This window comes from Magnolia sinica, chromosome 6 (assembly GCF_029962835.1).
Source record: "Magnolia sinica isolate HGM2019 chromosome 6, MsV1, whole genome shotgun sequence".
Taxonomy (NCBI): Eukaryota; Viridiplantae; Streptophyta; class Magnoliopsida; order Magnoliales; family Magnoliaceae; genus Magnolia; species Magnolia sinica.
This window is the reverse complement of record NC_080578.1, coordinates 19321489-19393577: the sequence shown is the minus strand read 5'-3', so window position 1 is coordinate 19393577 and position 72089 is coordinate 19321489. Positions and strand designations below refer to the sequence as shown.

The following is a 72089-nucleotide window of genomic DNA, read 5'->3' as shown; positions in this document are numbered from 1 at the left end:
ATGCCTGTATATTGATGATTTACCGTCTCCAGGAAACAGCCGACTGATGTTTGATGAATTCAAGAAGGCCATGTTTAAGGAGTTCGAGATGACCGACGGAGGTCGATGTCCTTTTTTCTAGCATTGAAGTGAAGCAACAACATGGTGACATCTATATCTCTTAGAAGAAGTATGCCAAGGAATTGCTTGAAAAGTTCAAGATGGCCGATTGCAATGCCGTAAACATGCCTGTAGCAACGGGCTTAAAACTGACAAAGGATGGAGAAGGTAGAAGCGTTGACTCAACTATGTTCAAGAATCTGATTGGAAGCCTAAGGTACCTTACAATCATAAGGCTGGATATCGTCTGCAGTGTTGGGCTTCTAAGTAGGTACATGGAAGCACCAAAAGAATCACACTGGTTAGCCGCAAAAAAGAATCCTCAGGTACGTCAAAGGAATAGTGGAATTCGGTCTTTTCTATCCATACGATGATGAAGCAATGTGGTATGGATACTCAGACAGTGATTGGAGAGGTGACCAAGATGAAAGAAAGAGCACCACTGGCTGTGTATTCTATCTCAAAATGACTGCTTTCACATGGAATTCGAAGAAGCAGAGTGTGGTCGCCCTGTCCACATGTGAAGCAGAGTACGTGGCAGCATCATCCCCTGTTTGAGAGGGAATTTGGTTGAGAAACCTGCTAAAGGAGTTGAAGCATCAGCATGAAGAATCCATAGTCATATATGTGATAACAAGTCAGCAATCGAGCTAGCCAAAAATTCGGTGCAGCATGGAAGAAGCAAACACATTGATACCCGATACTATTTTTCGAGAGATCATGTGAAGAAGAAAATGATGAAATTAGAGTATTGTTATACCACTGAACGAGTGGATGGCATCTTCACCAAAGCATTGCCGACTGATACATTCAAGAAATTGAGATTGATGCTTAGAATGAAGCCTGTTTTGGTTTGAAGGGGAGTGTTGGAATTGCAAACCAAAGCTCAACAATTGCTGTGACTGTTCATCTTCCAAAGCACAACAACACTTCCCATGGAGCTGTTTTAGAAGATGAAATGCTTTGTGTATTTTCTAGGAACATTAAGTGTTAGAAGCTCCTAGTAGTGGCAGTTTTGTCTTTTCACCTTACATTTAAAAGCCTATAAATAGGCACCTTGTATCCAGTTGTAGTAAGTGAAGAAGCAACAGTGAATAGCAAGCAAGAAAAATAGCAAGTCTGAGAAGTTTGCAGCAACAAAACAGTTTAAGAAAATAAAATTTATATTTTTCTTCTCTCTTTCTTCCTTCTGCATCAGATTTCTGAGTTGTGCTAAGGCTTTATAAAGCCCAGAAAATTCTACTATCTTGAAGCAAAGAAAAGATTTGGCTTATAAAGCCAACAACCCGGTACTACAACAGTGAGGACTTCTACGATGTTACGGACTTCAAATCTCTGAGAGACTTAGAAGGACACTGGACCCATACTTCTTCCATGGCAGCTGGCTAAGCTATGGCTAGAACAAGCTACCTTAGGTTAGACAAAGGCATTGCGATAGGCACGATCTCGCAAGCAAGAATTGTTATCTACAAAGTTTGTTGGTGATCATGATATCTGAATATGCCCTGGTTGATAGCTTAGCTGCTTTTGACAATATGATGGCCGATGGTGTTGACATCATATCGGTTTCCTTGGATGTGTAGAACGATTGGTCTGTAACACCCTTGGATGTGTAGAATCTGGCACAACAAGTTGCCGCCAAAAATTTTGATCTTCATTTAGCAGCTTCTCCTTAGGGCCATCTCTCTGGACGCGAGAATCCAGGATAAGGGAATTCCTCTAGTGTCTAAGTGCTCCTGTTGTGACATGGACCCCCATCGTAGGCCTACCGAGGAGACTCTTCACCACCTGTTCATGCACAGGGCGATCGCGAGCCACACGTGGGCCCATTTCAGTAGAGTATTCGGGGTGTCGTCATTGCAAGCCACCTCAATTGAAGCGAAGATGAATCAGTGGTGGATGTTGAATGCTGCCGGTGGGAACCTCTCTACTATCTGTAATCTTATTCCCTACATGATTCTTTGGGAGATTTGGAAGGCTAGAAACAAGGCCAGATTTGAGGGCCGTGGCGTGTCCAAAAACGCTGTTGTGGGTCATATTTCCTGGTGGCTTCAACAGACTGGTAAAATGATTTTCCTCCCTTGTCCATCAAACCAGATGGACTAGCTGACCCTCTAAAACTTGAGGATTGCCATCTCTCACCTGCCCAAAAGACAAGCCCATATTATCAGGTGGGTCCGACCTCTAACAGGGTGGGCTAAGCTTAATGTAGATGGGTCCTCCCGAGGCAACCTGGGCCCTTCAGGTGGGGGGAATTTGTAGGTCTGAAACTGGCAATGTGATCTTTGCCTTTGCGGTGGGTTATGGGGTTGGTTCTAACAACCTTGTAGAATTCAGAGCTGTGTGGGACGGGCTGGTTTTGTGCTTTGAGAAGGGACTGCTTAACATAATTGTCGAATCGGATTCCAGATTAGTAGTGGACATCCTCAACAATGACTCGAATCCGGCTTGGTCTTGGAGGATTTGGAAAGCGAGGATTGGTAAGCTGGGAATTCTTGGTCGAGTTATTTTTCAGCATGTGCATATGGAAGGAAACTTTCTGGTGGATGGCATAGCGGAGCTTGGGAGCGCCTCTCAATCTTCCTCTCTGTTTACCGACCCCTCGGCGCTTCCCTGAGATATTAGGGGATTGGTTTTTCTGGATAAAGTTGGGCTGGGATCAGTCAGATCCCCCCAACTCGTGGTTGTTTTGTTGTTGGTCTTTGTCCTATTGCCCGTTTCTTTTCTTCTTTGCGGTTTGTTAGGTGTGGCCCATTTTGGCCTTCATATGATAGGCAAGGCCTGGTTCTTTTTGTCGGGGCCCACCTGAATGGTTGTATAGTCCTCTTTTTCATGAATGAAAGTTGGTGGATATCTCCACCTTTCATTAAAATAAATAAATAAAAATCATATCGGTTTCCTTGGATCCGGTTTCCCATTGCCATACTTTGATGACCCCATTGCGATTGGAGCATTCCATATGATGAAGTATGAGATCTTGACATCAAATTCCACTAGAAACTCTGGCCCGTACCCAGGTTCCATCTTCAACTATGCACCTTGGACTTTTACAATGGCTGCAAGCACGATTGACTGGAAATTTGTGTCCCAAGTAGTGCTTTTTTTTTTTCCAGAAAATGTAACATGTGTATATTTAAGTCCCAAGTGGTGCTTAGCAATGGACAGACCTTCACTGTAAGTTAACTGGATTACTCCATGAAATGCATATTGATAATCTCTATTCATGTCTAATCATGACAAGGACATGTATGGGCCACATCTGAAAAGACAACACATGGATTTTTTTATCCATGATGGAGGTGCAGAGAGGGCCACATTCTGAAGGAAGACCTCTGAGGATGTAGAAGATGAGATCATCATTTGAGATGGTTCCATTCGTAGCCACAAGATGAAGCGTAATAATCTTTGCCCATTGAAAATATTTTTGAATAAATTCGGATCCTTTCTTAAGGGTAGCGGACACTTTCATGTCCAAGATGGACCAGAGAAGGCTCGATAGAAGGTAAAATTCATCAAGACCGTTAGAACCTTAAAACAGGCATATCTCACAAACCGGAATGAGTTAGCTAATATTATTCCTCTCTTTGTGGGTAGGGTAACACCATCAATCCATTTAGCCTCAATGGTACGTCATTCCCATTGATCCATGGAGGATCCGCTCCAAATGTATCGGCGGTTGCTTCTAATGATATTTTAAGTTTTTTTTAAAAAATACCAAAATGAGAGTGATATATTCATTTTGAACAAAATTACAATGCTTTGGGTCTTCCTAGGAAAAAAGGACCTAAGGAAGACCTATCATAAGAAAAAAACTGGGACATGTAGGCCGAAAGAAAACACCAAAAAAGAAAATCCCTAAGGAGAAGACAAGTTTTAAGTCTTTCTCTCTCTTAACGCTCCTAGACCAACCTTGTTTAGGAAAAGGACGCGCCTCACCTGCTGAGGTAGATCCGCCCTATAAGAAGTATAGAGCCGAGCTTGGGACACGCTGGCCGCCCAAGCAAGAGCGTCAGCCGTTCCATTGCCCTCCCTGAAAATGTGCATGAATTTCACCATTGCGAGACCCCGGAGCCTGTCCGTTAGAGATCTCCATCTCTTCAATCTCCAGCTGATGTTTGCTCCCTCCTTTGAAACCTTAATCGCCAATTCTGAGTCCGACTCAACTATAATTTGAGAAAAACCTTTCTCCAAGCACATAAGAAGCCCATCATGAGCCGCCCTGAAGTCAGCGCCAATATTTGACATCGTTCCATAACCAAAAGTGAAACCACAAATAAACTCCCCCTTATCTTTTCTACAAACTCCACCGCCCCCCGCCAAACCTGGGTTTCCTCTTGAGGACCCTTCAACATGTACTTTCACCCAACTTGCAGGGGGTTTCTGCCATAAGACCACAGACTGCCACATTTTCTTTGGACAGGTATATCTATCATTTAACAAGCCGCCTAAGGATGGGTTTCGCTGGACATACCTATTTCTGAAAACGTCATCACTGGCACTAGAGAGCCACTAGGAAACTTTTGCAATGACCGATTGGGAATTCATAGACCTGTCATCATAAACCGCCCCATTCCTGGATCTCCATAGCTCCCAAAGAATGTATGCCAGAGTGTAAAGGTGACTAGCCCCTCGATTTCTCCTGACCATGCATGCTCTCCTCCATTGCATAATCCTTGTTTCAACCGTCAATGCCTGCATGGTGGAGATCCCAGCCTGCACTCCAAAATAACCCCAAACTGCTTTAGCAAGCTGGCCATCCATAAAAAGATGAGAGCATGATTCTTCAGCTAGGCCTTGCTCGGAACTATTTCTATAGCACATGCACTTTGAAGTAAGGGACACTTCTCTTGCATGGACTGCTTTCTCTACTCGAACAACATTTTGAAGAACCCTCCAAACAAATAGGGATATTTTTGGCGGAAGTTTACTGTGCCATACCCACCGTGCCTAGCCCTTTCTAGGACCGATCAGCCTGCTAACGTCCTGGGCAGACTTAACGAGAATGAGCCTGAAGAGGTGAAGGGCCATAGGGGGGAATCGGCCTCAGCTGAGACGTAGAAACCATGATGAAAAATAAAATCAGACACCTCATTGGGGAGCAAGGACAGGGCTATCGATGGCGGGAGAGGACCACTCGAGCCCAACACCTGATTTACCTTCAAGGAAGGAATAATGGTTGCAATATCTGACGTTAGAAAATTCTGAAGAGGGCCAAGGCCTGTCCAATTTTCTTTCTAGAAACTGCACTCACTTGCTCCAACACTCCATTGGACCTTATCATCAAGGAACGAAAACATGTTCATGATCTTCTTCAAAAAAGGGGAAGCTCTTCCAGTGTTGATTTTAGCCCTCATCAGTTCCTGATTTAAGTTGTATTTTGCTGCCATAAAAGAGGCCCATAGGCTGGATTCCTTGTGAAACTGTAGCACCCAAGCCATTTTAATTTGGAAGGCTTGCATCACTTCAGCTAGCTTCCTGATGCCAAGGCCATCTTCTTCTTTTGGCATTGTGAGAAGCTTCTAGCTCTTCCAATGTAGCTTTCTTTTACCGTCGGCCCACCCCCAAAAGAAAGAGGCAAATCTTCTCTCAAGTTCGGATAAGACCTGCATTGGGATGCAAGAGGCTGCCAAAGAGTGAATGGGAATACTACCCAACACATGCTTAATAAGGACCGTTCTCCCTGCTTGTGACAAAAATCTAGATCTCCAACCATTTATACGACTTCCCACTTTGTCCACCAATGGTTGAAAAGCAAAGGATTTCAACCTTCCAACAGCCAGGGGAACTCCTAGGTAGCAAAACGGGCATGTGGATCTGCCGATGCCTAGTAAACTGGTGATAACATGAATCTTGGAGGTTAGGATCTTATCGGAGCAAAAGAAAGAGCTTTTACCTTTGTTAATGCATTGCCTGGAGGCTTTTTGGTACTCCTCCAGTAAAATTGCGATCCTGCGCATCGAGGCCAAACCTCCGTTAAGAAAAAGGAGGGTATCATCCGCATAGAGTAGGTGAGAAACTCGCGGGCAGCCCCTCCCGAGAGAGAACGGAACACAACTACCATTTGACACCATATGATGAAGGCTACGACTCAAAACATCCGCCCCCAAAATGAAGAGACTCGGCGATAGCGGGTCACCTTGCCTCAGCCCACAAGAGGACTTGAAAAATCCTGTTACTTCCCCATTAATCAGCACAGAGAACCAGCAGGTAGCCCAACAATTTTCGATGATGTTTACCCATCTGGCATAAAAGCCGAAGCACATCAATACTTGCTTTAGAAAGGCCCAGTCCACCTTATCGTATGCTTTTTTCATATCCAACTTTAGCACCATATTTTCTCCTCTGGTCTTCCTATTGACCTCCCTAAACAATTCCTGGGACAATGCAATGTTTTCCGAGATAGCCCGACCTTTAATAAAAGCACCCTGCTCTGGTGATATCAAGGCAGGGAGGAAACTTCTTAGTCTGACCGCTATGATCTTAGAAAAGATTTTATATAGACAGTTGCATAAACTTGTAGGTCGGAAATCAGCCCATTTCCTAGGCGTGGCCCCCTTGGGGATCAAACAAATTAGCGTGGAGTTAACTACCCGAGGTAGCTTTTCTCCTTGGAAGAAATATGTTATTGCCTTGTGGCTGTCTAGCCCAATGATGTCCCAACAGACAGAGTAAAACACAATTGAGAAACCGTCTGGGCCAGACGCACTGTCTGTCGGGATTACTTGAATAGTTGATTTTACCTCTTGGATAGAAGGAGGTGCGATGAGAAAATCATTTATATCTTGCATCACTAGCTGCGACACCAAATCTAGCAAGTCCGAATTAACCGGGCTGGTTCTTCCATTAAAGAGTTCCTCAAAATAACTGATGGTTTCCCTCTTTATTTCCTCATTTTCCGTCACAACCGCACCTGACTATAGTTGAATACTTGAGATCCCGGATCTTCTCTATGTCTCAGTAGCTGTTGCATGAAAAAACTTTGTGTTACAGTCCCCTTCTTCTAGCTAGCTTACCCTGGATTTCTGTTTCTAAAAAATCTCGTGTTTTATTTTCCATTGGTTTAGCCATTCTGATGCTTCTTGAAATCTGTTTTGCAATAATGTGAAATCTCCCTGACTCACGTCTGACTACTATAGCTGCAGCTCTATCTCTGCTACGTCAGATTTTGCTGCCTTTAGCTTCACAAAAATATCACCAAAATGCTCTTTGTTCTAGGTTTTCAGCTATGCTTTCACACTTTTCATCTTGACGAGGATGTTGAAAACCGGATGATAAGAATCCACCCTGTCCCATGCCTCTTTAAATACTTGTAAGAAAGAGTTCTCCCCACATCGTCTGAAATCTAAATAGCTTTGGCGCACTCGATGGAGGAGGAGGAAAGGACAGAAGGAGAGGGCTGTGGTTCGAGTTAGTCTGTGGAAGATGTTCTACTTGGAACCTCGGGAAAGTGGAGGCCCAGGCTGTGTTGATGAGCATGCTGTCCAGCCTGGCCCAAATCCTTGATGTGCCAGACTGGTTGTTGCACCATGTGAATTGTGGCCCCGTGAAACCTACATCAAACAGACTAGCATTCTCGATCGCCTCACAAAAGTTCCTAGCACTCTGTTTGTCAAAAACTCCTTTGCTATGTCTTTCTGCTGCTTCAGTGATAGCATTGAAATCACCACAAACACCCCATGGCCCCTGCAATAGGTTATACATATCCGCCAGATCACCCCAAAGAAGCCTCCTGGTTAGCCTAGAGCAGCTAGCATAAATACAGGTTAGGTTGATGGAGACATGCATGTTTTGAATGTACATATTTATAGACGGGAGCTGGTTAGTTGCCTTAATAACTGAACAAGAAACAGAGTTTTTGTAAAAGAACCAGATTTCCCCCCTCATCATTTGAAAAGGAGAGGTGAAAGCCCAACGAAAGACCAATTCTTACTCTACATGCATCCTTGATCATCGGTTCAAGGATCACCACTATCCAGGGGTTATGAGTCCTCATCATTTGTTTCAGTGTTCTAATTGTTCTTCGATTACCGACTCCCCGGGCATTCCAAACGAGAATCTTATCCATCCATGATACAACCTGTGTTCATTGCCCTGCATTTGAGTTGTCTTAGTCTAGACTCCCAATTGCCTCTGTTGTAAAAAATCCATGGCTTTCTCTTTGGGACCTTGCTCAGATTGTTTAACAACTTCCCCTGGAGATTTCCTTTATGGGTAGCCAAATTGTTCAGGTTAAGATGTTTGAGATGGGGCTACTCTGAGTTCTGTTTCATGCCTACTTGTTTATGTTGAGATGCTGCATCTTCCTCTGCCTGTTCACCCTCCTGTTATTGAGACTTTTGGGAAGATCTATGCTCCTTCCTGACTGTTGTTTCTGCTATCTCATTTGCCATGTTGTGGTTTGAAAAGAATGGAGATAAATCAATCTCCAAGTGATGGTTGAGCAGCAAGTCCACTCTCCCTGGAGAGTGATAACCATCAGACAATTATGAACCTTCCTGAGAATCATATGGATTTGGAGAGGGCTGCATCTCTTTCATTTCGTCTGCTGAATTTGCACCAGAGTCTTTAGCTAATGATTGTTCACTTCCCTCCCTTTGTTTGGTCTTTTTCCCAAACCTGTATGGAGAATTTTCAGCCGATCTTACTCTACGACTTCCATACTTTCTCACCATCTTGCTGCTATTTTTTGACCCCATTTCCACACCTTCCTGATTGCCCTAAAAATCTGTTGAGAGTGGGGCAATGTCCCTACAGAATAACTCTCTGGATATATCAACCATATCCCTTTGCTGCTGGCGATTAGGTTGTTGGATTGGACTGAGCGGCTGGCACTGAATGATTGACGAGCTAGTACAGATAGACCCACTATCATCTGCCTTAGAATGGATATTTCCTTCAGTTCTTCCGCCTGTAGACTGATGCTACTGAGCGTCTGCGAACTGAGCTGATCCCACTTCCTGACGAGGTCTATTCACAACAGGTGGAGTTTTATTTCCTAGCCTGATTCGATAATCAACAAAAGGAGCTGATCCCACTTCTTGAGTTGAATCAGGAGTTGAACCCATTTCCTGAACTGTCTCATTCACTACGATCACAGTTTTGCTTCCTAGACACTAATCTGCTACTTGAAGAATCGCATCATCCCTTTCTTTTGGTACCCCTTCCTTTTCCATCTCCTTCTCATTTGGATGTGCCGAATTTTCCCCTGTGCTTTTTTGTTTCTAAATCCACTCTGAGAATTGTTGTTCTGCACGCCCAACATGTTAGTTGCCTACTTGAAGAATCGCATCATCCATTTTTATTGGTACCCCTTCCTTTTCCATCTCCTTCTCATTTGGATGTGCTGAATTTTCCCCTGTGCCTTTTGTTTCTAAATCCAATCCGAGAATTGTTGTTCTGCACGCCCAACATGTCAGTTGCTGTGTCGGCCGCCACTCCGGCTTTTTCACAAACATGTGGCTGGCGAGTAATTGTGGTTGTCTGTTTGGTGCTGAAGCTTCTTTCTACCCATTCCTTTGTGCTTTCTTTTGTTACCTGATCAGTATTAGGAGCATTGGCTCTGATGGTGGGTTCCAATTCAACCATATTTCAAGTAACTGCTTTACTGGATCTCTCAATTCATACAAAGTGTGGAGGAAAATAGTCCTCTATGATCGCATCGGGGACGGTTATGGGGTCATAGAGGCCAATGGATTGGGTAACATCATGGCCAACAACAGATTCTCTGATTTAGCCTTCTCTTATCGGCCATTGCCTACCACTCTTCGCAGTACATAAGATGGTGTAAAAGCATTGGATTACATTCAATTTACTAAGTAAGTGTAAAGGGAATGCCTCCAGCAAATATGCTATGAGGAGCTATTCATTTATAGACAGAAGATACATGGTAGCTGTACAATTACAAATATGGAAACAAATATACAAGGAAAACAAACTGCTACAATTGTGGAGAATCACTGATATCTTGGTCATAATCAAAGGATTAAGATTGTCCTCTAATATCCCCCCTCAAAGTTGGTGTGGTAGAAAGAGGAAAAACACACAACTTGCCACGATCCAATAAAAAATGTAATTTGGCAACTGCTTTTGTGAAAACATCAGCCAATTGTAGGTGTGAGGGGACAAAGCTGAGACTAATAACTCTTCGAGCAACAAGTTCCCAAACAAAATGATAGTCAATATCAATAAGTTTGGAGCGAGATTTGGTGACCGGGTTGGAAGCAATGAATATGGCACTATTGTTTTCGCATAAGAGTCTCAGAGGAGAGGGGAGGGTGATCTGTAGTTCTCTAAGAAGTTGAAGTGTCCATGAAAGTTCTGCAGCAACAGAGGCAAGAGCACGGTACTCGGCATTAGCACTAGAGAGTGCAACGGTAGTTTGCTTTTTAGAGCACCATGAAATTAAGTTGCGGCCAAGATAAATAGCAAATCCGGTTGTTGAACGCCGAGTGACGGGACAGCCGGCCCAATCGGCATCAGAATAGCCAAGTAAAGTCTGAGAGGAATCCCATGAGAGTTGTAGGCCATAATGGTAGGTTCCTTTGACATAGCGTAAAATACGCTTCAAGGCTTTAAAATGATCAACGGTGGGAGCATGCATATATTGACATATAGAGTTAACACTGTAAGATAAATCGGGCTATGTAAGAGTCAAATATTGTAATGTGCCAGCTAGTGAACGAAATTGTGTAGCATCTGAATAGGAAGTACCAGAATCGATTAGATGAGATCCCACCAAAAAAAAGAGTTGAGATAGGCTTGCAATCGACCATATCTGCTTGAGTCAACAGATTAAGCGCATATTTAGCTTGGCTAAGAAAAAGGCCCTTGTCATTTCTAATAACTTCAATCCCCAAAAAATAGTGTAAATCACCAAGATCCTTCTTGGAAAATTCTTTTGCCAACCGATTAATGAGAGAACGCAGCATAGAAGAATTGCTTCCCGTTATTACCATATCATCGACATATAGAAGAAGATAAATAACACCATGAGGACTATGATAGACAAAGAGAGAGGAATCAGCATGACTAGCAATAAATCCAATACCAAGTAAAAATTGGCTGAAACGTTGAAACCATGCTCGAGGAGCCTGTTTAAGACCATAAAGAGCATGTTGTAAGCGACAGACATGAGTTGGGAATTACGGATCAATGTAGCCTGGGGGTTGCTCCATATAGACTTCCTTAGAGAGAAACCCGTGAAGGAAGGCATTTTTTTACGTCAAGTTGACATAAAAGCCAATTATTCATAGCAGCAAAGGATAAAATAATGCGAATAGAAGCAGGTCGAACAACGGGACTAAAAGTTTCTTCAAAATCAATGCCATGCTTTTGAGAAAAACCTTGCGCTACTAGACGAGCTTTGCGATGCTTAATTGATCCGTCGGCATGAAGCTTGGTCTTAAAAATCCATCTACAACCTGCAAGATTATGATCAGTTGGAGGAGGAACTAATCGCCATGTGTTATTGTGCCTGAGAACGGCAATTTCATCATCCATTGCCAAGAGCCATGCTGGATGCTTGACAGCTAACTTAAAACCACGAGGTTCTTTAACCGCAAGATGTACCTGAAACCATGGAAGGAGCAGGGAAAGTACATAACGAATAAATAATGCGAGGCTTAACAATACCATCCCGAGCACGGGTGATCATGGGGTGAGAAGAGGTAGGCGGTTGGACAGTGGAAGTAAAAGCAGGTGGAGGGACGTCTAAGGCTAGTTCAGGCGAATAAGGTTGAGAGGGTGTGATGGGAGGCATGAGAAGGGGACTTGAGTCAGCACAAGGAACACAAGGTGTGGGGGCCGAACTAGAAGCGGGAGTCACACCTATGGGGAAAGAACTATCACTAGGAAGAAAACTGTCACAAGTATCAGTAAAAGTGACATAATCAGTGCCAACCGAAGAAGGAATAGTGGAGGTAGCATAAGGAAAATAATCCTCAAAAAATTGAACATGGCGAGACACATAGACCCGGTTAGTTTTCTTATCCAAGCAATGAAAACCCTTATGAAGAGGACTGTAGCCAATAAAAACACAAGGGATAGAGCGAGGTGATAATTTATTGGGCATATAATCACGTAGATAGGGAAAACAAAGACAACCAAATGTACGAAGTATAGAATAAGAAGGAATTTTACCATATAGAATTTCATGAGGAGTCTTGCCATCAAGAAAGGGTGATGGGAGTCGGTTAATGAGATAGCATGCAGTGGAGAAGGGCCCAACCCAAAGATGAAGAGGAACATGCGAATGAAACATTATAGTGAGAACGGTTTCTGTGATGTGGCGATGTTTTCTCTCCGCAATACGATTCTGATAACATGTAAAGGGAATGCCTCCAGCAAATATGCTGTGAGGAGATATTCATTTATAGACAGAAGATACATGGTAGCTGTAAAATTACAAATATGGAAACAAATATATAAGGAAAGCAAACTGCTACAATTGTGGAGAATCACTGATATCTTGGTCATAATCAGAGGAGTAAGATTGTCCTCTAATAGTAAGCAATACCTAAATCATTTTGGTTATAGGGTGACATCAAAAGTTTTTTTTTTTTGAATTTCTAATTAGGCCGCGTTTGGATATTGAATCAAAATGAATTCCAATTTTTTTCCCTATGAGTTAAAATGGAGTCGTGCCAAATGTTGTGATTCAATTTGATTCCGCATCCAAACACACCCATTACCCTTCAAATCTTCTAAACATGAAACTGCATGGTACCAGCAACCCCTTTGGAACAATCCTTGTCAGTGAGACATGGAAAGATGCGTCCTCTCCCCACGTTGTCTCCTTCTCTTCTAGAGGACCCAACAAAATCACATTCTTGGATTCTTTCCTTGATTGGTGTGCTTTGGAGAAACCTTTAATCTACTGAACTGACACAGGGATGGACGTGATTATGTCAATCACTGTATTTCTCAAAGATAACCACTCTAAATTGACAGAGAGCTTCCTCGATTTTAAGAGGGATAAGAAATAGAAATAATTTCTAATAAATTGAGAATAAATTGATTGATGATAAAAATGAAATTTCAATCTTTTAAATAATGAGTTCAAACTTAGGACAGAGTTTTAGACTCAAACTCACTAAAAATGTGACTTATAATAAATAGTAAACTTACCCTTTAAAGATGTCATGATTTCTACTAGACTTCATGGTTTTCGGCCAAAAATAGTAAGTCTCCAATTTGGCCTAACCACATTATTCTCCTAATTTTTCTAAGCTCCTTTCATGTTGGGCACCACAGCTAAAACTCAAAGGATCAAAAGTTATGATTGAACTAAAACTTACTATTTATAGTAAAAAATAAAATAAAATGGACTTTTGACTGTCGATATGATAGAATCTAGCAAATCCAGCATGGGAAACCTGGTGTGGCGGGGTTGGTTGGCTAAAGTAACTTCTCCTACCCAAAATCATATATGATACGTCGAAAAACTCATTCTAGTTTGCGATATACAACTGTTTTAAGGCACCGCTATACATCATGAACTTCCACGTGTAGCTGCAAACAAATGCAATCGGCCTTTGCATGCTTCTTCTGGGGTGACTCTAAAGTAGTTAGAAGAAGGCACTGGATCAGCTGGCTCAAAATCTGTCTTCCCTATAAGGAAGGAGGCCTCGGTATCTGACGGGTGGAGGACGTGATGCAGGCTTTTCACATTAAGATGGGCTGGATATTGTTGCAAGGAATTTCTGCTGAGTACTTTCAACCCTTTCTTTGTGGGAATGGGCACATTCAGCCCAACAGTTCTAGTCATTGGAAAGATCTTGGAAGGCAGTTGCTGCTTACCATCCATTCATCCAGATGGCTCGTAGGTCAAGGCAGGGTGAATTTTTGGACTACCAGATTTAAGCTATTCAGGGGCCTTGGGCCATCCTTTACCATCTGGGACCTTTGGCTAAGCAAAAAAACTGCCAAATTCGAAGGCTTGAGAATGTCTGCGGCAAAAATCATTGCCAACGTCAAGCAATGGCTGAAGGAGATTGGCTTGCAATTGTCTGAAGGCGGGGATGATCACTACCTCTCGGAATGATCTCCCTCCAGTCGCTGGGCCTCCAAGATGCAACTTTGGCTGGGGAAGAGGTCACCGCTGCTATCAAATGGCATAAACCTGAAAGAGGTCTTACAATTCATTCTCATGTTTTTCAATACATCGGTGCATGTACATATGTAGTAGAGGATCACTGGTGTAGATCCTACAATCACTCTACGGACACTATAATCAAGCTATTCTAATAAGGAATCTGCTCACATCTCATGTACGTACAGCCACATTCTCGCTAGAATAGGAAAGAATAATTATAGGGATCTTGCTAGAATAGGAAAAAATAATTACAGTATTTCAACACTCCCCCTCAAGTTGGTGCATAGATGTCACACATGCCCAACTTGTCCAAAATCTTTGCGAACGCTCGATTTGAAACAACTTTGGTGAGGATATCGGCCAACTGGTCCTCTGATCGAATCTTAGGTAGCTCCACAATTTTTGTATCCAACTTCTCCTTGATGAAGAATCTGTCTACCTCCACGTGCTTTGTGTGGTCATGTTGAACCGGATTATGGGCAATATCACATGCTGCCTTATTGTCACAATACAGTCGAGTTGGCTGCCTAGGCGGATAGCCCAAATCCCTTAAGAGAAGACTTAGCCATAACACTTCACAAATTCCAAGTGTCATACCTCTGAATTCAGCTTCCGCACTGGAACGTGCAACAACATTCTGCTTTTTGCTTCTCCATGTAACAAGGTTACCACCTACAAAGGTGAAGTATCCTGAAGTAGATCGCATGTTATCTATTGCTTCAGCCCAGTCTGCATCAGTATATGCATCTATATTCTAACAATCTACATTTTTACTGAATAAAATTCCCTTTCCAGGAGTAGCCTTCAGATACCTCAAAATGCGCATAACTGTAATCATATGCTGCTCTCCAGGATTGTGCATAAATTGGCTGACAATACTCAATGCATAGGCAAGATCCGGCCTAGTGTATGATAAATACATCAATCTTCCTACAAGTCTCTGGTATCTTCCTTTATCCACTGGTACCTGATTAGCCTCAACACATAACTTTAAACCTTCTTCCATTGGTGTATCAACTGGTTGACACGCTGACATACCAGTTTCTTGTAATAAATCTAAGGTATATTTCTTTTGAGATAGAAAGATACCTTTATCAGATCGAGACACTTCGATTCCAAGGAAAAATTTCAATGGACCAAGATCTTTCATTTCAAATTCTCTGGACAAGTAACTCTGTACATTCTTCCTTTCTTCAGAGTCATTTCCTGTGACCACCATATCATCCACATATACAATGAGTGCAGTAATCTTACCTTGCCGTTTCTTCAAGAACAAGGTGTGGTTTGAATTACTCTGATGGTAGCCAAAGGCTCTTATAGACTTTGTGAATCTTTCGAACCATGCTCTTGGAGATTGTTTCAGCCCATACAATGATTTCTTTAATCTGCACACCTTTTGACTGTGTATTTTTGGTATCATGCATCCTGGTGGGAGATCCATGTAGACTTCTTCAGACAACTCGCCATGGAGAAAGGCATTCTTTACATCAAATTTTTGTAATGGCCAATCCAAGTTTACAGCTAGAGACAACAACACACGAACTATGTTGATTTTAGCTACAGGTGCAAATGTCTCTGTATAATCAATCCCATAGGTTTGGGTGTATCCTTTGGCCGGCCACTAGTCTCGCCTTAAAGCATTCAATTGTACCATCTGCTTTATACTTTATAGTAAAAATCCATCGACATCCAACTGGTCTCTTTCCCGTTGGACAATCAACAAGTTCCCAAGTTTTATTTTTTAACAAGGATTCTACCTCCTCATTCATGGTGGCTCTCCACCTCGGATTGGCTAAGGCTTCCTGCACACTATTAGGAATAGCTACAGTAGATAATTGATTTACAAATGATTGATTTGATTCAGACAGACGATGGTTAGACACATAATGACTCATAGGATATTTGACTTTACTGGAAAGTTTTGGTTCATATGTGGGTTTGGGGATACCTCTAGTATGACGTTGTGACAATTTTTTTCTCTTAGGTTCGACACAAGATAAGGATCATCCTCAGTAAGTGATGGGTGTGGTGGTGATTCAAGTGCAAGTGGTGTGGAGGATTCGCACGAAGGTGCCATAACTTCAATTTCGGAGTGTGTATCACCATTTGAATCCAATTCACTCACTTCTTGAATGACCGGTCGTATGTCATCTTGGTTACCAGGTAGAACTTCTCTAGAAATACGAACATCATAGTCTAGAGTCTGAACTTCTTTCTGATACTCCCCCTGAAGTGCAAACTCAGAAGAAAAATACATGGAGTCTTCACTAAAAACTACATCCGATGTAATAAACATTCGTTGAGTGGGAGGGTGATAGCAACGATACCCCTTCTTATGAGTAGCATACCCAAGAAAGACACATCGCAACACTCAAGGTTGTAACTTGTTGCGTTGATGCTTATGAAGGTGCACGAATGCTACACACCCAAAGACATGTGGAGGCAAGTTTGGGGTGGTTGGGGCGTCAACTGTGTCAGCAAGAGCTTGGGATGGTGTTTAGAAAGCAATAGTACTGGAAGGTACCCGGTTGATTAAGTATGCTACAGAGGCAAGTGCTTCTCCCCAATAGGTTAACGGCATATGGGCTTCGATCAATGAAGCACGGACAACCTCCAACAAGTGAGGATTTCTTCTTTCAGCCACCCCATTCTGTTGGGGTGTATTAGGACATGAAGTTTGATGAATAATACCATGGGCTTTCAAATATCGTTGAAATTCAGAGCTCATATATTCTCCGCCATTGTCGCTGCGGAGGACCCTAGTCTGTATTTTGTACTGGGTACCAATCATTTTATGAAAATTTTGAAAGAGCAAGTTTACTTCACTTTTGGCCTTCATCAAACACACCCAAGTTAACCTAGTATAGTCGTCAATAAAGGTAACAAACCAATGTGATCCACCCAAGGTGGGGATGTTGGATGGACCCCAAACATTAGAATGTATGACCATAAAAGGAATTGGACTTCTATTCAAACTCAATGGAAAATAAGTACGATGACTCTTTGCAAGTTCACAAACATCACACTGAAAACCTGAAACATTAAATCTTGCAAATAAATGAGGAAATAATTTCTACAGGTAACCAAAAGAGACATGCCCCAGACGTCGATGCCATAATAAGATGTCAAATTTTTCCTTCTCCCCCTGAGAACCATCCACCGCGAAAGCTTGAGACAGTTTGGTCGAACTATTTGACACCAAGTCGAGGTAATACAGCATCCCTTGCTTAATACCACACCCAATCGTCTGCCTTGTTCAGATGTCCTTAAACACACAAAAGTCAGGTCAAAAAATGACAACACAAGATAAGGAAGTGGTTATCTGGGAAACTGACAACAGATTATAGTTCAAAGAAGGAACAACTAAAACAACATTTAAATTCAAAGTATCAGTGAGGGGCAAGGATCCTTCCCCACTAACTAGGGTGGAACTACCATTGGCAATGGAAATGAACTTTTGTGAGGATGGTTTAATTTGTGAGACTTGTTTAGAATCAAATGTCATATGATCGGTAGCACCGGAATCAATTATCCATGTACTATTAGAAATAGGTGTATACATATTTAAAAACTTACCACCATTACTCGTTGCTGCTGCCAAAGCTGAGGCTTTTCCAGCAATTTCATCCTCTGTCTTGGTTTCAGCAACTGCAGCCGTGGAGTTCTTCTTGAAAATTTTCTTTCGTGGATCACAGCTGTGATCCCACCATTCTGGATACCCTACAAGCTCAAAGCATCGACTCTTGGTATGACTAGTCTGATCACAATGAGTGCACTTGTAGGTCGATTTGTCAGCACCATTCTTGTGATGGCTGGGCCTTGTTCGGTCCTGCTGATTTTGAGATTGCCAGTTTTGGACCACCATGGCTGAAGCTTCAATATTTTCTGGTTCTTCATTCATCATTGTGCGCTGAATAGATTCACGGCGGATCAGTGCGTAACATTCTTCTAATTCAGGAATAGGTTCCTTTCGTAAAATTTCACCACGGATTTGTTCGAATTCACCATCTAATCCAGCAAGGAAAATGTGTACCCTTTGTCGCCGAACTACTTTTCGATAAGCTTCAACATCTTTCTCACTTTCCATGATCACCTTATCACGATGATCTAACTCACAGAAAAGTTCAGTTAGTTCTCCATAATACATAGATAGTGCTCTACCCTTCTGTTTGGCAGAGAAAGCTTTCTGATTCAAGACAAACACTTGTAACTCATCTGTTCCATCATAGAAAGGTTTAGAAAGAGCTTTCGAAATATCACGAGCAGTGGGTAAGCGAAGATATCACTTCATAATTTCTGGAGACATAGACATCAATAGCCATCTTTTAACTTTTTGATTATCTGCATACCACTTCTCATATCCCTCATCGTTCGCTATAGAGATTTTTGAGTTTCCCCGAATAAAGGAGAGTTTCTCCTTCTTAGCAATATGCATCTCTATAATCTGAGACCATATATCATAATTTGTCTTGTTAAGTACAATCCCTGCATTGAAAGATGAACCTTCAGATTGAATAATAATATGTACAGATTGGTTACTAGACTTTGCAGATTCTGGCTGAACCATGGTGCCCTCCTTCTAGCGCCACAGGCTTTGAAGGCACTTGTTGTGTGGTGTCAATGGAGAACGCAATCAGACAGAAGCAGGTCCTTTCGTAGCTTTGATACCATCTTACAATTCATTCTCATATTTTTCAATTGATCGGTACATGTACATATATAGTAGAGGATCACTGGTTTAGATCCTACAATCACTCCACGGACACTATAATTAAGCTATAGATCCTACAATCAAGCTATTTTAATAAGGAATCTGCTCACACCTCATATACAACCACATTCTCGCTAGAATAGGAAAGAATAATTACAGGGATCTCGCTAGAAAAGGAAAAAATAATTACAGTATTTCAACAAGGGGATACCTCAAACATTGACGTGCCTGAGTTTGATGGGGCAGTAGGCCATGCTTTGCTCCTTTTGGTGCCCCTGTTTTTTCCCTTGCTGTTTGTCTTCTGCTGCTTGGGAGGTGCAGGGTTTTGGCGGAGTAAGCTGTTGGTTGCTGCAGTTGCTGTTTTCCGTTGTCTGGCAGAAATAGAGGTCTGTTGGACGTTGTGCAGGTTAAAAAAGAAAAAGAAAAAGAAATGAGCTTGAAGATGTTCTTATGCCCGCTGGAATTTTGGAGTCCACCCAGTCTGGAAAGTTTAGTTGGGAAGGCTGGTTGTTTCAGTTTAGTTTTTGGAATGGATGGCTGGGGAGGAGAGATGTGTCTGTATAGCTGAAAGTTGTCAGCAATCAGCATCTTGTTTCTGCCCAAGATGATTGCTGCGCAGGTTCGCTTCTTCTGTGTTGGGTAAGCTTAAGGGAGACATCCTGATCCATAGCTCAAGTGGTAGACTGAGTGAAAGATACCTCCTTTCAACACTAAGGCCTTGGTATCGATCCCTAGTGGGGTTGGCTAAAAGTGAAGTGTGAACTGACAATGGGGTATACTAACAAGCTAACAAAAAAAAAAAAAAAAACTCAAGGGAGAGCTGCTCTTATTTTATTTTTTAGGGGTATTTTAGTGGGGGCCTTGATGTATATTTTTACGGTTTTTTCTGCTTTGTTGCTCTAATATATCCACAGTATTCATACGTGTTTATTTTGGATTATATCCTGGAATGATATGGAAAAATGTATAAATACTGTGGATATAACCCATATATCACGGTCGCCACTCAAAGCTCATGGGCAAGGTAGGACGCGATCCCATATTACGTACTAACAACGCGTGTAGCAAGTGGTCACGGGGATGCTATTTGGGGTCTACCGTGATGTTTTTGAGAAATCCACCTTGTGTATCTGTTTCATGATATCATTTTAGGGTATACAACCAAAAATGAGACCGATTCAAAACTTGAGTGGGTTATACAAGATGGAAATATGGGAAAATACTTTCTTACCATTAAAATCTTCTTGGGCTCCACCTTGATGTTTATATGAACTGTTTGTAAGGTTATTCATGATAGGATTAAGTAAAATAATAATAACGCCCAGATCCATAGCTCAACTGGCAGACTGAGTAGAGATACCTCGTTTCAACACGTAGGTCTTGGTATCAATCCCTAGTGGGGGTGGCTAACATGGAGTATGTGTACTGACATAGGTGTGTACTGACAAGCTAACCCAAAAAGCAAAAAGAAAAAAAAGAGTCAAGTAATAATTAAAAAAAAAAAGTTATTCTGACAATAACCTTCTGTGACTGAATGAATGTTCCAACGGTGGTGATTGAATCTCAATTGTTTCCTCTCTTATGGCAAGGGTGGATATAATACAAGAAGTAATGAGGGAAAGCTATAGAGATACCGGTAAATCCAACAACGAAATTGGGAGAGAAGTTTTCCTGTTTGTTGTGAGGCACGCATATATATGAGAGCCGGTCTCCTACGAACTGTACTGCACGTAATTTATGTGCGAGCCTTCATGTACGCCACAGGATGAGGAGAGCAGCTGAGATTCCACTTCGTTGAGAGAGAGAGAGTCTTAGAAGAAAAGACTCTCTCCTACACTCACGAAGACAAATTTGGAATTGTGACCAGATAAAGCCTTTTGCATGAAGATCATGCAAAAGGATTTTGTGTGGGCCTACTATGATGTTTGTGATAAATCCAACCTGTCCATCCATTTTTTGAAATCATTTTAGGTTATACGACCAAGAATGAGGAGGTTCCAAAATTTAAATGGGCCACATGAGAGGAAACAATGGGAATTTAGTGACCACCGTTGAAGTTTACGGTGTTGAGCCCATAATTGAAACACATACACATGTCAATTGGATCATACACTTTATAGGCTCTATAGTCATGTTTATTTATCATCCAACATGTTAATAAGATTATGCAACATGGATGAAGGTAAAACACAAATATAAGCTTGATTCAAAACTTATGTGACTCTCAGAAATTTTTTGAAAGGTGGATGTTCAATTCAACTGTTTCCAGTGGTGTGGTCAATTTGAACATTTAATGTGCCTGATTTTTTGTGTCAATCCCTAAAATTATCTGATAAAATGAATGGATGAAGAGGATAAAATAAATAAATCATGGACCCACTGAGTTTACTCAGTACGCTAAGCGTAGGAGCCTGGATCCTCTGTTTGCGAAAGCACGACTCTCGAGGCACAGATTAGATACTGAAAGGTTGAGAAGCGAGACTTGCTACCAAGTGACGTCACTAATTTCCTTGGGCCCACCATGATGTATGTTTTGTATCCACACCTTTCAACCATTTGGAGAGATCATTTTAGGATAATATCTAGAGAATAAGTTAAATCCAAATCTATAGTGGACCCCAGCACAGAAAACGGTGGGGACAGTGACATCCACCGTTAAAAACTTCTAAAGGCCATAGAAGTTTTAAATCAAGCTGATATATGTGTTTTCCCTTCTTTCATGTATTTTTTAACTTTTGAACAGGTTAGATTTCAAATAAACATTATGGTGGGCATTAGGATAGTTTCAACCGTGGGAATCACTTCCCTGCTGTTTTATGTGGTGGGTCCACTATAGCGTCCCGACTTTCATGCTTTTTTCCTCATTTGCTGAATATTGATTGGTCCATCTTCACAATCACAGGTCCAATTAAATTGTAACAATACGCAAACAAAGGATCCGTATTCTAAGCGTAATCCGCTTCCCACATTGGCAAACGGATTGGCTACTCCCCATGATGGTCAGTTCTTTGTGGGCCCCACCATGATGTGTGTGTTTCATCCATGCCGTCTATCTATTTTTTCAGATCATTTTATTGTAGGAAATAAAAACTGAGGTATATCCCAATCTCAACTGGACCACATTACATGAAACAGTGTTGAATGAGTGTTGACCGTTAAAAACTTTTTGGGGGCCATAAAAGTTTTGGATCAAGATGATCTTTGTATTTTCCCTTCATCTGGGCCTGTATGACCTAATCAACAGATTGGATGTCTAATAAATGTTGCAGATTGGATGGAAAATAAATGTTATGGTGGGCCCGGATGGATGCGGATTTCCTGCTAAAGCCTTCACAGGATGTTCCAGTGCTGGGATGTAGGTGGGGTCCACCGTGATGTTTTTGATAAATCCATCCTGTCCATCTGTTTTCCGAGCTCATTTTATGACATGCTACCGAAAATGATATGGATTCAAAAGTCAAGTGGGCCATGTAAGAGGGAAAAGTGGGGAAATAGTTTTCTATCATTGAAACTTTCCTAGGTTCTACCTTGATTTTTATATGCCATCCAAACAGTTTACAAGATCATTCCCACTAGGATGAAGTGAAAACAATAAAAAAAATTAGCATGATAAGAAACTTTCATGGCCTTAAAAATATTTCAACGGTGGTGACTGAATCAAAACTGTTTCCTCTAGTGCGGCACACTTGACTTTTGTATCCATCTGATTTTCTGTAGCATGTCTTAAAATGATCTCAAAAAATGGATGAATGGGTTGGATTTATCACAAACATCATAGTAATCTCCACAAAAAAATCTTGCGCAGGATCTTTATGCAAAAGACTTTAACGTGAGACTCACCTTGAAGGTAGGAGAGAGGTTTTTCTTTAAAGACTCTCTCTCTCAACAAAGTGGAATCTCAGCCGCTCTCCTCATCCTACAATGTACATGAAGGCTCGCACATAAATTACGTGCGGTACAGTTCGTAGGAGACCGGCTCTCTCTCTCTCTCTCTCTCTCTCTCTCTCTCTCTCTCTCTCTCTCTCTCTATATATATATATATATATATATATATATATATATATGGGAAAAGGTTCTATGTTGTCGTGCTCATGGGAACGAGTTCTGTGGGCACCACTGTGATGTGTGTTGAGCATCTACCCCATTAGTCCGATGCACCATTCCATGGTGGGCTTAGGGCTTAAAAATAAAGTCAATCCGTCACTTGGGTGGGCCACACTACATACAAAAATTGAGAGGGGTTACCCTCCATTAAAACATTCATAACCATTTTTTGGGCCCACCAAGATGTGGTTCATAAATCCAGCCCATCCATTTTGTGTGTCCCACTTGGATGAGGGGTTAGACCAAGTTTCAGACGCATCCAAATTTCAGCTGGGCTCCACTAAGTGCTTTTATATGTTTTAGACGTCTTCACATGATTTTAGATGTTATGGCCGCGTCTTCTTTCATCTACTACACATGAAGATACCACCAGAGTCAAGTACAACATAATCTTAGGTACGTCAATGTTGTGCTACCGCCTTTATTAAAGCTGCTTATCCTAACTGGTCCCTGCTGTGATCAAAACTGCACCGATGACTAACAGGTGATCTAAAAACTTCCCCAATGTGTTTGGGGCCATCTATTAGGTGTGTCGAACTATCATCGAAAAATCAAGCTCGTATGGTCATCAGGCGCGCCCCTTTGTGAAACAGATGAACAGTTAGAAGCTTCAACGATCTATTTTTGACTAACTCGATCGTACTAGCGGTCCCCTTTTAGCACATAAATTTTAAGGGATTACCGATTTGATTTTATTCCAAGTTTTTGAGTCTTATATACATTTAGGTCCATTATTCCATAGGGCTGTTCATACATTCAACTGTGGCCTAGGATAAGTTATCTCAAAAGCATGGATAAGGGTGACAGAAACTGGACGGTTCGATCAAAAAAGAAAACTTTGGGTCATGATAAAGACTAAACAAGATTTACAATAGTTGCACCAAAAAGGGTTGATTGGATGGTCCTGATCTGACAGTCCATTTGGTCCATTAATGAACCCTTTTGACAGTGCCATCTTAGCCGTACGTTGATGTTCAAATTTTTTCGACGGCCTTAAGGGTAAGTTTAGGTCCAGATTTAAGGGCTTAGATGGCCCATCCAATTAGCCCATTTTTTGGTCATCCACAATCAGGTCCAATTGCAGACACAAATCATTGAAACTAAGGGTGATTGTGGCCCACAGTGGCCTGAAAGCTTGGACTCCCAAAGGTGGGCCATTGCCAGCTTATCTTGGGGTTTGAGAAGGGTCCTTATATGACTAGAAAATAAGGGATATATAGCGGTTTAAAAATATAAATCTATTGCTAGAAAATAAATTCTATATTAATCAACAAATTTGTACAAGAGGTGAACTACTCTGGTTTTCAAAGGCTGAAATTTCCAACTTTCCAGGGGATTTTGGGCTCTAAGTGGGCCATACTTTAGGCCCAAAAGATGCCCCAGATGGGCCCTAGTAAGGCTTCCCTCAAAGCAGCCCTTATTGGGCTGAAAGTGGGCCCCACTGCTGCCCACGTGGCATTGTGGGCCCCACTTTCTGGTCCTTTTTGGACCTCTAATCCTTAGGTTAATTAGGGCATAGGTGGGCCCTTCATGGGTGTCAAACACGTCAGCAAGTGCTCCATGTAAACTCCTCATTTGCCATAACTTTTATGGAAAACGGCTCAGCGCAATGCACCAAGATGGCACCTTGAAGTATGTACTGTATATCCATTTTGAACTAAAAATTTAAGTAGATCCAAATCTCAGCTGGGCCATGCCATAGGAAATCGTGCTGATTGAACGCCCACCAAAAACTTCTTTGGGCCCACTCTAACGGGAAACTATTATTGCTTGAATTTGGTCGATTCCGTAACATCTCTTATGAGCTAATGAGTACCGATACTTTTAATGGAAAACGAAAGAACATTGGGGCGCTGGTTGTGGCTAAGGACCCTCTGATGTATAAGTCATATAGATGAAGTCAAAGTAAGCGTGGTTCGAGATCTTTATGTGTACCTTTTATTCATGACAGTGGGTGTATTTATAAGTTGTTTTTAGGCCGTCGACATATCCCAATGGATCTTTTAGATATGCTAGAGGAGCTGATATAAGAATGAGAATATGTTTATGAAAACAAATCTGATTTTGCCTCGATTGGCGTAATTTTTAGGTAGAACATCGTTGGATAGGTCTTATTTTTATACGATGTGAGATTCTCTTCAGATATTTTCGTTCTGCAGTTGAGGTCGATACCTGAGGTCAAGGTTGGTATTCGTGGTTGAGGTCGATATCTGTGGTCGTGGTTGAGGTTGATATCTAAGGTCGAGGTCCGTATCCGTGGACGAAGTCAGGCAACTTGATTAAGGTGATCAGGTCGGTTGATGAGTCTTATTATCGAGCTCACTTGACTAGTTCAGCTCAGTTTTCTCAGATAGTAAGCACATCGGTAGTTCATGGAGTCTGCTCTAAGGGTTCTCTGCCACGTGTCTCATATGTCAAGTTAGTTCAATTTTCCCCCTAACAGGGCCCACTCTAATGCCCACCATAATGTTTATTTGACATCCAATCTATTAATAAGTACACACAAATCTAGATGAAGGAAAAAAATATAAGTTGATTTAAAACTTTGGTAATCCACGAGATGTTTTTTATTTCCTCTAGAATGGTCCACCTAAGATTTGGATATGCTTCATTTTTGGGACCACTATTTCCTTTAGAATGGTCCACCTAAGATTTGGATCTGCTTAATTTTTGGGCTCATGCTAAAAAATGAGCCACGGATGATATTTGTGCCTACAGGTGATAACCCCATGGACTGTTTGGAAAGCTTATAAACTGGTCGGCTTGAGGAAGGTTTCAACGGTGGAAGTTTCCATTCCCTCTGGTTCGTCTGGTGTGATCTTTCTTATCTTTAGTTTCCTATCCTGTTGTGCTATTGTGCAACTATGATGGGCATCTCGGTGGGACCTCACATAGTTTCCGACTACGGAAATTTCCTGTCCTCGGCAAAAACATCAAGGTGGTGACTTTCACATGAATTGCATATGGTGCTCTGTGGCCCCAACCTGATGTATGTCTTTAATCCACGTTGTCCATCCATTTTTACATATCATTTTAGGATATGAGCCTAAAAATGAGGCGAACCAAAATCTTAGGTGGTACAATACTTTAGGAAACCATGGTGATGAATACCCACCATTAATAACTTCTCGTGGGCCATAAAAGTTTTAGATCAAGCTTATATATATATATATATATATATATATATATATATATATATATATATATATATATATATATATATATATATATATATATATATTCCCTTCATCTAGGTCTGAGTGATCTGATGAACAAATTGGATGGAGAATAAACATTATAGTGGACATTAAAATGGGCCTTAGGAAGTTTTTAATGGTGGGCATTCAACACCACCGTTTCTGATGAGGTGGTGCACCTGAGATCCCGATCTGCCTCAGTTTTGGGCTCATGCCTAAAATGATATGCAAAAGTGGATGGACGGCTTGGATAAAACACATACATTTGTTTGTGGGTCCAGCAGAGCACCCACTAATAACTAGTTCCCTGCTGTTATGCCATTAGGTTCCAAGAAAAGTCTCGATTTATTGTTTTCCTTTTTTAGATTTTTTTTTTTCTATAATAACCCTTCGTATCTAGGTGTGTATTTAATTCGATTGCGTCCTGTTCGCATCAACCATAATCTGTGTAAACAGGGCTATGTGAGGCCCACTTTGATTTATGGGTTTTATCCACACTGTTCATCCAATTTTACAAATCATTACAGGATATTATCCAAAAAAATGAGGCAGATCAAAGGTTCAAGTAGACCACACATTACGCCCACCATTAAAAACTTCTTGGTAGTCTAAGCAGTTTTTAAACATGTCGACATCATAGTTTCCCGAGGAAAGACTCAATCACCGCTGCTTCCTTTAACGTGGCCTACCTGAGCTTGGATCCGCCTCATTTTTGGCTCATTCTCTATTGGCAGGATTGATTTTCCAAAGTAATCCTAAATGCATTCCAAATATGTAATAATTTCATCCAACGCTAATGCCCTGGGTAGTTTGACTTGACTCTTACTTTTTTCAACATTAAAATCCAGATTGTTAGCAAATATATGTGTTCCTAATATATGTGAATTATTCATACCGTCCATCCATTATACCAACTGAATTGAGGGCATTAGTAAAAAAATGAGATAGATTTAAAGTTCTGGTGGACTACACGGTAGGAAAAAGGGAATTGAACACTAACCGTTAAAAGCTTCTTGATGCCAATGTTTACTTTGGTGTGAGCCATTTGAATGTTGGATTTGCTTTATTTTTTGGCTCATGCCTTAAAATGTTGTGGTAAAATAAATGGACATAATGGATATATCATATACATCAAAGTGGGGTCTAGAAATTTAAACTAGCCTTTTTCAACCTATTTCCAAGATAAAAATACCATGGATTTTCGAAGGGTGGAAGGGTAATAACTACCCATTTACAAGGTATTTACACCTGCTTTGAAAAATCAAAAAGGCCTACTATAATACGGGGAAAATGGATGGAAGGCATGGATAAAATGCATACATCATAATGGGCCCCATGAAGCCCCTGTCTTGGGGGGCCACTTTTGTCATTTCAGAAAATATCATATTTTAATTTGCAAGAGGATAGAGAAAACTAACGGAAGGTATTTGTTTGAGAATAACCTGATTAATAAAGTAATTTAATGAAAACTTAAGTTAAAAAAGTCCCATGATATAAATACTATATTAATGAAGTACTATTTTGTAAAACTCTCCTGTTTGTTTGCCACCTATTTTTGAAATGCATCTTTCATTTGCAATTCTGTTCATCCATCATCAACTAGTGATCCGTATACAGAATCCAAACCATCCATGTGTCATGTCCGGTGGTGAAGTTATGATGCCTCGATTATCAGACCCATTCAGAGCGCAGCTAGGTCACACTATTACCGTTCATCCTTGACAATCTAAAGATCAACTAGTGATCCGTATACAGAATCCAAGCCATCCATGTGTCATGTATTGCTCCCTCAGGTATGACCTTTCCACCTGAGAAACCAAGCAATGGAGTTTTAACAGGTTGAAGTAGAGATCGACCAACTCCCATCTTATTGAAAGCCTCAGCGAAGAGGACATCAGCGGATGATCTAGTATTGACGAGGATTCAGAATACCTTATGATTAGCTATGGTCAGGGTGACCATAAGTGCGTCGTCGTGCGGATGGTGTATTCCTTGAGCATCTTCTTTGGCGAAGGTTAGGCTATAACCCTCCACTTTTTTGCTCTTTCAGGGGCCTTCTGATAAGTAGAACTTTATCTTCGGGGTGACCAATGTTCCTCGCATTGAATTATTCGAGTCTCCTCCGCCTCCGTGACCGCGGATCTCCTCGGTCGGCACGTTGTTGATCGGTTGTTCATGTTTCGCCACGACTCGATCTCTTCTACGAATGACGTACTCCCCAAGATAGCCATTGCGAATGAGTGCCTTGATCTCTTGTTTGAAGTTGAAACAATCACTTGTGTTGTGTCCGTGATCCCGATGAAAGAGACAATATTTGTTTTTTACTTCTATTTTTTGGATTGGACTTCAATTTGTTCGACCAGTGGAGGAGACGTTTGTCCTAGATCTCCATCAGAACTTGCTCTGGTGTTTTGTTGAGAGGAGTGTAAGTTTGAAACTTTCTATCGGGCCGCTTATTCGGGTGACGATTGTTCCACGATTGATTGTCCTTTCTTTTCCTGTTCGCATTGGCCGAACTTGGTTTTGCCCTTGTTTGTTGCTCTTTGGTTGGAGGAAACTTGTTCTGGGCGGCCTATCGTAGGATATAGGATTCTTCCGCGTTAGCATATTTTTGCGACTATTCAGTAGTTCGGTCATCGTTGTAGGAGGGTTTTTGTCCAACGAACATAGAAATTGCTTATCCCTCAGCCCACTCATAATAGGGTTTAGGGTGAGCTCCTCTGAGTGCTTCCGAACCTGTAAAGCTTCCAGATCGAAGTGTTTGATGTAATCATTCAAGAGCTCACCGTCCTTCTGAACGACGTGAAGGAGGTGGGCAGGTGCTTTGAGCCTCTTCTTTTTATTGATAAAATTTGTGATGAAGGCTTGACTGAGTTGAGAGAACGAACTAATAGAGTTCAGTTTCAACTGTTTGAACCACAGTCGAGTAGCCCCCGCCAAAGTTAGGGAAAAAGGCTCGACACATGACTCCGTCAGATGCATCGTGGAGCTCCATATAGACTCTAAAGGACTCCATGTGTTCCGACGGGTCGATATTCCCTAAGAATGGAGTGATCTGAGGCAACCGAAACCAATCTAGCAGTCACGCCTGCATGATATTTGCAGTGAATGGGGGATCGGATTCCTCCATTATGGCTTTGGTTGGTGCATTAGTTCGGTAGGCTTGCTGTATGTCTTCGATCTGATCTCGCAAGTTTTTGAGCTCGACCTCCTAAGGTTCCCCGCTCTCTGTTGTAACTTCGGATAGGGCTTTGTCGCGCTTCTTCTGGTCTAGCTCATGGCGTAGATCGGAAGTGGGTAAGGCTGCGGTCCCTCAAACGTGAGATGGGGCTAGCTTGGCCGAGCTGTGTTGTTGGCTCCTCTGAGAGGGTGGTCGACTCCGCTGAGAGGGCGCACATGTACAAGAAGGTTACGAAGGGTTGTAGCCTATTTGTTCATCCTCCCTGTTGGTTCTTTGCACATGCTGGGGCTGCAATTGTTCCAGCATCTGCTTCATGTAGCCCATGTTCTCTCTTAGCATTCTGACCTCCTTTTTTAGGGAGTTTAACCGACCTCCTTTTACACAAGACCATTGACCTTGCCTCCCCGAACCGGAATTAGCTTGATGTTGTGAGGAAAAACCCTAATGACTTTCTAGTTGTTCGGGTTGCTCTAGGGGCGGCGGCGTGCCGTTAGGTGCAACTGGAGCTATAACCGGGGAGGATCAAGTTCTCTTCTTCCCTTTTGCCATTATAGTTTTTCTGGTTAAGTAGGAACAACTAAAACATCGTTCCCATAGACGGCACCAAACTATTGATGCAGTTTTCCGGTATACCCTCCTTTGTTAGCCCTTCAAGACCCGCACTGAGGAAAGCAATAGACAAAGGAGACCCTGGATTGTACAGGCCCTTCAATGCCTAAGTCAGGACCTTGGGTCTTTTGTAGGATAGGATCTTAACGAAAAGAATCACTAGTCGAGTATTAGAATGAGTATGAGTACCTTACATTGGTTGGGGATACTTCTATTTATAGGGAAAGGAAGACCATGCCGTAGGGAGTCTTCTCCTGATATGCCAGAGACCATTCTGCACAAGTATCCGGATTTGTCCAGATCCTCTCGAGATTATTGTCGTTTGAGGTTCTCGGGATCTGATTTGATCTCTCGGACCAACAGTTGGGTGATAGAGGTGTCGGATATAGTAGGCGCAAGCAATATTGAGCTTTCTGTGAGATCGACATTTACCTTATTTTAGAGGTTATACCAAGCTATAACCGAGCTATGTCTGAGCTATAGCCGACCTATAGGTTAGGTTGACAATTGGCCATTTGAGTGTCCTTATAGTTGCATCTTCTCTGAGTGTCCTTATAGTTGCATTGACCACCTTGAAGGTCGACCTGCCTTCGGCAGTATATGCCTCTTAAGGCTCAAATCTTATTAGGTCCGTGCTGGTTTTTTTTTTTTTTTTTTTAATTTTTTTTTTTTAAGTTAGCTTGTTAGTACACACCCGTGCTGGTTTGTAGAGTTAATCCATTTCATAAGTCGACCTATTGACTCATTTATTTTTCTCCCAACAATGATGTATGTGTCGGATCCACACCAACCATTTAATTTTTCATATCCCTTAGGGCATGACAAAAAATGAAGTGGATCTAATCCTCAAGTGGGCCACACTATAGGAAATAATGGGAAGTGGATGCTTACCATTAAAAACTATTTGTAGCCATAGAAAGTTCTAATTGAGCTGATAATTGTCTCTTTGTTCTTTTTTTTTTTCCCCCTTCATCCAAGTCCATGTGACCTTATGAACAAGCTTATATGCCAAATAAACCTTACGGTTGACCCTAGGAAGGTTTCAATGATAATTTGTTCAATCTCCACTGCTTTCCATGATGTGGTCCAATTGAGCTTTGGATGCGATTTGTTTTGCACCCATCCTCTAGAATGATCTAGAAAAATTGATGGATGGTGTGGATTTAAGACATAAATCATATTGGACTCATAAAAGTTTTAGAAACTAAAAGTTATGTTGTGCAGTGCGTAATCTATTCATGAGAGAAAATCTGAGATTTCTGTGAACCAATGTAATCGGAAATGATCTGTACCCATGAGAGGCGATGGTACAGAATTCACTGTGCCTTCAACACAAATGGCCTGCACTGGTTTATTTAACATAAAAGTCACGGTGGACCCCAAGAAAGATTTAGACAGTTGGCATTTCCATCTGCAATTGCTTAGGGTTAAGTTAGATTGCCATAGACCCGGTTGAATTCGCGTCCTAAGCCAAGCATTGCCAAGGCATTGACTTTTCAGGGGTTCACAGAGTACACAGACAAAAATCCAATTTGACCTTGTTAAAACCGAAGTAACTCAGCTTTCTCTCGTCTGTTTCTGCTTCTGCTTCGTACCAATGACGGATCACTCGAAGCAGCTGAAGGCCGGACCGAATTTCCAACATCACTTATTGGTAGAGCCCATGCAAGCGAAAAATTTTCGTGGGACCCATCGTGATGTGTGTGTGACATCTGCTCCGTCCATGATTTGGATGAGCTAATGTTAGGATTGTGAGCCCAAAAATCAGGCCGCTCCAAAACTCAAGCGGGTCATACCTCAGGGAAAAATTGGAGACGTAACGCCTACCGTTAAATTCTTCCCGGGACCACCATGATGTTTATATGCCATCCAAACCCTTCATAAGGTGCTTCCAACCATGATAAATGGACCCAAATATCAACACGATCCAAAACTCTGGTGGGCCTGATAAGGCTTCAATGGTAGGCATCCCATCCCTACTTTCCTTTGTGGTGTGGTCCACTTGAGTTTTGTATCCGCCTGACTTTTGTTTTCACCTGTTAACATGGCTGACCTAAATGATGGATGGAGTACTGGATGTCACGCACGGGCAGCGTAGTTGTAGGAAAATCGCATTCGTAGAACATGTATTTACCAAAACTGCCATTGTCTGTTTTTTCGTAACATACGTAGATTGAATCCATGCAAACTACTATAACAGAGGCTTGCTCCTCCTACACACCCATCTACACGTGGCCACACTTGCTAATGTGACAAACGTGTCTAACATCCAAGCCATGCATAGTGTGCGACCCCACTTGTTTATGTCCTGGCCCGAAAATAAGATCTGTCTGGTCATAAAAAAAAAGAAAGAAAAGAAGATCAGTCTGGTCATCAGGTGTGGCCGAACATGAACGCTGAATATGGATCTTTTATAACCGTCCGTTCTTTCCAAACATGTGTTGTCCATCTAAAGATCAGACCAGCCCATCCACTCGGCAGGGTCCATGTGATAAACGACTTAGATATTGCAAACGTGTGCCGCATTGGCATGCTTTCGCCCATGCAAATGCAGTTTAATTAAGAAAATTCGTCATCCATACAAGTCAACCAGGAACAATAAAAGAGAGCTTGTTGCTTGAAGGCGTTTTTTTTTTTTTTTTTTTCTTTTTCTAAATATTTGAAATGGGGCGATGATTACTAACCAGAGCCAGCAATTGATGTATTACGGCCTGCAATCGGATGTTGTCACCAGAAAAATGATTATAAATAGCTGCAACATCTGCCATAAGATGCAACTCATTCTTCCACTCAGTAGTAGCTAGCAAGAGGTAAAAATGGCGAACTTACGTTCCCTTTTCTGCCCCCTCTTGTTCGCTGTAATTGCGCTCACTTGCCATTGCCAGGAAAGAAAGGTAAAACCGCGTTCATTTCTCTATACTTATTTCATAATTTTGACATAAAGGATCATTAAGAACTAAAATGGATATTTTGTACAGGTTTATGTTGTATACATGGGAAATCTTCCCAAGGAAGGAGTGTCTGTGGCGTCGCACCACGCCATGCTGGAAGATGTTCTTGGAAGGTTACTCATATACGACGAACACCTCTACCATTTCTATTACCACTGCCAATAACTGCAATGACGACGATGATGATAACATGAGAAGGAAAAATTATACACACAATGTGTTTTAATCATCACCGCTTGTACTGTAACTGAGTACCTCCCACCATCCAGTGGTAGCTGGCGGGAATCCAAGAACAAGTTCTGAAATGGGATTATCCCAACATGCATTTTGAAAAACTCCATTTCAAAATGCATGTCGGGGTTCCAGCCTGCCATCATTGTATGGTGAGATATGTGGTATATAATGTGTGCACTGAAATTGAGCCCTAGTAAACGAATACGTATAGTCAGGAGAGACAGCTGATACCGACAACCAACTGTCTTGTTTCTGATCAAGATAGACCCAAATTAATGGGAGTTCTCTTTTGAAATTGTATGTATGCAGTAGCTCAAAGGCAAAAGAGTCATTAGTCTATAGCTATGGGAAGAGTTTCAATGGATTCGCCGCTAAATTATCAGAGGAAGAAGCAGCCATGTTTTCAGGTGAGAAGATCGCTATACTTTTTGGGAAGTACCAATGCAATGAATGAAATCAACAGAGAGGATGCAATCGACAATGAGAAAGAATGGGAATTTTAACTATTGATTGTGATTACAGAGATGGAAGGAGTTGTTTCAGTGCTCCCTAACACCAAGCTGCAGCTTCACACTACAAGATCATGGGACTTCACAGGCTTGCCACAGGATCATTCGTACCTTCCTCTTGAAGGAGAGATTATTGTGGGAGTGTTAGATACAGGTATATGCATTACTTGAAGTAGTATACCTTAACCCTTCAAGAAACTGATTTAAATCTTATGATTAAAAATCAAGATTAGCATAGTTTTTGTGGGTGTGTTTGGTTGCATATATGGTGAAATTTGGTGCAACCAAACACACCTTTTAAGAGTACGCACCAAATTTCATCATGTCTTGAAAATTTGCACCAAACTAGACTGATTAATCATAAAATACCATGAAGTTTCATGATATTTGGTGCAACTAAATGCATGCATAGGTATAGAAACTAACATATGCACAAATTCAAGTATCTTAGTTGTGATTTTGGTGTCCATAGGAGTCTGGCCCGAGTCCGAGAGCTTCAGCGACACTGGGTTTGGGGCTCCTCCGGCAAAATGGAAAGGGATTTGCCAGACAGTAGATAACTTCACCTGCAACAAGTAATTTTACTCCCCCCCTCTCCTAAATTTGCTGAAGGCAGGTAATGGCGTCACATGCCTTAACATCTCCCCTTTTAGATGATCCTAGCCATCCAATGAAGATGATGAAAATGAATAAGTAAAGCAATGGCCTGCATTTAAAGAGGGTTACACCGGATGGTTAGGATCAACCAATAGGGAAGATTTTACGGTGCTCCCACTCACCACGGGGACTCCGTGGTGATTTGGATCACCCCACAAATAAAAATTCATAGGCCAAGTGAAGGTTTGATAGAATTTATATTCTCTTCAAGTAGATGTTTCTTCATGTTCATTTTTAGATCTTTTAATGGAATTTTTGGATTTACAGCAAGCTCATTGGAGCTCGATACTACAACAGCGATGGCTACTATGATGATACAGACTTCAAATCTCCGAGAGACTCAGAAGGACATGGGACCCATACTTCTTCCACGGCAGCGGGCCGAGCCGTACCTACAAGCTACCATGGGTTAGCCGCAGGCATTGCAAGAGGCGCAGTCCCGCAAGCTAGAATTGCCGTGTACAAAGTATGCTGGTCGTTTGGATGTGGCCTGGCTGATATCTTGGCTGGTTTTGATGATGCAGTAGCAGATGGCGTCGACATCATATCGGTTTCCCTTGGATCCCGTTTCCCATCACCGTACTTCCATGACCCCATTGCAATTGGATCATTCCATGCAATGAAGTATGGGATCTTGACCTCGAATTCTGCTGGAAACTCGGGCCCATACCCAGGATCCGTCTCCAACTACGCACCTTGGACTTTGACGGTGGCCGCAAGCACGATCGACCGGAAGTTTGTGTCCCAAGTGGCGCTTGGCAATGGACAGACCTTCACTGTAAGTCACGTGGATTACTCCATAAAACCATATGGATAATCTCTATCCATGTCCAGTGATCAGGATCTTTGATTTGGCATGTAGGGACCACATCTAAAAAAACATCCCATATGGACTTTTGATCCATCAATGGACGGGAAAAAAGATGATTGAATTAGAAATGCGCATTGCCTCAAATTCAATCTGCAAAAATCACCACAATCGGGTGGTTGAAATTGTCTAATCATGGGGAATTTTGGCCTACGGCCCATCAACATGGTGACCCATCATATTAGATGTTTTTATCACGATACACGTTTGCATTGTGTACTGTGGGGATGAAGTTTTCAATCTGATTTTGCCTGATATCATTCCTTCATTTGCCGGCAGGGAAACGCCATCAATCCATTTGAACTCAATGGTACATCATACCCGATGATATATGGAGGATCTGCTCCAAACGTATCAGCTGGTGCAAACGCTGATATTTCAAGATCCTGTGATACCGGATCTCTCAATTCATATAAAGTGCGAGGGAAGATCGTCCTCTGTGACTACATCTATGACGGTTCTGGGGTGATGGAGGCCGAAGGATTGGGCAACATCATGGCTGACTACCGATACTCTGATTTCGCCTTCTCTTATCCGTTGCCGAGTACTCTTCTCAGTATTGAAGATGGTGCAAAAGTATTGGACTACATTCAATCTACTGAGTAAGCAATACCCTAATCATCTCTGTTCCACAGGGCCGTCAGACGCATTTAAAAAATAAAATAAAATTAATGTTTTTTTAGTTGCGTTTGGATATCGATTCGAATTGAATTGTGATTGTGCTCACTATGGGTTAAAATGGTGTCATGCCACATAGGAATGAACCGTGATTCAATTCGATTTTGCATCCAAACATACCATTAGCATAAGCATCTTCTAAACATGAAACTGCATGGTTTCAGCAACCCCATCGGAACAATCCTCGCTGGCGAGACATGGAAAGATGTTTCTGCTCCCCGCGTCATCTCCTTCTCTTCCAGAGGACCCAACCCAATAACTCCAGACATTCTCAAGGTAATGTGGATTATTGGATGCTTCCCTTGATTGGTGCAGTTTGGAGAAACCTCTGATTAATGTACTGAACTTTGGATGAATGGACAGCCGGATTTGACGGCCCCCGGCGTAGACATCCTTGCCGCTTGGTCACCTGTCGCCCCTCCTTCCATTTACTATGCAGATACCACCAGCGTCAAGTACAACATAATCTCTGGCACCTCAATGTCTTGCCCACATGCCAGCGGTGCTGCCGCCTTTGTCAAATCTGCTTATCCTAACTGGTCCCCCGCAGCGATCAAATCTGCACTCATGACAACAGGTGATCTAATTGACTCCCTCTTCCCCATTTGTTTCGGGCCATCCATCAAGTGGGTTGAGCTGTGATCGGAAAATCTACTTGGCATGTTCATGAGGTGCATGCTTGTGTGAAAGAAATGAATGGTTAGAAGAAACCATGGGCCCCACTTGAAAAAAACTGAACTTGCCTGATTTTTGGACCAGACCAAATGCACAGTGGGGCCCACCTGATGAACAGCCTGGTTCAGACACAAAAATACATGCCACTAGGATTCAACATCCATCTCCCCCATTAGTCATAGCAGAGTTCTTTTAGTTTTAGTAATAAACCACTTCCAACCCACTGCCATTTCATCCTCGACAGCTCACGTCATGGACGCCAGGAAGAACGAAGATGCGGAATTTGCTTACGGATCCGGCCACATCAATCCCATGGCAGCCATAAATCCCGGGCTGGTATATGATGCAACTGAGCAAGACTACGTGGAATTCCTCTGCAATTCGGGCTACAACACCACCACATTGAGGCTCGTGACCGGCGATTCAAGCACATGCTCTGGCAGCAGTACTGGGAATGCGTGGGATCTCAACTACCCATCCTTTGCACTGTCTATACCAGATGGCCAATCCATTCAGGGCACCTTTAAGAGGAAAGTAACCAATGTTGGGTCTCCAAACTCTACCTATTCCGCAACTATCTATGCACCATCCCTCCAAGTGTCTGTCGAACCGTCCGTCCTTTCTTTCTCATCTAGGGGTGAGACGAATTCGTTTACAGTTAAGGTGAGCGGAGGCGTCATTTCTCAGCACTCCATAATTTCTGGTTACATTGCATGGAAGGATGGCGTTCATGTCGTGAGAAGCCCACTGGTGGTTTACACCGTACTTCCTGATGGTCCGGTTTCTATCAATAACGCTCATGAAGGCCCATCCATGCGTCATAGAAATGGTATCTTTGGGCGCATTTAGTGAACAAATGTGTAGAAGTGATATGGTTCAGATGATTCACCATGCTTGTTCTGTTTCTTTTGCTGCAATGAGAGTGGAATAATACAATTGCCAGATGGCATTTGGGAACGAAATGTATGCTGTTTTTTCTAATTCAATGTAGAATGAAGTTTCCTTCCGTTTGGGGTGTTTCACGGTTTGTTTAACTGATAGATGGATTTTATTCAAAGTCTCTCCCTGCAAATGATTCCATCAATAGATAGTTAAAAGCATAGAGTGCCAAAGCATTACATTCGAGTTCATTATTCAAAAGTTTTGGTCGATTTGTTGGGATAAAGATTCCGCTAATGGCCTATTCACGCCAGCCCCGCACTACCAAAAAATGGAGCAAAGGCTATAGACTTTAAAAGTTTTTCGCTATGGATTAAATCTGTATTAATTTTACTACAGATTTTATCCGTAGCTGAAGCTTAATTGATCTGTAGCTAAAACCTAACTCCTCACCATAACCTTATTAGATATTGATGGTGCTTAAGAGGCTCCATGGGGCCCATTGAAATGTATGTGTTTGATCTAAGCCGCCCATCAATTCTGATATGTAATTTCAGTAGATGATCCCAAAATTTATATAAATTAAAGGTCTAAGTGGACCACACCATAAGAAATAATAAAAATTAAATTTCTATTGTTAATATGTTGTGTGGTCTTCTTACAGCTTCAATCTGACTCATTTTTTTATCAACACTTAAAACAATATTTTAAAATTAATGGATAGAGTAGATATATAAAATATATCACAGTGGGCCCCACGGTCCTAAAACCCAATGTCCTAAAGGCCGTCCGTCATGCGCCCCTCCCAAAACAAAAGCGCAACTCTCAAAATCAAATAATCCGTCCGCCCTTCTCTCCCGCGCACACAACAAACCTCCCAAAACCCTTCTCGCCATCTCTCTCTCGCACTCAGCCTCTCTCTTTCCCTCGACCTCTCTCGATCTCCCGCTCTCCCTCACCCTCTCCCTGTCTCTTGGCCGCATTCCCCTCTCTCTGTTTCCCAACCTCTCTCTCTCTCTCTCTCTCTCTCTCTCTCTCGCTAGTGTTTTCAAAACCCCCTTTCGCTGCAAGGAGAAGAAGAAGGAGAAGGAGAAGAAGAAGAAGAAGGGTTAGTCTCTCTCTCTCTCTCTATTTTTGAAATCTGTTGCGTTTGGATGCGCAATCCTGATCATGTTGCCTTCAATCCTTCAATCCCTATGCATTCTTTTGCCATCTGTTGAGTTACAGATCTTCTGATGTTTGAATTTCTTTCGGTTTTGTTCTTTAAAGTTTTATGATTTCGGGTTTTAGAGTTTGTTTACTTGGAATGACGCTTGAAACTTTAGTTTTTGATCCTGTCTCTAATGTCCTCATCCATTGATGAGAGTTGATTTCTTTCTTGATGGTTAAATTTCTTCAATTCAAGGATCCATGTTGGTTTCGAGGTTTTTTTATTTTTATTTTTTGGGTGATTCTTGTCATATTGTCGATTTCTGGAGATTTTTGTTTATGATAGAACCTTTTTAGGCTTTCAAGTGTTTCATTTCGAATTTTCTGGTTTGTGGTTTTTTGGGCTCAGTTGGATTTTTTAAAATAATTTTGCTATTTTATTATATAAATTGTTTTTGTTAGTATTTGAATTTTAATCTTATTGCTGAATATATATCAAGTGAAGTTGAGTTTAAAGTACGCTGGACTTTACAGGCCTAGAACACTTAAATACCCATAAGGCTTTGTTTTATTGGTTGGTTTTGGATATGGGGCAATTCCACTCTTGTATGTCAGGGTTTTGAGTTGAATTGGGACTCACCTGCATAAGAGGTGAATCAGTCCAATTCGTCTGAGTCAGCATCTGTCAAAGATTGAGCCATCGATTCATGTGTGATACGGAAAGGCTAGGAGCATGAGGCCCACCCAAAACGTGCCTTGCTGTCCTGATAAGGTCAGATCCTACATCTCTTTTTAGGTATGGATGACATGAAACCTGTCCATCATGTGCGCTTTCTCATGTTTTCCTTGGTGCATGAAAATCAGGCCAATCCAAAATTCGGGTGGGCCACACCACAGGTAACAGTTGGGATGGGGAGGGACGCCTACAACTAAAAACCTTCTAGATTATGTGCAAGATTGTCTTGTTTTATGCATACCATCTGAATTATTCAGAAGATGAGTCATAGGCAGGAATTGACATCCCAAAAATCAGGCCATCCCAAAACTCAACTGCTCTAAGGCCTCAATTTTTGGGCCAATGAGAAGACGAGAGGGTGCATGCTATGGATGCCAATGGGCTGGGTGATGGCTAGGCCAAGCTCTGTCAAAGGCCAGCCAAAATAGTCCAGCCTGAAATTTTTTGAAATTTTCCGTTCTTTTCTTAAAATTTTTATCTTGAGATTGATAAATCTTGTTTAGTTCTGTTTTAATTGAATTTTCTCTGTTTAATAGATATATTTGAAACTTGTATGACCGTCCATGGATTTGTTCTGTCTTTCATATTCTGTTGGGAGATTTTAGCATTGAAACTTTGGGGATTTTCTATAGGGGAGCGGTTTACGGAGATAGTGGGCAGTCCATATTTTAGCATCTCAATTCACCTTGTACTATGAGCTCTAGTAGTAAATAACTATTGCATTCTTTCTTTTGGGTTAACAAACCAAATCTTCCACTAGCATCGCATTTTCAGGTTTTTTGGAAACAACAGCTTGTCTGATACATGACTGCCATCCCAAAAAAGCTATAAACTTCTTAATGCGTATGTTCATCTGACTCATTTGTACTAAACTTATAGCTTTAATATGTATTTGGATGCAATATTGAGTTGAATTCCAATCTCTAACTTTGATACCAATTAATTTCTTTTTGCTATTTTGTTTTCTAGGCTTTAGGAAGGGATGAATGGGAGTTAGATGGTTGGATTATTTTTATTTATTTATTTATTTGTCTTGTTTTGTAGGCTTTAGGAAGGGATGAATGGGAGTTTTGGTGGCCCACTCTGCAAGGTACTCTGCATGTATACTTGTAGCATATGTGCAACATAGCAAAGACATTCTTGCATGCTTTATTTATTTATTTATTTATTTTTTAATTTTTATTTAAAGCGAACTGAATAATTTTAGGATTTACAGCAACCTAGACCATTGATTTGATGGGTTTCATCATGGATACACCATGAAGTAAGAATCTTACTTGGGTACAGTCCCAACCTCGGTTCCATCATGGATACACCAAGAAGTAAGGCATCTGTTGACTGTTACCCAGCTCATTGCTGTAGGTGGCTCAACATCTTGATTGTGTTGCAGGATTTGATGTTCCCCTTACTCATCTGAGCTAGTCCCTTTCCCCTTTTTCTTTTTTCTTTTTTTCTTTTTTTTTTTTAAAAATGTAATTGATTTGGATCCCCATTTCTTGAGTAGTTTTTAATGAAGGATCTAAAATTAAGCTAGGGAAGAAAGAAGATGAAGAAGCTGATGAAAAATAGCAGGTACTTATGACAAGTTGCCTTTACTAGATTCGGCCAAATAGTTATTCTTAACAATGCAATTTCAATGTTATTTTTTTTGAAATCTTCTTGACTTGGCATACGATTGGATCATCTGAATATTAGCAAATCCATCTTGAAACTAAGTTGCACTCTCACTAGAGAATTTTACATTTTTTGCTCTTAGAAACTTAGAAAAAAAATCCAAAAGATAACAAAAGTAAGTCTATCCAAAGACTACTGCAGCCACAACGAAGTATGAAATTTTTATTTCAATGTGTTATTGTAGAAAGGATTGGGGCTCAACTTGAACCAGGGAATTAGAATCTGGAAGCAAGCAACAAGTCGTATTGATTTTCATAACACTTACTGATCTTAAAAGGCACGTGCTAGCATTTATTTCACACAGGGCATCTCTCATTGCTGATTTCTATTGGCATTTCTATAGAATCTACACTTGATATGGGATTATATGTATCAAGTTCTTGGAAGGATGTCAAATAATGCTAAGTCCATGGAAATTTTACAAAGTAATTTTTAGAGCTTAATTTAATTTCTTGAATAGTTGTTTACAAGTGATTTTCATGCCATGCTAAAATTGGTTTCATTTTTCTCGTTGCAGTACCTATGGTAGTTATTGCTTCTTTTAGGAAAATGAAAAAGCTTGTCCAAGACATTTCATTGGTTGAGGCTGCACTTAGGACCTCGTCTCAGCTTGTAAGTTTAGCATGCAGCTTCTAAGCTTTTTCAAATCCATTATCCAGTAGCTCTCTCTCTCTCTCTCTCTCTCTCTCTCTCACACACACACACACACACACACACACACACACACACACACACACACACACACACACACAAAATACACGAACACACATCTTATTTCCATTGTCCCTTCACATGCAGGTTGTAAGTTCCGATGGAAAGAAAGTGAAGCGATTGCATGCATTGCCAGATATTGACATCGAAGATGCAAAAGTATTTCTATGATGGCTTCTTGATCATTTTCACAACAATCTGTTACGGTCAAGGTTGGTCCCACCTTTTGCACTTGAGCTGTTGATGCGAGTTGCTTTCCCTGCAACGTCTTCTCGGGTCAAGATTGGTTTTAAGACCATGTGTATTTGTCTTGGAAGGTGCCATTTAGATTGGTCTATCCATAATATTTAGGAATGTAGGTACTTTTTCTGAATGCAGCTTTTGTGTGCAGGCAACTGAAAGAAAAAGTTCATCCTTCATTTGTCAAAGATCGCAGAGCTATGAAGGTAGAGGATTGCATATTTTCAATCAAAGTTGAGGTTGTCTGTTTCTCTCTATCAACTTGATTTTTTCTTTCTTCAATCTGTAAAGTCCAACTAATATTTTCTAACAAGTAATGCCTCGTTCTTGAGTTAGGAATTAGGTACCAGTTCTGATTTCCTGTTGATGTTTGTGGAGATGTTTCTGGTTGATTGAACTACCAGACCGAGCGGGGACTAAAGTCCAATGTGCTACCCATGCCACTGTTTACTGCTGCATTGACCAGTTATCTCATTGGAGGAAATTTGTAGAACCATAAAAGGAAAAAAAGCAACCATTTTCTCTTGTTATTTCTCATTATCTAACTTTAACATGCTCATTCTGTTAATTGTACAAGGATTGTAGCCAATGGCCTAGTTTTACCAAATATTTGATAAATTGGGCTGTCAGGATCATGAAATTGTAAGGCATCTACTAGAGTTCCTAGAAAATTTTGAATAAAACATGATGCTGTTTTGATTTGTTAGGGACTTCTCTCAAAGCAAGAAAAGTTTCCAAAAATAGCATGTGGCGCACTCATGGTGTTCTTTTGTGAAAGGCGAAAGAATAGTTCACTCTATGCTCACCTCATGGTTGCATACATTGTTGCTGATTATTTGAATAAAAAATATGATCGCAAACACTTGAATCATGTCTTAAAGACATGGAGTTTTCGAATAATCTTGACTGCGACTTTGCTTCTGCAGTGGGGTGGAAAACCTTAGCCCTTGCTTAAGTTTCATGAGGTTATGCCTGATTCAAGTTTGCTACTTCAAGCTTGGAAAGAGCGTATTTGGAACAAAAGGCTGAAAATATTATAGCAGCTATTTCTGTTCTCCATGTTTTGGTCCCTGTGCAAGTAATGTTACTCTAGGATCTTCAACGGCATGCTGCCAAAGGGTTAGCAGGAGGGTAATTTTTTGGGCATTGGGATCTACCCATTGTAAGGGTTGTTATGCGGATGACATTGTAGGTCTTTGTGGAAGTCTCTCTAGAAGATGAAACTTTTGTTCATTTGTACTGTTGCATGTACTGCATTTGTTGTTTCTTCAGGCAAGTTGAAAAGTTCAATATTTAATCAAAATTCCTGGCAGGATGCAGTTGGAGCAGAGCTTTGGTGCGCCCATAAGTTCCTAGAATTGGCGGGAAGCTGGGCAAGATGGTGGCAAAGTTGAAAAGAAGGCAGTGTAGGATGCATTGTGTATAGGTATTATGACATTCCTTTATGCTAGGGGCAGCAATGGGCCTGTCTTGGGCTGGGCCAGGTTTGGCACTAGCTCAACCCTCGCCCTAGCCCAGCCCTGCCTCTAATAGGACTGGAAAGGCGATGAACCTAAAGTGCAGGACTAGGGCCTCTAATCGGCATGTCTTAAGCTACTTCTGTGTTGCAGGTTGAAAGGTTGTCTGAGTTTTATGAAATATGTAAAAGCCTTGATCTTGGGTGTGGAGAAAAGTTCATCAAGATTGAGCAGGTTTCAATTTGATAGTGATGTCTAGCGCTATTTCTTTCTTTTTATTCCGAAACACTTCTTACCAAGACTATGACGACACTTGTCATCGGCTTATCTCTAATCAACTCAAAGCATTGGGCCATTTACTTGTTAATAATGCAGCCTCTAGCATCATTTCTCACAGCCATGGAGGAGTATGTGAAGGCTGCTCAAGAAGCTTCATCAGTTTGCTAGGATCAAGTATGAAAGTACACTTGGTTTAACCATTACACATGTCCATTCATGATGTGGCCAGTCATCTACACTGCTGGTATTAGTAAATAACCTGCAGATCGGTATTGATTCTTGCATTTGGTAGTGACCTAGGTAATTGAATGAATGAATGAATGATTATAATTTTTTTATATATATATATATATTTAAAATCTAGGAAATAGCTATGGATATTAACCGTAGCTAGTAATCTGACACCGTAGCTTTTATTAAATTTGGCATATTACTACGGATCCAGTATTACTTTTAGCTATAAATATTATCTGTAGCTGTATATACTTTTCGCTACAGAAATAGTTGCTAAGGATTATATCTCTAGCTATTTGAATCTATGGCTACGGATTAAATCCGTAGCCATAGGTTATAGACCTATTGTTACGGCATGTACGACTATAGTTGTGCCATGGACTAAAACCATAGCCATATCTCTACAGCTACGGTTTTTATCCGTAGCCTTTGCCCGATTTTCTGGTAGTGTCGTCTCTAGAACGAAAACAGATTGGATACTCCTAGAGCTGGGCATTGGACCGAGTCAGATCGGATTGGGTCTAACTCAGTTTGGTCCAAAAGCTACCTGGGCTGGCCCGAACTCGATCTGATCCGGGACCGGGTTCGGGACATCTGACTCGAACCGATCCGTTACATATTGGCCCGACCCGAACCGAGTCTAACTCAGTTAAGGAAACAGAGTCAGATCAGATTGGGTAAGGACTGATTTTTTTAACGGTGAAAATCATTATCCTTGCTGTTATTTTCGATGTGGTCCATTTGAGCTTTAGATATAATTCAATTTTTTTTCCAAATGCATTAAAATGATCACGAAAAATGGATAAACAGTATGGATATAATAAATACATTATCGTGGGGCCCATGTAATGTGGATCTCATTTGATCTATTTGTACAAATCGGAGTGTTGAGGGTCAAATATTGCATATAAGACCCAGTTGTTACCTGGATTTACAAATATAGTGTTGTTTAACGGCCTGATTTAATTGTGTTTGTGATGCAGAGTGTATTTACGAGCATGGACTGAAAAAGGGTGGTAAATGCAAGGATTTGACGCTCCAGGAGCACCAAGGCAAGGAACGGACTTTAGAAGACCAAGAGCGACAGAATTATACACCAGGGGTCTGCGGAAATCGAGGAATTGAAGCTCGAGTGGCCTGAAACGTGTCCAGAATGCAAGATCATAGGGTTCCCACCATCTGATCAGTTCGAAACTTCATACGTGGCCTGAGGACCATAAAGTAACCGTACACGTCGAATTTCAACCATTGGATCCCTCTGGAAGTGGCCCGACACTTAGATCAGCACATAAACCATTGATTTTGGGCCCACCTGAGATCTGGATATGCTTAAAATTTGGTCTCAACCCATTATTCGAGGAGACAAGTCGGATGAACGGAGCGGATTTTCGGGATCCATTATCACGGACTCCTGACAAGGTGAACGTGCAAGTTAGTGCACCCGCACATGAGCCGCACCGTACCAGCTGGTTTGGTCAAACCCGCCAAAGACCGTCTCTCTCTCTCTTCTGCGCAAAAACGGACAGCGTCTTACGCTGTCCGTCCGTTTTTCGCTAATGGACCCCACTCGTTATATGGATCGATGATCCGAACCGTTCACCGGACTCAGGACACAGCCAAGACCAACTCATAGCTGTCCGTTTGGTCCCATGCATAGACATATGCATAGATCTCTGTTTAAACGCAGGATGGACGGCTGGGTTACACTCTCATGAGATACCGCACTTTGGATCGAAAACCGAGCAATCCCAGACGGTTTTTCGTCATGGAAACAATGGACGGAGTGGATTCGACATTGGAAGTCTAGAATGGCCACAGTCACCACCGACTAAACAACGTCCGCGGCTCTGTTTCTGTCTGCGTAACAGAGGCTGCGGATGATCTTAGTGGGCCATCATCACGGACCAAATCATCAATCCGGGCCATCCATCATGTAGAGGGACTCAATATTGTCAGAACCATGATGACCGTTTTTAGCCATTCGCGCATACGTGGCCGCTACAATGATCACAAAAGGACCGTTCGAATATCATTACAACAGGAATTCTTCCATGGGCAGCATCAACGAAGGATCAAAACAGACCATGTTCGGTCGAAATTCTGAGGAGAAGTTGTTGGACGGCATGGATCTTTCAAATGATAGATAAAGTGGGCCCCACCAATCATTCTTACGCAGGAAACCTTTTTGTTGCGTGATTTAGAGTCCGGGCCTGTTACAAACAGCCTGCGAAAGGCAGGGCGGGCTCTACATACAAGGAGTCCCAGCTTCCGCAGCTGAGTCCTGCCAGGACTCCACAGAAGGGAGGTGAGAAGAAAGATAAAAGGAAGGAAGAAAGGAGAGAGAGGGGATCGGGCAGGAGTGGACGAGCAAGCTGTTTTTCTTTGCTTTAACAAAAGAAGAGAAACGGGGAAAGCAAGGGAGTGCTGCTGCTGTGCACGGTCTGAGAGCTAGGGAGAGAGAAAGAGGAGCAGAAGTTTGGTGGCTTGGGTTTGGGCTGGAACGTGAGCAGAAGCTGGACAAGCCTCGGTTCTGGTTTTTTTTCTTTTGCTTTCCTTTATATTTCTATTATTTAGCCCATATCATGTGTGGCTAAACCTCTTAGCTAGGGCTAAGAGGTGAAGCCTGTAGCGAGATGGGAGACTCCATTGTATGCTGGTAATTTAATTTAAATTTCTAAACTAACTTTGATTTTGGTTTGATTATTAAAGGAATATTTCTTTAGTCTTTTATGGTCTGTTGTGACTAAAATTACAATGGGTTTGCAATGGCTTCGAGTATTCCTTTTCTCTTTTTTTTTTTTTATGTCAGGAACTCCTGTTGTTCATATTGTCCCATGGGCATGGTAGGATGACAGTACCCTTCCTGCTCTTCATATAATGCTGATCGGTTGGTAATTAGTTTAATCCTGTTGTTTGCTTTGTCTCCTGGGCATGGTTAGATGATGAAATCCATTCTAATTCATATACCTTTCATCTCTTGAAAACCAAATCGAGTAAGTTCAGTTTGAATTCCATAACCCTTGATGCGAGCATACGATCTCCCTGATATCTACAAGTGGATCCTCTGAATCCCTAGTTCCCTTTCTCTGAATTCCTTAAAGTCTTAGATAATTATTCCACAATTATTTCCTAAATTATATCACTTCTTAGTCTAGTTCTATTTCTACTTGATTTTAGATAATGTACAGGTATCAGTCCCTGTGGATTCGACCTCGGTCTTACCGAGTTTATTACTACATCACAACCCTATACTTGGGGAGTGAACAAGTTTTTGGCGGAGTATTCCTTTTCTCTTTTTTTTTTTTTTTTTTTTTTTTTTTTAAAGACTAAAGAAATATTCCTTTAATAATCAAACCAAAATCAAAGTTAGTTTAGAAATTTAAATTAAATTACCAGCATACAATGGAGTCTCCCATCTCGCTACAGGCTTCACCTCTTAGCCCTAGCTAAGAGGTTTAGCCACACATGATATGGGCTAAATAATAGAAATATAAAGGAAAGCAAAAGAAAAAAAACCAGAACCGAGGCTTGTCCAGCTTCTGCTCACGTTCCAGCCCAAACCCAAGCCACCAAACTTCTGCTCCTCTTTCTCTCTCCCTAGCTCTCAGACCGTGCACAGCAGCAGCACTCCCTTGCTTTCCCCGTTTCTCTTCTTTTGTTAAAGCAAAGAAAAACAGCTTGCTCGTCCACTCCTGCCCGATCCCCTCTCTCTCCTTTCTTCCTTCCTTTTATCTTTCTTCTCACCTCCCTTCTGTGGAGTCCTGGCAGGACTCAGCTGCGGAAGCTGGGACTCCTTGTATGTAGAGCCCGCCCTGCCTTTCGCAGGCTGTTTGTAACAGGCCCGGACTCTAAATCACGCAACAAAAAGGTTTCCTGCGTAAGAATGATTGGTGGGGCCCACTTTATCTATCATTTGAAAGATCCATGCCGTCCAACAGCTTCTCCTCAGAATTTCGACCGAACATGGTCTGTTTTGATCCTTCGTTGATGCTGCCCATGGAAGAATTCCTGTTGTAATGATATTCGAACGGTCCTTTTGTGATCGTTGTAGCGGCCACGTATGCGCGAATGGCTGAAAACGGTCAGCATGGTTCTGACAATATTGAGTCCCTCTACATGATGGATGGCCCGGATTGATGATTTGGTCCGTGATGATGGCCCACTAAGATCATCCGCAGCCTCTGTTACGCAGACAGAAACAGAGCCGCGGACGTTGTTTAGTCGGTGGTGACTGTGGCCATTCTAGACTTCCAATGTCGAATCCACTCCGTCCATTGTTTCCAGGACGAAAAACCGTCGGGGATTGCTCGGTTTTCGATCCAAAGTGCGGTATCTCATGAGTGTGTAACCCAGCCGTCCATCCTGCGTTTAAACAAAGATCTATGCATATGTCTATGCATGGGACCAAACGGACAGCTAGGAGTTGGTCTTGGCTGTGTCCTGAGTCCGGTGAACGGTTCGGATCATCGATCCATATAACGAGTGGGGTCCATTAGCGAAAAACGGACGGACAGCGTAAGACGCTGTCCGTTTTTGCGCAGAAGAGAGAGAGAGACAGTCTTTGGCGGGTTTGACCAAACCGGCTGGTCCGGTGCGGCTCATGTGCGAGTGCACTAACTTGCACGTTCACCTTGTCAGGAGTCCGTGATAATGGATCCCGAAAATCCGCTCCGTTCATCCGACTTGTCTCCTCGAATAATGGGTTGAGACCAAATTTTAAGCATATCCAGATCTCAGGTGGGCCCAAAATCAATGGTTTATGTGCTGATCTAAGCGTCGGGCCACTTCCAGAGGGATCCAATGGTTGAAATTCGACGTGTACGGTTACTTTATGGTCCTCAGGCCACGTATGAAGTTTCGAACTGATCAGATGGTGGGAACCCTATGATCTTGCATTCTGGACACGTTTCAGGCCACTCGAGCTTCAATTCCTCGATTTCCGCAGACCCCTGGTGTATAATTCTGTCGCTCTTGGTCTTCTAAAGTCCGTTCCTTGCCTTGGTGCTCCTGGAGCGTCAAATCCTTGCATTTACCACCCTTTTTCAGTCCATGCTCGTAAATACACTCTGCATCACAAACACAATTAAATCAGGCCGTTAAACAACACTATATTTGTAAATCCAGGTAACAACTGGGTCTTATATGCAATATTTGACCCTCAACACGGAGCTCGTGGAGTACATCTGTGTTGACATGCACAACATGCTAGCAGCTGTTACGTGCTGTCCATGAAAGTGCCGTGCATGGTGTAACGTTAGCAAGTTCTGTGGGTCTGATCTTGGGGTATGTGTTATATCCAAACCGTCCATCTATTTGGTGAGCTCGTTTTAAGGCTTGAGACGAAAAATAAGATAGATCTAACTATCAAGTGGACCACACTTAAAAAAGCAGTGGTGATTGAACATCTACCATTGAAACCCTTTTTGGATCAATTTGAAATTTGTTTTTCCTCTTAATTCAGGTCTCTGTGACCATATGAATAGATTGGATGGAAAATAAACGTGATGGTGGGCCCTACGAATTGTTTAACAGTGAAAATCATTCTCTGTTGCTATTTGCGGTGTGGTCTAGATGATCTTTGAATATGATTCATTTTTTGGATAATGCTCTATTATGATCTCTAAAAATATATGAATGGTGTAGATATGATAAATACATCACCATGGGGCCATATAACTTTGATCTCACCATTCGTACAACTCGGACCTCGAGGAGCGTCAGTGCTTGTCTTCGCACGACACGTACCTACAGCTTGCTACTGCTATATAGCTTTGTGTGGTTCGTCGCCAAATCCTCTTATTATACTGAGTAAACTCTGTTGGGGCTCACCTTGAATACACGTGGTTTATCCACGCCATCCATTCGTTTTTCCATATCATTTTAGTGGTTGAACCTAAAATTGATGCATATCCAAAGCTCAAGTGGACCACAACATAGGAAAAAGTAGAAGTATCGATATGAACCACTCTGGATCGAGCCGGATTGAATCGGTCCGGTTCCATTCAAATCGGGTTTTTGGATCGGATTGGTCCGGATTAACCACGACTCGATCTCGATCCGAAAATGGTTGAATTTGAAGGGCCCCTACTCGATTCGCACCGATCCAGGCCGTCGGTTTGGTTCGGAACAGATCGGATCAGGTCTGATCGGGTCGGATCCACCGGATCGGGTCAGATGTGCCCAGCTCTAGATACTCCCCCTGCCACCAGTCATCGGCTGGTGGTCAGTGCTCTGTGGGCCCTGCCATGATGTATGTGCTTCATCCATGCCGTCCATCTATTTTTATAGATAATTTTATGGTATGAAGAAAAAATTAGATATACCTCAATCTCAAGTGGACCACATTACAGGAAACAGTGCTAAATGAACGTTGACCATTAAAAACGTTTTGGGGGCCATAAAAGTTTTGGATCAAGTTGATATTTATTTTTTCCCTTCATCTAGGTCTTTATGACCTAATAAACAGATTGGATGTCAAATAAACAGTACAGTGGGCCCTAGGAGGATTTTAATGGTGGATATCCAATCATTATTGTTTTCCTGTGGTGTGGTCTACCTAAGATTTATATCCCTATCATTTTTTGTATCAATCCCTAAAATGATCTGTAAAAATGGATGAACGGAATGGATGAAACACATACATCATGGTGGGAACCACAGAGCACCGACCACCAGCCACGGGGCTGGTGTCAGGGGGAGTAGCCAATCCATCACCCTCTAGAATAGTTACTGATTACCCATATAATGCATCTCCAGTGGGGTTAAATCCCCAAATCATGCATCTGTAGTGTTAGTCGCGGTTCCCAGTTCACCAAACATTATATCTTATTATTGTATCTCTGTTTTTCCTCCAAAGTTTTGAAAATTGAGTTGCCTTTTGTGTTATAGGTTTAGTACTGCTTTGGACTTGTCCAAGCAACTTTTCATGTTTATATATTATTATTATTATTAATTTGCCCAGGGCATCTGAATTTGGTCATGTGAGGGGCTATGCCATCAGCTCTAATCCACGTTGTAGACCACATGCACACGCACGCCAAGCCTTGCCAGCGGCGACGGCATGGGATAGGCCGTGGTCATGGCCGCGGGTGTGGGCCGATGTACTCGCATAGGTGTGTGTGTGTACTTGCGGGACTATATTTTATACAAGAGTATACTCGTACTTACGTCCTTTTACTTTTTAAACAGAGAGACATCTGATCAGTTGATCTCATCTATTAGGTTTAAACCCAATGGACCAAACTATTTCAAATGGTGCTTAAGGCACCATTTTGAAGTCTATATAAAGGCTTCCCTCCTTCGTTTTACATACAAAAAAAGTTCATTTTCACTCTTCTTCAAAATCTCTCTGTTGCTGCTCTCTTTAAGGAAGTTTTGTTTATTGAGTTTGTCACTAAGTCAACTCAGTACTCTCGGGTTAAAACAAAAGTGGTTTGAGCTTGCGTACAATGAGTGCACCATTAGGATGGGTCATAGTTGTTGTATTTTGGAAGTCGATTGCTCTAGAAACCTGTTGCACTTGGGACGTTGTCCAAGGAGAGGAAATTTGATTTCAAGCCAAGTGACTCATGTCATGCCTTGACTAAACTCTATAAGTGTTCTACCTTACTCTTAAAAAAAATATATTTTCTATTTTAAATAGTTTATTTGATTTCAACCAAATAATCCAACAATCTTGAAATTATGGCTATCATAACAGTGAATGTTTCCATTGAGTTATCCAAAATCAAATTATTCGTTGTGCAACACTTTTTTTTTTTTTTGGAGAAAGGTGGGAGCACACCACTTGAACTTTGATAATTAGAAGAAGGCTTTATAAAATTTTAGGTGGGCACCACAAAAAAGAACAGGCCACACCAATCGTATAAACCAACCTACCCTTTAAAAAAATAGCCTAAGGCTAGACTAGTAAAAGAGCTAGGCCACACCTCCTGACTAGGCTGGAAATAGAAGATAATTAATCTTTGCGCTAACAACCCTTAAAGTTTTGTACATACTAATATTTTATTATAAATCCAACAAATTAAAATGAAGTCACAGATGCAAATAATTATAAAAAATTATGTTCTAAATTCTGTCCAATGAGTTATACATTGTGTATGTTTTTTATGAGTCTACAAAAGACATCTGGATTACTTTAGAACAAAAGTTTGTCTTGAAAGATGCAGAGGTAAGAAACATGCAGTCACCAATTTTTTTCATTATGTAATGACAGATAATAAATGCGTCACAAAGTACATTCATGACTTTCAAAGTTAAATATATAGATTATCATCAGAAGGAATTAAGTTAGAGGAAGTGTTTTTGTCAAGAGCGGCAAGTGAAGGTTGTCCTAACATTTTCTTCCGATCTAGATTGGAACTGCCTAGGCGAATTAGGGGTTCCCTGGTCCTTGATAAGGCAGGCCTGGGGAATCTAAGAGTTTGATTTTTCTGGTTTTGGTTGGTTCTTTTATTGTTGTCAGTCAGATCGGCCCGTGCGTCTCCTCCGCCTGGCCTTTCCTTGGCTCACTTTGTTTCAGTCAGTTCTTGTCTAGTGTGTAGGCCAGTATATGATAGACGGGCTCCCTTGCTTTTTGTTGGAGACAGCCTGAAGGATTGTACAGCTTTTCGCCTATGATATCAATAAAACTTTAGTGGCCCCGTTCCACCGTTTCTTTAAAATAAATTTTTTTAAAAAAAAGTGTTTTTGTCAGGAACATTGATTTAAAAAAAACTATTGCCTGCCTGAAAAGAATATAAGAATAAAATGAAATATTAAAGAAAAAAAACAACATATTGTTAGAAAATACAATCAAATGTATTTAGATAGAAGAGGCTAAATAAAATAGAGACTAAAAGTAAATGCTAAAATAATAGGATCAAAGGTGAATCTTGTAAAATTTAGTCATGAAAATAATAAGAAGCAAAAGGACAATATAACAACTGTGGAAAGCCCGGATATTATGTTAACAAATGTAGGTTAAAAAAGAAGAATACAAACAAACAATTTAAGAAAAACAAAAATTACTATAATTATGGAAAACCTGCACATCATATTAAAAATTGCAAGCTTAAGAAAAATAAACATAAGCTTCAATCCAATCTTGCAAAAGCAAGTAACAAGTTTGATATTGTCGTAGTTGTAATGTCAGAAGTCTTTCTTTAAACAAGGTAGAATGAGTGCCAGACACTAGTGCAAGATGGTATGTGGGGATTAGAGATGTCAGAATTGCTATATTTGATGGTATTACACATACAGTTTCTGCTATACAGAACATACCGAACCTGCGAAAGAGTCTTTTATCATTGAAATTTTTTGATGAAGATGGTTATAACTTTTCTACTGAAAATAGGCAATTTAAAATTGTAAAGGGAGTGATGGTGGTGGCGAAATGAGAGTTAATGGGCGGTTTATATTGTTTGATTTAAAATACCATGATTGGCGATGTTATTATTACTAATGTTGTGACAGACTCTGTTACAATCTAGCATAGGTGGTTGGTCCATATAAGTAAGTAAGAACTATGGGTATTTCTTGATTTAAATTTACTTCCTGATTTAAAAATATATTAATTTAGATTTTTGTGAGGATTGCCTGTTTGGAAAGCTCCATAGAATTTGTTTTTCCTCATCCATAATCAAAAGTAAAAATGTTGTAAATCTAATTCATTATGATATTTGGTATACTCTAGTCGAATCCTTAAGAGGTTCAAAGTATTTTGTTTCTTTTATTAAGAATTTCTAAAGAAAAGTATGTGTTTACATGTTAAAAAGGAAACGTAATGGTTCTACTTATTTTATCAAGTTTAAAACATTAGTTGAAAATTAAAAGGGAAAGAAAATTAAGTAATTGAGAACTAATAATGGAGGAACGTATACCTGAAGAGAATTCAAGAATTTTTTCAGTGAACATGGTATTGAGAGGCACCACACGGTCCCCAGTACTCCACAATAGAATGGAGTTGTAGAACGTATGAACAATACCTTGTGAATCGTGCTAGGAGCATACTGAGTTCAGTTAGATTCAAGTAGTGTTTTTGGGTAAAAGCAATTAATATATCTTGTTACTTGATAAATCGTTCTCCTATGACTGCACTTGAATACAAGATCGTTAAAAATATATGGTCTGAAAATCTTGTTAATTACTCATTCATTTGTAGTTTTAGTTGTGACACTTATATATGGATTCTTAAATAGCATAAGACTAAGATAGATGTGAAGTCTAGAAAATGTATTTTTCTTAACTATGCAAATGGAACAAAGAAGTGCGGATTATACGACCCTACTGCCAAAAGTTAGTGATTATTCAATATGTGGTTTTTAATGAAGATTCATTTTAGAAAGACAAAGAATTGTCGAGCCCAATTTCACAAGTGATAACTAATTTGGAATCTTTAAATGATATTAAAAATTGGCCTACTAATTTAGATAATTAGTAAGTTAATGATATTGTTTAAAGATGAAGCCAATGATGAAGAACATATAGAGGAAATACCAGGTGTTGAAACTCAACGTGATCAAGGTCGGCCGAAGAGAGCTACAAAACTTTTTGTTTGGCTGAAGGATTATGTTATGACTTATATTTGCATTACAAAAAAACACGAGACTTTTTCATAACAAGAGGCATTTGAATATATGGATGCTAGCTAATTAAGAGTATACATGGAAGAGGAGATGGAAGCTTTACATAAGAATAAAACTTGAGAATTAGTTAAATTACTGAAAGGGCATAAGGCTACTAATTGCACATGGGGTTATAAGTTGAAAAGGGATACTAATGGAAATATTGAAAGATATAAAGTTTAAGTATTATTCATACTGTATTGAGTATGACAGCGGTGTTCAACTCAGAGTTTGAGCAGTTATATGTAAAAACTTCTTTCCACATGAGAATCATGATGAATAAATTTATATGACTCAACCCAAATACTTTATTGAAGAAAACAAGAAGAATTTTCTTTGCCGATTGAACAAATCGCTTTACGGTTTAAAATAAGTGCCAATGTGTTGGTATAAATAGTTCAATTCATTTATTGTAAGCTTGAAATTTTAGATATATGAGGTAAATCATTGTACTGGTCAGGTGGGAAGCACAAACTACACTGGCGGAGCTGGAAGTCCATCTCTGTAGTGCCCTGAAATTCAAAGGCCGTATAGGAACTCGACTCCCAAATTTTCGAGTGCCACGTGTGCCCAATGAGCTATAAATGCATATGAATGTCAGGTATTAGTAGGCAATGGAGAATTAAACTAAGCATGCTTAACATTTAAATTAAATAAAAAGATTTATGTGCTACTAAGGAAATAAACTGTCCATTATAATCCTGATATCCATAACATAAATCTAACTATCCATAATCTCATCAATTAGGGACCCAGTCCTAGCCACACGTCACACCCCAAAATGATTTGGGCTCTGTGTTAAGGGTCAAATATTGCATATTAGACCCCAGTTATTGCCTGGATTTACGAACATGGTACTGTTTAATGGCCCAATTTAACCATGTTTGTGCTGCAAGGTGTATTTACGAGCTTGGACTGAAATAGGGTGCTAAAAGCATGGATTTAACACTCAGAATTCACCAAGGCAAGGGAAGGACCTCAGGGGACCGAGATCGAAGAATTTACACACCAGATATCCGAGAAAATTAGGCCATGCACGTAAAATGGGCTCGAAAATCATCCAGAATGCAAGATCATGGGGTTCTCACCATTTGGTCGGCTTAAAACTTTATATCTGGCCTGAGGACCATAAATTAATCGTACACATCAAAAATTAAGCCCTTAGATCCCTCTGGAAGTGGCCCAATGGACAGATCATCCCACATATCAGCAATTTGGGGCCCACCTGATCTCTGGATATACTTCAAATTTGGTCTCAACCCCTTAAATTTAATGAGGAAATGGATGGACGGAGAGGATTTCTCATCTACATCAAAGTGAACCCCACCTTAAGTGGGGTGTGCTACGTGCACACGCACACTCGCTGTTCACTGGAAGTCATAAGATGGGTCAGCGTGCGCTGATTCGATTGTTTTGTTTAAAATATGAAAATTCGCCAGCGGGCGGACAGCGTTCGCCGGGCAACATGTAGTGGGCCACCACTGTCAACCTTTTGGAAGATCTCAACCATCCACTCGACTCAGGATGAGGGGGAAACCGTAACATGGACTTATTTTGTTCCTATGCACGTTCACACGCGTAGATCGTAAAAAAACGCAAGATGAATGCTAAGTTGGTTTAATACAGTGGACCGCACCAGAACCTGACCAAAACCACTCCTTTCCGAATGGTTTTTCGTCAGGAATCCAATGAACGGTGTGGATTTCTCTGAAGACATCATTATGGGGCCCACCGAGCACATCAGCGCAACCTGCGTAAGGTTTAAGCACGTCCAGGAAAGGCGGATCTTCACAGCCGTTCGGTGATCAAGTTCATGATCGGTTTGAGGATCTAAATCGTCCAAAACATTACCAAGGTCGAGCCAACCAGGGCCAAGAAGCCTGAATGGCTTAGATCTTGCATTTGAAACGCCCACGGTCTGAAAAAGCTCTCCAAACGTAAGTGATTTGCGTTTTTCTTCCCTTGTCTCTATGCATGCAAGGGTTGCGTAAAAGCTCCAACCGACCAGTCACCACCCCTGCTGCCTCTATAAAAGGGGAAGAAATAGGGAGATCAAAGGATCCATCTGGGATGTGGAGAACCATCTGGGCCGCCGTGGAGGCGAGGACGTGGGCCATCATCAAGAAGTTCTTCCTTCTTTTCCTGGTTTTGTTTACTTCTTTCCTTAAGAGATTTTAGCGTCATCATGTCTGTGATGAGCTAAACCTCTTAGCTAGGGCTAAGAGGTTAAGCTTGTAGCGTGATGGGTGTTTTTCCATGCTTTGATTCATGTTTAAGGAACTATTTTGATTCTAGTTTAATTATAAGGAATGTTTTTAGTTTTAATGGTTTGTTGTGACTCAAATTACAATAGATCTGCAATAGCTTGAGATATTCTCTTTTCATGTATTGAGATTGTGAACTTGGGAACCCTGTTGTTCACCATCGTCTCATGGGCATGGTTGGGTGATGGAACCCTTCTTAACTTTCACAATTCTCTCATGATTGGCTGTGAGGTTGGTAAATTGCTGTTGTTTGCCATAATCTCCTGGGCATGGTTAGGTGACGGAATCACTTCCATATCTGCACCAATCGTATCTATTGATGATTAGATTCATGAAAAGTTCAGAGATCTGACAAATCTCTTCTTACCAATTGGATAGGATAAGACTCTGATTCCAGTTGTGTCCTTGAATCAATGCAAGGTACCTTCCCAATTGCTACAAGTGGATCCTTGGCACCCTAGTTTTTCACCTTTAAATTTACAAGTTTTAGATTAATATTTCACTATTATTCCCTCATACTCACTTGATTTAGATTTCATCTTCTTCTGGTTCTATTTCTGGTTATTTTCAGATTACGTACATGTTTCAATTCTTGTGGATTCAATCTCGATCTTACCGAGTTTATTACTACATCACAACCCTATACTTGGGGTGTGAACAATTTTTTATCGCCGTTGCCGGGGACTGACAGTTACGTATTTTTGAAATTAACTGGTCTTAGGATTAGTTTAAGATTATGATTTTTCTAACTTTAGTTTTAGTGTTTTTTATTATTATTATTATTATTATTTTATTTTTTAAAATCTGATTTTAGAAACTAACCTGTTTCTTGTAGGAGCCCGACATTGACCCTCTAATTTGGTAACTTCTGTCTAATTTTTCTACTTTTTCTATTTTTAGATTAGGTTTTATTTTCTATTTTTTTTAAAGAATTTATTCTAGGAGTTCTTTTAATTTTAGAAACTAACATTACTTTCTAACTTTAGGATTTTTAGTTTTAAAAACTATTTTTTTTTTGTTTTCTTTTACAGGATCTTAATATTGGAATCTCTAGTCTGGTAACATCTTTCTAACTTCTCCTCTTACTTTCTGTATTGCTATAGGACTTTGCTTTTATTTTCTTCTAGGATTAGAATTAAAATTAGGGTTCACCATGGAAGCTTGGGTACAAGTATATGCTGAGATGGATAAGCAATATTGGGGAATGCTTGAGGGTTGTGGAATTCAACTTATACCTCAAGATTTTTCTCCATCGAGAACCGACATTGAGAATCGACTAGAATGTTATACTCCATCGATTAATAAGTCTGCACGCGATCATAACTATGGGAAGGAGGATTATTATCAACTATCATATTCTCTCACGTATGATCCGTATAACTATAACCAGTGAAAACATCAAAACTGGGAAGATGAACCAATAATATGTTATAATGATTATTCTCTTAGATACCCTACCATTGAGATCCAACCAGAAACGATCCAAGAGGATTCATTTCAGCGTAACATGACCTGTTTTGCGAAAACTATAAAGACTTTGGAAGCACTTACTTCAAGTGATAATTCTTTTAGGTCCTTTACCTTTAAAATTCAACCAGAAACAATCCAAGAGAATTCAATTCAAAATTCCTTTCAAACTCTAGAGCTTAGCCAAAAAAATACACTCCAAAGACTACAAGAACTTATAAAAGATATTCAACAGGGGAGTTCACATGATGCGATTGTAGAGAACTCTGGAATTTGGAATGAAGAGTTGGATTCCATTAATGAGCAAACGGTTCAATTTCCCAATGAGTCGATCTCAATGATTGTTTAAAAGAATAGTGAAGAAACATAGGTGTCTTTCAAATATAATGATGATGACACACTTCACTCACAGGTCACATTAGACTTCAATGATGAGGAAGAGGTTGGTTTATGTGAACCTCAACCCAATCTGGGAATATAATGTGAGGAAAGTGATCCCATCCCAAATGTGCACCGCACTGAACTAGAATATGATGAGTATTGGGATGACGATCATGAATGTGCAGCCCCAGTTCCCCTGGAATTAATCTCAAGTTTGGTCCAGGTCAATGATCAAGAAGTACACAAAGGGAGTAGCTATAATGAGCTACTCCACTCACCTGACATGTCTGATTTAAAAGTGGATGAGCTCGTTATAACCGACTCTTCTATCTCTTGTGAGACATGTTTGAACCACTCCTCTGAATTGAATAATGATATGATTCGGGAGATAAACGAGTTGCTTAATACGACTCTGGAATTTGAAACCACTCAGTTGAGGCCACTGTTTAACTATTGAGTTTCGACTATTTAATGCCTCTTCTGAGTAGTATCAATGAATAAAGTCCGCACATCAATGCTTCATCTACTGACCCTCAATTTGTCTATGCAAGGCTGGTGCAAGAGAGCGTACCTATGTTTACTTTTAAGGACGATGGATTCCTTGGGCAGCGCATCACAAATTTCAATGTGAAGAATGAATCACTTTCGGATGAATTTCCTAACGCTTTGAATATTGCTTGGCACACTTTGTAGATTCAAATGATCCCATGATAAGAGACATAGTGAATGCCTTGCAAGACAACATCTCGGTAGTCATCACTAACTGAGAGAACCCTCCCTCCCCAGATCCTCACTGTCTACCATTAAAGGAGGAGGAGCTGACAATAGAACCAAAGTCTAACACTTCGGAATGTGTTGAGACTACATCACTTCCTGAGAAGTTTTCTGAACTTTATCTACTTGTAGTCTCTGATTCACCATGGGATACTAACGTTGTAACTTCTTTTGTTACAGGTGAATCATATATACTTTGGATACCTCAAGTGATTCAACGAAAAATTTCTTATGAGGTAAATAAGTTTCTCTGGAAAGTCATGCTCTAGGGCGTCCAAGCCTATTGATAAAAAGGCTTTTGGATGATCCTGTTGAAGAACTTATTGAGAAACTTATCAAGATATTGGCCGGAAGAGGAACCTTGCGGCATGATCAAGTAGTTTTTTCCTGATTTCATAGGATTAGGATAGTTTGTGCTGTTTTAGGATAGACGGTTTTATGCCGTTAACTTAGTTTGCTTTACGTTGTTTTAAGATAGTTGACTTTCGTGTTTTCACTCTCATGCTGACCTGCTCTCACACTGCGATCTCCTGAAAAATCTCTCTCGATTCCTTCATTCAGGTACTATCTTCCCATTATGTTTCATTTACTTTTGTTATCCCATGTGCATTGTATATATCTTTTACATTAAGGACAATGTAGAATTTAAGTTGGGGGTGGGAGATTAGGTTACCTAATCAGTATTTTCTTAGTCTTGAGCAAAAAAAAAAAACATTGTGAAAATTTTTAAATTTTTCTAGGAATTCTTGTGAATTCAAAGTGATTTTGACGGCTATCTTCGATTTAGAATTTCAAGATACGTGATGTTGGTAATTTATGACTCTTAGATTCAGTTATTTGTTAGATTTCATAGTTAAGTTTGAACTGTTAATCCATGATTAGAAGCTTTAAACATTGATTGAGTCATGATTTCACAAGACACATCTCGCTTGCACATTAAGGTTTCAGTTCGATATTGAATTGTAACTTGGTGATCATTAAGCATGAAATGAACCAACCTGGGGAATTTATCCATCATGTTCAATAAGAAGAATATAGAAAAAAAAGAAGAAGTTTTTGAAAAAAAAGAGAAAGAAAGAAAGAAAAAGAATACCCACCTAAAAAAACAGTTGTCATCAGGAAAGGGTTGGGTGTACAATCTTCACCATAGGTTTGCTCCCTATAGGTGCGGATTCGATTTCCCTCCCCCTCGATGGAAAAAATCAAAAGCTGGAAGAATGAAAAAAAGAAGAAAGAAGAACTGTAAGGCAAGTTCCGGTTTAGGTTTTGATTGTCCTGAATGCTTTTTTGATCAGCAATGTTATCATGGAACTTGATGATTGAATATCTTAATGATGATATGTTGAGACTACACTATACACCCATGGAACTCAATGTTTAAATTTTTTTCTAATTGATGGATTAATACTTTGAACTTGATATGGAATTTACCGTGCGCTCGAGTCCAGGAGATAGTAATACCCAACATTCATGAATCTTAGAATTCTAGGATCTGGATTGTTTTTCATAAATCACTTGAGTTTATGGAAATCATCCTGTAAGTCTCAACTTATTTTTTGCATACTTTACTCGGAACTAGCAAGATGCTGGTTGGGGGTTGTGTTGAGGGTCAAATATTGCATATTAGACCCTAGTTATTGCCTAGATTTATGAACATGGTACTATTTAACGGCCCAATTTAACCGTGTTTTGCTGCAAGGTGTATTTACAAGCTTGGACTGAAACAAGGTGCTAAAAGCATGGATTTAATGCTCAGAATTCACTAAGGTAAGGAAAGGACACCAGGAGACCGAGATCGAAGAATTTACACGCCAGAGATCCGAGAAAATTAGGTCACGCACCTAAAACAAGCTCGAAAATCATCTATAATGTAAGATCATGGGGTTCTCACCATCCGTTCGGCTCGAAACTTTGTATCTAGCCTGAGGACCCTAAATTAACCGTACATGTCGAAATTAAACCCTTGAATCCCTCTTGAAGTGGCCTAATGGACAAATCAGCCCACATATCAAAAATTTGGGGCCCACCTGATCTCTGGAAATACTTCAAATTTGGTCTCAACCCCTTAAATTTAATGAGAAAAGGTATGGACGGAGCGGATTTCTCATATACATCAAAGTGGACCCCACCTTAAGTGGTGTGCGCTACGTGCACACTTGCCGTGCACCGGAAGTCATAAGACGGGTTAGCGTGCGCTGACCCGATTGTTTTGTTTAAAAAATGGAAATCCGCCAGCGGGCGGACAGCGTTTGCCGGGCGACGTATAACTGGCCACCACTGTCAAACTTTTGGAAGATCTGAACCGTCCACTCGACTCAGGATGAGGGAGAAACCGTACTTATGGATTATTTTGGTCCTAGTCATGTGTACATGCGTAGATCGTCAGAAAATGCAGGATGAACAGTGAGTTTCTTTAATACAGTGGACCGCACCAGAACCTGACCAAAACCACTCACTCCCGACTTTTTTTTCGCCAGGAATCCAATGAACGGGGTGGATTTCTCTGAAGAGATCATTATGGGGCCCATCGAACACATCAGCGCAACCTGCGTAAGGTTTACGCGCGTCCGGGAAAGCGGGATCTTCACCACCGTTCGGTGATCAAGTTCATGATCGGTTTGATGATCTAAACCATCCAAAACATTACCAAGGTCGAGCCAACCAGGGCCAAGAATCCTGAACTGCTTAAATCTTGCATTTGAAATGCCCACGGTCCAAAAAAGCTCTCCAAACGTAAGTGATTTCCCTTGTCTCGATGCACGCAAGGGCTGCGTAAAAGCTCCAACCGACTAGCCATCGCCCTTACCGCCTCTATAATAGGAGAAGAAATAGGGAGATCAAAGGATCCATCTAGGACGTGGAGCACCATCTGGGCTGCCGTGGAGGCGAGGACGTGGGCCATCATCAAGAAGTTCTTCCTTCTTTTCCTGGTTTTGTTTACTTCTTTCCTTAAGAGATTTTAACGTCATCATGTCTGTGATGAGCTAAACCTCTGAGCTAAGGCTAAGAGGTGAAGCTTGTAGCGTGATGGGTGTTTTTCCATGCTTTGATTCATGTTTAAGGAACTATTTTGATTCTCGTTTAATTATAAGGAATGTTTTTAGTTTTAATGGTTTGTTGTGACTCAAATTACAATAGATCTGCGATAGCGTGAGATATTCTTTTTTCATATATTGAGATTGTGAACTTGGGAACCCTGTTGTTCACCATCGTCTCATGGGCATGGTTGGGTGATGGAACCCTTCCTAACTTTCACAATTCTCTTATGATTGGCTATGAGGTTGGTAAATTGCTGTTGTTTGCCATAGTCTCCTGGGCATGGTTAGGTGACGGAATCACTTCCATATTTGCACCAATCGTATCTGTTAATGATTAGATTCATGAGAAGTTCAGAGATCTGACAAATCTCTTCCTACCAATTGGATAGGATAGGACTCTGATTCCAGTTGTGTCCTTGAATCAATGCAAGGTACCTTCCCAATTGCTACAAGTGGATCCTTGGCACCCTAGTTTTTCACCTTTAAATTTACAAGTTTTAGATTAATATTTCACCATTATTCCCTCATACTCACTTGATATAGATTTCATCTTCTTCTAGTTCTAGTTCTGGTTATTTTCATATTACGTATAGGTTTCAGTTCTTGTGGATTCGATCTCAGTCTTACCGAGTTTATTATTACATCACAACCCCCCCTAGAAGTGCTTCCAAACCTGAGAGCTTGCTTTGTAGAGGGGTGGTCAATAGACTCGATATCCGAGTTCTGGGGAGTAGAGCAGTAGTTACATCTTGAGCAAAGATGAACCCCCTTTCTTTGGATGTGATCATCGACTGGAAGAGCCTTGTGAAGGATCTTCTAGGTCAGCAGAGCAATTTTAGGGGGAAGTTTGGCATGTCATACCCAGCTGGCCCAATGTTTCTTGTCAGCCCTTGGTCTGATAGTCTGTCACACCTGGCCCACCACAAACTACCCATTGGAGGAGTCCTGTCAAATACATATGTCTTCATTTGTTGACGGAGTGATACCTTCTGCATTTATGTGATCAATAACCTGTTGAGTTAGGAAATTAGCCACCTGTGAGCAGCTTTTCCAACCCAATGTACCAATAACGTCCTTCACCTTCAAATTCTGAAGGTCCTCATGAGGAGGCTGGATAAGAATTTGCATAAAGAGCCCAGACTTGACCAGTTCCTGTCCCAAAAATGCAGATTGCCCCGGCCCACGATCCAGCGTGAGTGCTCAGTGATCCTTGGAATCAGTTTGCAAACGTGTATCCAGAATGGAGAAATCGTACCATAAATGGTTAGCCCAGCAACAGCGTCAACATCTGCTGAGTATTTGGATTTAACGAATTTGCTCCAGCATATATCTGATTCTCTGCTAAAGACAGCCCAGGTGAACTTCATTCTGAATGCCTCCATCCAAAAATTAGAGAAGGATCCTTGAAGGACTTTTAGAATAGAAGCTGAGATGTCTAACGCAGCCATCATGTGTACTGGCATGTTGGAGAGACCGTGGTTCACCAACGTGAGCTTGCCTGCATGAGATAGAATTCTGCTCGTATAGCGCTCTAATCTTTTCTGAATTCTTTCAATTAACTTGAGGAAATAAATTTTCTTAGGCTTGCTTTGGAAGATAGGCACTCTGAGGTATGTCAAAGGGGCAGTTGGTTTCCTGAATCCTGAGGTGTTTGCGGCTGATCTGTTTTGGGCTTCAGATTTGGGAAGAAGGAGAAATGAAGAAGCTCTTATTGCAATTGATTTTATGATCAGAGGCAAATTCATAGTTCTCGAGGAAGGATGCGATGATAGAAAGAGAATTGTGGCTACCATTTACGAAGATAATAGTATCATCGACAAAAAGGAGATGCGACACTAGAGGACAATGTCAAGAAGTCTTGAAAGTGTGAGCATAGCCTCTCTCCATGATGTTGTTGAGACCCCTTACTGAGAACTTCTGTTGTGAGGATTAGGAGCCTAGGTGAGATAAGATCACCCTAGCGGAGTCCTCTAGTCAAGTTAAAGAACTCGACCAATTCACCGTTGATGATGATAGAAAACCAAGAGTTAGCCCAACATCTTTCCACCAAGTCGATCCAATTTTTCTCAAATCCGAACTTGGACAAAACCTCCTTTAAGAAAACCCAGTTGAGTCTATCATAAGCTTTTTCCATATCAAGTTTCAACAGAATGTTGCCTCCTCTTATCTTTCTATTTATATCTCGAAAGATCTCCTGGACCAGGGTACAATTTTCTGCTATGGAACTCCCCTGCACAAAATCACCTTGTTCAGGTGAGATGATACTAGGGAGAATCCTCCCCAATCTCACCACTATAAGTTTGGAAAGGATTTTGTAAAGACAATTACATAAACTGACCGGCCTGAAGTTAGAAAAGTTTTTAGGAGAGCTTATCGTGGGAATTAGGCATAAAAGGGTTGAGGTGAGACCCCTAGGAAGGTTGTCCCCCTTAAAGAAAAGTTCCACCACCTTTAGGATGTTATGACAAACTGTATCCCAGCTAGCTTGGAAGAAGGCTCCAGAAAAGCCATCTGGACCCGACACACCATCCAAGGGTTGATTCATGACTACCTCTTGGACCTCCTCCATCGAAGGCTCCATCAGAAGATCCCAATTTTGGTTCTGCCTAACTGAGTGAGGGATGGAAAGGAGGAGATCCCCCATTTGAGAGTCTTGGTACCCCTGCATCAAATTTTGGAAGAAGGATATGGCTGCATTCTTTATCTCTTCAATGTTCATCAAAATTACTCCATCTCCCTGATCAATTTCCTGAATCTTGGCCCTCCTGTTCTTAGCTGTAATGCTGGCATGGAAGTGCTTGGTGTTCTGGTCCCCCTCCTTTAACCAATGGGCTCTAGACTTCTGTTTCCAGAAGATCTCTTCACAGAGTTCGAGTTGTGCCAACCTATCCTTAGCTGTAAGAAGAGGTTGAAGATGGTCAGAATCGGTAGCCCCTTGTGCAGCTTCTTCTGCAATGCACAGATCATCTTCGACTAATTTAAGGTTCCGAAAGAGATCCACAAAGACCTCTCTATTCCATATCTTGAGAGCTCTTTTCACTCTTTTCAGTTTACCAATCAGCGCTTGAATTGGATTACCTGGGGAATAGGTGGCCCAAGTTGCGTTGACTATGTCCTTGTATCCCTCATGAGTAGTCCACATACATTGGAAATGAAAAGGTTTGGGGGCTGAGGGACGGGGCGTAGGAAATGTAAGAAGTAAAGGGGCGTGGTCCAAATTTCTCCTAGGAAGATGTCTGACTTGGAAATCAGAAAAAGTTTGGAACTAGCGATCGTTGCAATAAATTCTGTCTAGTCTAGCCCACACCCATGGCTGACCCCTTTAACTGCTGCACTATGTAAATCTGTTGCCTGAGAAATGAGCATCTTGAATACTCTCATTAATCAATCCTTCTGCAAACTCCGCAGAGTTAAGAGCGTCAAAAGAGGAAGCCTCGAACCTTTTTGATGGAGAAAGGACCGTGTTAAAGTCCCCACAAACAACCCATGGGACTGATATACCTGCTCCCTATAGGTTGCTAAATCCTCCCAAAGATCTCTTCTCAAGATTTTAAAACACTTGGCATACATAAAAGATAAATGCACTTGCCAACACTACCTTGGAAACCAACCGACAGCGAAAGCTTCTGACTGGATGAGGCTACGATTTCTGCTGTAAGGAATGGGGCAAAGAAAACCCAGACTTTCCCCCTTAGGCTGCATTTGAGTAAGAAGAATGAAATCCCAACTTTAAACCAATTTTGATCCGCTTCTCTTCCTAAAGCATTGGTTCAAGGATAGCTATAATAGTCGGATGGTATTGTCTGGAAATACTTTTTAAAGTGCGAATAGTGGGAGCATTACCTACCCCACGAGCATTCTAAACGAGGATGCTATCCATGGGTAGACTTGTTATTCTCACACCTCAATGCTTCAGGCTTCTAAGCCTCCCATACCAATCTGCATTAGACTTTTTTGTCTTGTATTTGGAGGCCTTCATAGCTTGAAAATTGGATGGTTTGGCCTTCTGTCTTGCCCATATGGCTTAATTGAATCTTCTCTGGAAATTGGATAGGTTCATCAGTAGGTGGATGGGTCTTTTAAAACATGGTCCTGTTGCTGAAGAGTGGTTTGGGTTCCAGATGGGCCGAGTCCTAAGGGAAACATGGGTTCCTTAAGGAATGGGGAGGGTTGGAAGTTGATCTCGTGATCAGGGACCCAAAATGATTTTGGGGTTGTCAGAGGAGGCTCACTCGAATTCAAATCCACCTCCACTAGGGAGATAGTAGCCGGGATGAAAAATGGCAGTAGATCCACTTCAAAATTCCCTCCTACGATGGAGTCTTTCCTATTAGCAGTTAGAGGAGAGTAAGAATTCCAGGTTGTCGACTGGGAATCTTCCTCATCGTCTTCGGAAATTTCTCCGAACTTCAGCGGACTGTGGCCTTCCGAGAGTGCCTTTTTGGATGGCCTCGGAGGGGAGGGAAGGTAGCTTGCTGAAGTTATAACCCAGAACAAGGTGGATTGAGAGGGGGCTCTACTAGCAAGAGCTGCTGATGTGTTCTAAGGAAGAGGGACCTGATCTTCAACCTTAGGAGGATCAGGGGAAGCTGAGGAGTGACCAACGTGACCTGGAGAAGATTATGAAACATGACCAGTAGCAGGAAAGCCTCTAGTACCTTCTTCGATGACTTGGGTCTTGCCAACCTGAATTTCGCCCCTAAAATCTCCTGAGGAATTCTGGGGAGAAATGCTAGTTGTGGGGGAGGCAGGTCTCTCGGTCTCTTCGCAAATTGTTTTTTGGTAGAAGGCCTGTTCTACCCATTACCTTGTGGAAAACTGTTGATTGGATCTTTGAATATATCTTCAACTCTTCTACCATATTCCTAAAATCGAACAATTCTGGGATTGGCCATATTAGAAATGATTGCCTTGCCACCTCCGAGAGTCTAGAATGATGGGGGTCCATCCCCGGAGAAACGGTGATCTTGATTCTAGATGCTACTTGAACCAGCCCAAGGAGAGAACATCTATCTATTTCGATGACCCTGCCAAGATATTTGCCCAGAGCTAGGAAGACTGATTCGAGCCAGGCGTGTGCCGGAATGCCGTAAAGACGAATCCAGATGCCCTCCTTACCCATACCAAAATTAAGGGACCAAGCCTCCAGTTTAGCAAGCCCCATCCTGCCATGAAGAGAGGAATCTGAATAGAAGAGATAAGTTCCATACTTGTTTTCAAGACAAGGAGGAAGTGATCTCGGTTTAGATGTGAGATATCGATAGCCGAAGAGGCATACCTGGATTTGTGCAAACCTTGAACTAAGAGGATGTGCAAAATGTCTAGGGAGACTGCTTGACCCACCAAGGCGAGCTTTAGCTGTTGCATTTCTCAGAAATGTCCTTCCCTCCTACTTTGATTATCTGAGGATAAGACTGATAGTTTTGTAGAGGAATTCTAGCAATAAATTCTTCGGAAGTGGGGCCCTTTGTCTCAGATGTTGTCAAAGTCGTTGGAGCAACCCGTCAAACACTTGATGGGTCGTCTGATAAACTCTAACCTTGCCAGGGAATATTGCCAGTCATTGGAGCAAACCGTTGAACACCTGAAGGGCCTTCAGTCTTAGTGAATCCTTTCCGAATGTCTGAGGCATTATTGCAAGCATTTGATGTGCAATTGGGGCCCCTGAGTGTGATAAATTTTATGTACGATAATCTTCCTTGGTCCTGGATCAGGGGATGTGGGAGATTGGATGGGAGATGCTGATGTTAGGTTAGATGCCTTCACAGTCTTTTCCTTGGGAAAGGATGGAGATTCCAATAGAGTTCTGTTTGTAGTGTTTTCCACTGTGAGAGTTCTACCATTCGCCCATTTAGTGAATCTAGTGTTGCCTCGGCATTCTTCTCAAATTTGTAGCAAATGAATGTGAATCCTTTAGGTCTTCACAGTTTGTGGTTCCATGGCTTGAAGTGTCTACGATTCTTCCAAATCTTCCGAAGATTATATAGAGGTCAGCTATGGAGGTATTAAAAGATAAGTTCACTGTAAAGATTGTGAATCGTCTGGGAGAGGGATTCCTATAACGAACTTCAGTCCATTTGTGGCTTTCTTGCCCCTATCTCTTGTACGTGTGTAAGGACATACGATCTAGTGAAGGCCTAGTTTTTCTAGGTTTTGCCACTTGCTCTTTTTTTATGGTGATCTATATTTAGTGAGGACCATAGTTAGAGATAGGTATTTTGTTATTCTTATTGTACTCATCTTTTAGGGTATTCCTCAGTGGGATTCCTTGCATGGTTAGGAGAAAGTTGGTAAGTCTTATATTTATATTTTTCTCATTTATAGTGAATAAAAAATTGTTTACTGCCTCCTGAAGTAGGTATATTGTCAAACCACATAAATCATTGTGTCTCTTATCTCTTTCTTTTGTTTGGCCATTTTCTCACATTTTCGTCTCGTTTACATTAATTAGGTGCAGGAGTTTTTCCACAACTACTACATAACACAACTTTTAATATGTGAAATTTCTTTGGCCCCGTCATGATTTATGTATTAGATCCACTATAGTGCCCTAAATTTTTGCGGCCCGAGTACATACTCATGCCCGAGAATTCTAGGTGTTTATAATGTAATAATTTTGATACTTTCAAATTGCACCTTATGTTTTTTTATATAGATGACATCCAATCACGAGGGTAACCATTCACGAGAGTAAAAACAACTATATTTATTATTCCATTAGAGTAAGAAGATTTTAACTAATTTTCTAATGCCCTCTCAATGAGAGCTTATTACATTATCTTAAAGTAAGTAGTGAAAAATAAAATAAAATAAATCGTAGTGATAGCCTTCTTCTTTATTCAAACATATATTCCACAGAATTGTCATTGTCCGTATCATCAACATGTAATTCACTTACAACATTTGTATAGTTAGAGAGGGTCAACGCCCTACTCATAGTGGTGGTTGTCCTTTAAAGTTTACAATGATTCAAGTGATTTATAAAATTAATAAAAGGGTCCTGATACATCTCATACTTCACAAATACAAGTAGAATCAGTATGCACAAATATTCTACATGAAATGCATGCCTAGCAAAGTATGTGTAGTCCATCACACTAGGCGATCATCATAATGTGGAAAAGAATTCAAAAATACCCGGCTCGCCCTGCATCCCATACTACGGAGATTTGTCAGCATGTCCAACATTAACGTGGATTTATGTGAATATTTCAAGGTGATGTAACAATGCAATTGGAAGATTTACGTAACATAATTTGTTCATGGAGTGACTATTTGTGACATTCAACCTCGAAGGTGATGTAACACGCATGGCGGTTTATTTATATTGATTGTGCACCACTACCCAACCCACGGGATTATGTACTGACCAAGAGGGCCACTACCTGGAACGCATTATGTTCACGATAATATATTGATCACTAAAAGTGGAATTTCCAACATAATACTTGTGTTATGTGATATTAATGCAATAATTAAAAGTACGTAGCATTGATCTGCATGGTGAAGATTAATGACATTAAAACTTGAAGCATATAATAAAGAGAAAATCAAATCAACCAAATCACAAATTTTAAAGGAAAAACCCTCACCTTTAAAGTTGAATCACCTTCACGTGTTTACTAAATACTTGTATACATATTGTAGATTTAGCTTTAGCTATATATTACACAACTTTTTAGTTAGAAATTAAACTAGGGTCTCATCTATCGTATTTGTCTAGGTTAATTTATTTAAACCACTAATTAAGGAAAACTTATCATAAGATGTCACATGCATTGGAGACTTGCCTCGTCAGCCATTACTTCTCAGCCCAACAAAACTCGGATTTTAGCGAAACTCTTTATTGAGTCGACTTAAGTCACCTCGCTAATGGAAAGTCTATAACTGTTTGGGTTGGAATTAGAACTTGAAATAGAACATACTATCTCCTACAGATTACGAGAGGGGAAAACAAAGACGAAGTAACTCACTGGCATTGTAGTGGCCTGACGAAGAAACAAGACAGGCACGAGGCACCCATCCATCATACCATGTGTGTAATACACAACAAGCTCATTTTAGCACAAGCAAGTGTTGAGGGTCAAATATTGCATACTAGACCCCAGTTATTGCCTGGATTTACGAGCATGATATCGTTTAATGCCCTGCCTTAATCGTGTTTTTGATGCAAGGTGTATTTAGGAGCTTGGACTGGAAAATTGTATTAAAAGAATGGATTTAGCACTTCAGAATCACCAAGGTAAGGGATGGACCCCAAGGGACCAAGATCAATGGATTTATACGTCAGAGATCCGAGAAAATCGAGAAATTGAAGCTCAAGTGGCCGAAATTGGTCCAGAATGCAAGATCACAGGGTTCCCACCATCCGGTTGGCTCGAAACTTCACATATGGCCTGAAGAACTTAAATAAGCCGTACACATCAAATTTCAGTAGTTGGATACCTGTGAAAGTGGTTCAACGGTCAGATCAGCCTATGAATTACTGATCTGAGGCCCACCTGATATTCAGATATGCTTCAAACTCGGGATTTATCCATTAGATGATATGAGAAAAGACATGGACGGAACGGATTTCTCACGACCATTATGATGGTGGCCCATGAGCATCGTGTGTATAGAGAGTATACGTGCACTCAATGTGCACCGGATGGAGAAACTCGGTCAAAGTCGGTATTAACCGACTCCTTACGTAAAACGGCAACTGCCGTTACAGCGAGGATCCGCACCAAACGTCGGTTGATGTTGTGGGCCCCGTCCATTGTCCATATGGACAATCCAAACCATTCACCAGATTCGTAAAGTCCTGCTCACCAAGTCATAGGTGACGATTTTTGAGGAAACAAGGAGGATAGGATCGCAAACATCCAAAAGGAAGATGGACGGTGGAATGAAATCATCCATAGGCCACCAAGAAGCTGATCTAAAATAGGTCATGTCTGACCGATTTTTCGAGAGGAAGCTAATGAACGGACTAGATCTCCCCACCGACGTTGTTCATGGGCCCCATTGACACCAGAAGGATTCGTTTCGGATTCCTTACGCGTTACGCACGTCCGGAGAAACCCTGACGATCCAGGCTGTTACAGGATCTTGGAAGGGATCGGTCCGTCCATCTGGATTGTCCAAAATATTCCCAAGGTGGGACTGACCATGCTCAAGGAGACTGAACGGACCAGATCCTAAAAACAGGTCGGCTATTGGTGCCGAACGCGAGTCGAACGCAGGTTTGCTGCGCATGATGCGAATTGCATTATCCACCAACTTCTCCACTCCACCACCTCCGGACTGTTATAAAGAAGAAAGAGAGATACGTGGAGATGGATCGGTGGGTCGGAGGTGCATCAAAGAGAGGACGGTGAAGACGGTTTCAATTTTACTTCTTCTTTTATTTCTTTCTTATTTTGCCTATGAACTTGTTTAGAGGTCTAAGCCTCATTATGTCTATTCTAGGCTAAACCTCTTAGCTAGGGCTAAGAGGTGAAGCTTGTAGAGTGATGAGAGAATTTATGCGTGTGCCTTTTATTTAGATTGAAGGGATTTTTGATTTAATTTTATTATAGGAATATTTTTAGTTTTTAATGGCCTGTTGTGATTGAAATTACAATGGGTTTGCAATGGCTTTGAGTATTTCTTT

General features: G+C 41.1%; 1 protein-coding gene and 1 long non-coding RNA gene across 3 annotated transcripts; both read left to right on the top strand.

The window, feature by feature from the left end:
- Positions 1-32986: 32986 nt before the first annotated feature.
- On the top strand, positions 32987-37414 carry LOC131249540 (cucumisin-like). Its single transcript, XM_058250344.1, has 9 exons — positions 32987-33057; positions 33491-33585; positions 33701-33841; positions 34160-34262; positions 34612-35122; positions 35492-35814; positions 36055-36166; positions 36254-36472; positions 36809-37414. Exons 1-9 carry the CDS (start codon positions 32987-32989, stop codon positions 37412-37414), a joined length of 2181 nt encoding a protein of 726 aa, XP_058106327.1.
- Positions 37415-40095: 2681 nt separating this feature from the next.
- On the top strand, positions 40096-41924 carry LOC131249902 (uncharacterized). Of its 2 annotated transcripts, none has more exons than XR_009172896.1 (5): positions 40096-40172; positions 40299-40419; positions 40834-40901; positions 41521-41615; positions 41802-41924. It is a non-coding gene; the product is annotated as an uncharacterized LOC131249902 (long non-coding RNA). The 2 variants fall into 2 exon arrangements; XR_009172897.1 differs by having other exon boundaries at positions 40133-40172; positions 40374-40419.
- Positions 41925-72089: the final 30165 nt, after the last annotated feature.

Excerpts from the sequence above, each read along its gene's own strand:
- LOC131249540 (XM_058250344.1), top strand. The coding sequence starts at position 32,987 with ATGGGAAATCTTCCCAAGGAAGGAGTGTCTGTGGCGTCGCACCACGCC. Across the intron at positions 35,123-35,491 it reads GCAATGGACAGACCTTCACT|GGAAACGCCATCAATCCATT; the intron begins GTAAGTCACGTG and ends ATTTGCCGGCAG. Across the intron at positions 36,167-36,253 it reads TAACTCCAGACATTCTCAAG|CCGGATTTGACGGCCCCCGG; the intron begins GTAATGTGGATT and ends ATGAATGGACAG.